This window comes from Amblyomma mixtum, chromosome 3 (genome assembly GCF_055824585.1).
Source record: "Amblyomma mixtum isolate Tamu chromosome 3, ASM5582458v1, whole genome shotgun sequence".
Taxonomy (NCBI): Eukaryota; Metazoa; Arthropoda; class Arachnida; order Ixodida; family Ixodidae; genus Amblyomma; species Amblyomma mixtum.
Genome location: NC_143014.1, coordinates 220,940,882 through 221,012,532, shown reverse-complemented (window position 1 = coordinate 221,012,532; position 71,651 = coordinate 220,940,882). Strand labels below are relative to the sequence as shown.

At 46.3% G+C, this 71,651-nt stretch overlaps 2 protein-coding genes across 3 annotated transcripts; one reads left to right on the top strand and one right to left on the bottom strand.

Moving 5' to 3' along the window:
* Nucleotides 1-15,357: 15,357 nt before the first annotated feature.
* LOC149353755 (lysosomal alpha-mannosidase-like) lies at nucleotides 15,358-61,333 on the bottom strand. Of its 2 annotated transcripts, none has more exons than XM_089582811.1 (25): nucleotides 60,950-61,333; nucleotides 54,265-54,367; nucleotides 48,384-48,557; nucleotides 47,056-47,249; nucleotides 45,752-45,857; nucleotides 44,105-44,202; nucleotides 41,204-41,275; nucleotides 40,515-40,631; nucleotides 38,713-38,913; nucleotides 37,377-37,443; nucleotides 35,441-35,480; nucleotides 33,577-33,646; nucleotides 33,350-33,472; nucleotides 30,262-30,378; nucleotides 27,638-27,794; nucleotides 26,795-26,862; nucleotides 25,943-26,158; nucleotides 24,841-24,971; nucleotides 23,343-23,444; nucleotides 22,028-22,115; nucleotides 20,920-21,006; nucleotides 19,887-20,117; nucleotides 19,083-19,235; nucleotides 17,936-18,062; nucleotides 15,358-15,648 (listed from the first exon to the last, which is right to left on the bottom strand). In XM_089582811.1, exons 1-25 carry the CDS (start codon nucleotides 61,049-61,051, stop codon nucleotides 15,518-15,520), a joined length of 3,075 nt encoding a protein of 1,024 aa, XP_089438937.1. In that variant the 5' UTR covers nucleotides 61,052-61,333; the 3' UTR covers nucleotides 15,358-15,517. The 2 variants fall into 2 exon arrangements, with proteins under 2 accessions (XP_089438937.1, XP_089438938.1); XM_089582812.1 differs by having other exon boundaries at nucleotides 24,841-24,965.
* Nucleotides 61,334-64,511: 3,178 nt separating this feature from the next.
* LOC149353754 (uncharacterized) lies at nucleotides 64,512-70,528 on the top strand. The gene is made up of 4 exons (XM_089575860.1): nucleotides 64,512-64,516; nucleotides 67,991-68,904; nucleotides 69,400-69,510; nucleotides 70,382-70,528. The coding sequence occupies exons 1-4, from the start codon at nucleotides 64,512-64,514 to the stop codon at nucleotides 70,411-70,413; spliced, it is 1,062 nt and encodes a 353-aa protein (XP_089431986.1). The 3' UTR covers nucleotides 70,414-70,528.
* Nucleotides 70,529-71,651: the final 1,123 nt, after the last annotated feature.

The following is a 71,651-nucleotide window of genomic DNA, read 5'->3' as shown; positions in this document are numbered from 1 at the left end:
AGATTTGACGCCCGGCCTCGAGAAAAACGCCCGCCGCCGCCGATCAGGACCGGCTAGATTTTGACGCGCGGCGTCCGGTGAGACCGGAAGCGGCGGCTGAAGCGAGCCAATAGCAGCGCAGAAAGCCCGCACTTCCGGTCCTCTCCCTGCCGCCGCCAACATGGCCGCCGTGGCCGACAAGCTACGCTACAGTGTACTGTAGCTACGCGGTGTTTTTGGCACGGAAATGTTATTTTCGTGGAAATAAACGCTTCATCACACTTGAAATGTCGCTTTTTTTGGAGAACACGGCCGAATCTTGGATCCAGTGCCTGTGCTCCCTCCCTGAAGCGAATGTGTCGAAGAAAACTGCAGCCGCTGGTGTCCGCGGCTGAGCGGGCGTCCAAAGGTACGCGACGGCATGCATTCGAGCACGCAAATCTTTATGGATACTTCAGCGCGCGCGCTAAAATTTGTACAGTGGTGTCGAAGTGAAACTTTCCTGATTTTAACTGAATGGTTAGCGTCGCTGTTCTCACAGACCTCCTTACACAGCGGTGTTTGCCACTTGTTGATCACATTTGCTTTCGCGTCGAAGGATACGCGGCGGCGCGCCGCCGGTTCAACGCTCCATGTAGCTCGCCGCGGGCGTCGCGCCGCCGCGACGTTTTCTGCCGCGCGAATGTCGTCGAAAAAAACGTCGCATGTATCCCGGCCTTAACACACGTTTTTGGGCAAGTTGGTAACATTCTTGAATCATACCGGCAGCGAAGAAGCAAGCGCGCGCGCACGCACGCACGCGCGCACGCACGCACGCACGCACGCACGCACGCACGCACACACACACACACACACACACACACACACACACACACACACACACACACACACACACACACGCACGCACGCGCGCACACGCACGCACACACACACACGCACGCACACACATACACACACACACGCGCGCGCACACACGCACGCACACACATACACACACACATGCGCGCGCGCACACGCACACACAGAAGGAACACGCAAAACACGGACGAACGCTCCTTTTACTCACAACTGGTTTATTGGGCAAGGTTCCGGGCATAAAAAAGGCTCACGTGTCTGCGCACTACAGAGAAAAAAAAATCGTAACAACCACGTGCCCAGAAAACATCTTATCATATTGCCGCGAAAAGGTTGAACTCCGAAGTGTACATAAAAACCGACGCATCACTAATAGAGCATGCATCTGCTTTTTTCTTTATATGAAAGGCCTCCAGGAATTCACGTGCCGTTTGATACTTGCTGCTGCCTAGAGTTCTAACACAGTCGAAACGTGGCGAACATGTCGGGCATGACTGAACCAAGTGCACATTTTCTTTGTTCTTTTAATTCCTTTGGTGCTCCCCTAGCCGGTAAAAGATAGACGATTAGAATCTGTTGAATCGGACGTTTTACAAACCGTTCTACAATTTTCTAATTGGATTTTTTTTGTCAAACTTTGTTGCTTGCGAAGTTGGTTTATGAATCTCGTCGACTAATCATGCAATTAAGCACACTACAAAGAATAGCATGACTTGCTTCATGCAATGGCCAGCAACATGCATTTGGTCGCGTCGTCTGTGAGGGCCTAGGCAAATTTTTTAACCCTTGCTAAATTAAGTTAGCTGGGACACCCTGTACATGTAATGCGATCTTTCCGTTTCATACAGGCATCAAAGATGGCTTCAAGGAATTTAAATGTTCCAACGCCCCGCCGCGGTGGCTCAGTGGTTACGGCGCTCGGCTGCTGACCCGAAAGACGCGGGTTCGATCCCGGCCGCGGCGGCTGAATTTCTTGAAGGCGAAATTCTAGAGGCCCGTGTGCTGTGCGATGTCAGTCCACGTTAAAGAACCCCAGGTGGTCGAGATTTCCGGAGCCTTCCACTACGGCGTCTCTCATAGCCTTAGTCGCTTTGGGACGTTAAACCCGAACAAACCAACCAACCAACCAACCAACCAAAAGTTTCAACAATATCTTTTATTTTTGCCGAGCCGAAAGAGCGGCTGCCAATTGATTTTAAGGTTAAAAGGGCGAAAAATAAGCAGCTTTCGATTCCGTAGTATTTACAATAAGGCTACGTCATCACTACCATCGCTGTAGAGATTTGAAGACAATGTTGCCTTTTCCTAAGGGACGTAGTTAGACTGATCATGATAATTGTCGTTAGTCAGCTATCCAGAAAACAAAAATTTAATGAGTGGCTGCATTGAGTAGCCAACATATTTTTAGCTCCATTGTCTGATGGTTCGCAGGTGTATTTTTTAACTTCAGCTCATGTTTCTTGGGACACGCAGTTTATATATGCATTGCTTACTGTAGCTCGGTATTGCGCCAGCAGGCGGGACACCTCTGCTGATAACAGTCATCAGAATCTTTTGCGACTTACAGGAAGCATGCAGCGGAAAAAGTGACGCTCAGTTTACCACCAAGAGCGAATATCTTTTTTTTGGGGGGGGCCTCGCATGCAAATCAACGCATTTCCGAAACTGGTGTTGTACAACCTCTACTACCAGGTACTCTAGCCAGCGTAAGCTACGTAAAGCCTGAGCTCATCTCAGTTACATTCTCTGGGAATGTCCTCAGGCTCCCTCTGAGGGAAGAAGCATAAAGTCTTCAGACCAATGGGAGACCTTACTCCTCAGCTCGACGCGGGTTCGATCCCGGCCGCGGCGATCGAATTTCGATGGAGGCGAAATTCTAGAGGCCCGTGCACTGTGCGATGTCAGTGCACGTTAAAGAACCCCAGGTGGTCGAAATTTCCGGAGCCCTTTACTACGGCGTCCCTCATAGCCTGAGTCGCTTTGGGACGTTGAACCCTCATAAACGATGAACGACTCCTCACCTCCGATCCGGAGATTCAAGTGAAGACCGGCCGACTGGCCAACGCAGCCGCTAGGGTCCAAGGACTCCTAGCTGTCGTCTATGTGGGAAGGCTACATCTGTTGTACAAATAGAGTTTTACAATCCAACAATCAAATCCTTTATTCTGCGTTAAAGTTCAAAACGTCTGGTTGGTCCGTATGAAGACTAGCGAAAAAGTGAAAAACCGGGCTTTTCAATCATTCCTATAAATTACAAAATGGCTGAATGATCACCATGTGTTCCCCTCCGTATCGCTGTTAACTGCGCGATGCTCTCCTCAAATTCAACCAGACGGCACACACAGTCAGCGGCGCGCGTTATTCAATACGACAATGCGCACCGCTTGCGGGTGCAAGGGAATTCCAGGGAAGCCACCGGTTCTGTCTGCTTGAGGTTCGGTGTGTTCAGCGCGGACAGTGAATGACGCGGAAGGTGAATTTGCATAAAAATCTGCCGATGCCGCCGTACGTCCGCAATTAGTCATCGCTGACGTAGATGAGCGCAACGGCCCAATAGCAGCCACAGGAATGGCAGAGGAAAAAGAAAAACAATGAGGAGGCGCTGTCCGGAGTGAAGCTCCCCGGAAAGTCAACAGATGACGCACGAAGGCTTTTCAGCTCAGGCGCATGCTTGTCGGGCTGTCACTTACTTCCTTTGGCGAGCAGTCGCTTTCTTCTCCGCTGTCAGCGCGTGGCGTCCTGATGCCTCGTGCGCCGAGTATTCGATTGTATTTGAGCAGAGCCGTTTAAGATCGCAGAATCCGCGGCGCCAACAAATGCCCGGTTACGCGGAATTTCCCCCAAATTAATCGCATTCTCATCGGGATGCTCCTAATTCGTCTGCCCTTGCTTGGTCTTTTCTCTTAGTTTTGCTAAAATCACTGGTTTGCTCTTCGCGAATGATTCATTTAGTTTTTTCAACCTTTCAGGTCGCAGATTGCAGAGGATACCGAATATATTCATACAGAAGAGTCAAGCAAGGATTTTTTTTAAGCCCGTCATCCAGCCCCGATCTCGTTAGTACTAGGGCGAAAACCGATAATTCATGATGCACCTTTCTTTTCTCAAACACTAAATGGAGGGAGCAAAAAAATCACGAAGTTCTCGCCTTCACACGCGCCGAGAAGGCAACTATAGTATACGACAGTTGTACCGCAGAACAACAACGCTGCATGGGTGTATTTCAGAAGCGCTGCATTTTTCGGGGAGCTGGTTCTTCATAGTTTTAGAAATATTCGCGCACGCACAAGACAGTTCATGAAATGGTGCACAAACAGCGCGGACTTCAAATGGACTTTATCGTGATTGCAAGTAAAATATACGCCTTCATATTCAGAATGGTCATTCAGACATGACAAATACCGCAACTTCAATGCCACACATGCCGAAAGACAAACGCGGCCCTGTCATACCAGTTCCCCACTGAAGAACTTCAATTCTTATATGTCCTTGTGAGACTGCATCGTTTCGTGGTTGATTTTATAGTGTTTTAGAGAGAACTTTTAAGAACACCGACGAACAAATAGGAATTATCTTAAATTGTTTCAAAAGATGCCTTCAGCCGTTGTCCTTATTTAACGAGGTGCCCGAGCGAAACAGCATCAAATTTCTTGATCTTTTAATTGTTTTTAAGACAGATCACTGCTGCATATATGAACCCCGAGGAAATAAGCTTTTTGCCATTTTCATCTGCAACTTCAGAGCTAGTAAAAAAAAAGTATGGCACAATCCCGTTTCCCGAACGCTCTTGAGAGGTCATGCCACCATTTAATCCAGAAAAGTTTGCACTTGAAGGTGTCGCGGATGGAAGGAGTAGGCTTCCCCAAAAAAATTGCGAGGACCTCTGGCAACTAAAGCGTTGAGAGGCGAAAGCCGAGGACACTATGCGGTGACGACTTCCGGTGGATGTGACGTCACATCGTTCGCGTGCCTATATCGATACCCACATTATACATCTTTCAGGTATCTTATGGGTTAATTACGCTTAATTACACATTTTCCATCTAATTTGAAACAAATCTGACGTGTTCCCGCCCATTCTTTGACAATTTTCACTATGACGTGACGACTTCCGGTGGATCTGACGTCACACCGTTCCCGTGGCTGTATCGACGTCCGCGCTATTTCGACGCAATTTCGACATTTTTGCCTATAATTAATTAACTAATTAATCTACAGTCATCAAACTTGGATTCTAGGTTCATTTTTTCCTCCTCTATCTTAAGCAACCATTGGTTTTCTTCTATCTTCTTTAGTTCCCGAGTTAAACGCGTGTCACACGCTTTTGTTAACGGACGACAATATGAGCCATTAAAGGCTTTCGCCTTAACAGGTTGTTGTTGCTGTCGCTGAAAGCATGTACTGCAAAGGAAAAATGAAGGCAAAAATGAATGAAGTATGCCAGCTCATCGATGTCGAAATCATCGGTTACACTAGCTGGTAGCCTCCTTTTCTGAGTATGAACTGATCCTGTGGTCCTAAATCGATTGAATATCGATATGAATGGGGTCGAGTTGGCACACGACGACCATGCAGATGTTGGGCAGCATACAGTCTCGATACCAGCTCCGCGTCCGTTTGCGCGCTCACATAATCGAGCACAACGTCCGCTTTCTCGGCAACGGAGTACTGGAGTTTCGCTGGGCGCGGCCATTTCCACAGTATTTACGCTGCGGCGTTGAAATCTTCTCACATGGACGAGCTGACACCCGTGGTGTTGCAATGGCTATGTCGCATGAGCACCTCCAAAACAAGCCCCTCAAAGGCAAATGTCAACGCGTTTGTAAAATTGGTGCTACAAGTCGCAAGAACAGCTGACTGAAACCACTGCCACAAAAACTGCATGCAAAACTGCATGTTTAGAATGAAACCACTGCCACAAAAACTTTGCGAGCTCCGCAGAAGAACATTCATTTGTCTGGTGCGCTTCCTAACACTAAGCGATTATAAACCCACAGCTGCTGAATCTAATGAATAAACGAACGGACGGTGACGCCTCACATCTGGCACGTAGGGTAACCACGTCAGAAGTGGTGGAGATAAACAAAAAGAAACAATATGGCCGGCAGCGCCTATCAAGGTTCTCAGGAAGGGCGGCCGCATGTTTGACGATCACTAGCCTCTTTCTTGTGCTGCAGCGATGAAGAAAAAAATAACACCGACCACGGTCTAAGCTGTGCGTTGAGGCTCCCGCAGTAATTGCTACAAATCAGCGGGCGTTGCGATTGCACTATAGGCTTCCAGCGCACCTTGTGCGCCGAGTTTCGGTTTCATGCGAAAAAATACACCAGATTTTTGTGAGCTCGAGGGCTTTAAAGAAACACTTTATCTCTGCTCTAAAAACTAATATGGAATTGTCGTCTCCGTCGCTACAAACTCGCCAGTGACAAAAACCACCAAACTCCGCTAAATAAAAGCTAATAAGTAAATTTTAATGAAACATAAACTAATTAGCACATCTTTTACACCTACTGACGCCCGTCACAACCAACAGTTTCCTTCTGACGAGTTTTCCTTTTTGCTAAAATAAGAATAATAATTTTTGAGTGTGTTCCCTTAAACACCTGGTTTAGCGCCATGGTGCCCATTAATAGTAGTAGTAGTAGTGGTTTTAAATAAAATGATAATAAAATGAAGGAAAATATTTTTTTCTAGCCCCGGCATCTGCCATCGCTAGGGGAAGCACCTGGGCTGGGGCAGAGGAAATCAAGGATAGCAGGCAATGTGTAGAAGTGAAATGAAAATGGTGAGGGGACAGTTGGAAAGGATAGGGGGGAGCGCATCAGCCATCACATTCGGGGCGTGCAGACTTGTGAAACATCAGTGCCATTTGTGTATACGAGGTCTGTTAGAAAAGTATCCGACCTTTGGCCGTTGAAAAAAAACTTGCATAACTGGAGCGTTGCAAACGTAGTCATCTTTAAAGTAGTCTACTTGGGACTCCACACACTTCTCCCAGCGGTGCTGCCATTGTGGGAAGTATTCCGAAAAGACCCTTTTCGGAATGGAGTTTAGCTCAGCTGTCCTTGCAGCCATAATGTTCTTCCTTGTCTGAAATCGCGCTCCTTTCAATGGCCTTTTGATTTTGGGAACCAGCAAGAAATCGCAGGGGCCATATCAGGACAGTAAGGAGTCTGTTGAAGTACAGGAGTCTGGTTTTTCACCAAAAAACCTGATTCGAGTGCGAGGAATGTGCAGGAGCATTGGCGTGATGGGTGCGCCAATTTCCTGTTGACCTCAGCTCCGGGTTCTTGCGCCGCACAGCATCACGTAGGCAACGGAGGACATCCCTGTAGTACTCTTTGGTCATTGTTTGACCCTGTAGAGTGCGTACTCGTGGTCTGCCACACAGAGGGTGTCAAAGAAAGCAGTGAGCATCACTTTCATATTGCTGCGCAATTGGCGGGCCTTCTTAAGTCTTGGTGACGTGGAATGCTTCCACTCTGACGACTGGGATCTGGTTTCCGGGTCGTACCTGTACACCCAAGACTCGTCACTAGTGATTATGATGTTGATGAAGTCGGGGTCACTGTTTGCGGAATCCAGCATGTCCTGTGAGACTTCAACACGAAGCTGCTTTTGCTCCACCGTGAGCAGCTTCGGCACGAATTTCGCCGCAACTCTCTCCATGGCCAAATCTTCGGTGATAATGGAATGTGCGGAGAAATTGCTCATGTCCACCTCTTCCTCAATTTCTCGGATAGTCACGCGACAGTCCCGCATCACCATAGCGTTCAGTTCGGCAATGACCTGCTCATTTTGGCATGTTGATGGCCGATTGGAGCGTGGCTCGTTCTCCACCGATGTGCGGCCATCTTTAAAACAATTGTAACACTGCTTAAACTGTGTGCTGCTTATAGCATCTTCACCGAAAGCCGTCTGAATATTTCGAATGGTTTCCACTCGGCTATCGCCAAGTTTATGGCAAGATTTGTTGCAGTAGCGCTGCTCCTTTCACTCCGTCATTTTCCTTGCAATAAAAAAACCGACGAGAGCACTGCACACTGCCTCACTCAAAGGCTGCTTCCCAGCGACTGACGCTATCGGTAGGCGGGAAAAAATTCATGCATGCGCATGAAGGTTCAAGGTCGCCTGATGCAAACGCACTTGTCTCATATCCATCAGGTGTTCGCAAAAAAAAAAATAAAGTCGGATACTTTTCTAACAGACCTCGTATATACGAGGTCTGTTAGAAAAGTATCCGACCTTTGGCCGAAGAAAAATAAGTGGCATAACTGGAGCGTTGGAAACCTAATAACCTTCAAAGTAGTCTCCTTGGGACTCCACACACTTCTCCCAGCGGTGGTGCCATTGTTGGAAGTATTCCGAAAAGGCCTCTTTCGGAATGGAGTTTAGCTCAGCTGTCGTTGCAGCCATAATGTCCTCTTTTGTCTGAAATCGCGCTCCTTTCAATGTCCTCTTGACTTTGGGAAACAGCCAGAAGTCGCAGGGGGCCATATAAGGAGAGTAAGGAGTCTGTTTAACTACAGGAGTCTGGTTTTTCGCCAAAAAAGTCTGAGTAAAGTGCAAGGAATGTGCAGGAGCATTGTCGTGATGGATGCGCCAATTTCCTGTTGACCTCAACTCCGGTCTCTTGCGCCGCACAGCACCACGTAGGCGACGGAGAACGTCCCTATAATACTCTTTGGTCATTGTTTGACCCTGTAGGGTGCGTACTCGTGGTGTGCCACACAGAGGGTGTCAAAGAAAGCAGTGAGCATCACTTTGACATTGCTGCGCACTTGGCGGGCCTTCTTTGGTCTCGGTGACATGAAATGCTTCCACTGTGACGACTGGCATCTGGTTTCCAGGTCGTACCCGTACACCCAAGACTCGTCACCAGTGATTATGGTCTTTATGAAATCGGGGTCACTGTTTGTGGAATCTAACATGTCCTGCGAGACTTCAACACGAAGCTGCTTTTGCTCCGCCGTGAGCAGCTTCGGCATGAATTTCGCCGCAACTCTCTCCATCGCCAAATCTTCGGGGATAATGAAATGTGTAGAAAAATCGCTGATGTCCACCTCTTCCACAATTTCTCGGATAGTCACACGAGGGTCCCACATCACCACAGCGTTCACTTGGGCAATGTCCTAGTCATTTCGGCATGTTGATGGCCGACCGGAGCGTGGCTCGCTCTCCGCCGATGTGCGGCCATCTTCAAACCAATTGTACCACTGTTTAATTTGTGTGCTGCTCATAGCATCTTCACCAAAAGCCGCACTGAATATTCCAAACAATTTCCACTTGGTTCTCATCACGTTTCTGGCAAAATTTGATGCAGTAGCGCTGCTCCTGTCGCTCCGCCATTTTCCTTGTGATAAAAAACCGACGAGAGCACTGCGCACTGCCTCACTCAAACGCTGCGTTCCAGCGACTGACGCACTCGGCAGGCCGGAAAATATTCGTACATGTGCACGAAGGTTCAAGGTCGGCTGGTGCAAGCGCGCTTGTTTCATATCCATCAGGTGTTCGCAAAAAAAAATAAAGTCGGATACTTTTCTAACAGACCTCGTATACAGGGTGTCCCAGCTAACTTGGACCAATGCTTAAAAAAAATTAAGCGTTATTCACAAATGAAATCGCATAAATGTTGTTAGTGTTTATCAAAAGTCACAGTAGCATTTTTTTCGCTCCTTCTATTTGAAAATTAGTCGACATAAATAAATTAACTTTTTAAATATAGCTGGAAACGTTCAGGCGTCAAGAGTTGTGGAGCTCCACAAATATTGACGAACCCAGGCACTTCCAACGAGCTAGACTTAGCGTGGCCGTTTTTATTCGGGAAAAAGGAAAGCCCGCGGAGTTTAAAAAATACCACGTGACAGCGCGCTCCGTCCCGGATGCGCCGCGATTACAGCGCTCTCATCTGTGCTTTGTACGAAACATCACTTGCTTCACGCCTTTCGAGATGCCCAAGACAGGGCTTCGCTTTGCGCTTGGTTCCAAGATAAGCGCCAGTGGGTTCGGGCGGCAGTTGAAAGAAAGCGCGGCATCCGTTTTTCATCGTGATTCACTCGACGTTATCAATCTTGTTATATGCGTCTTGTTATATGCGTCTTGTTATATGCGTCTCTGCTTGTTGGGATCTTGCTCCCAAATTCGAACCCATGAGATTGTCATCGTTCCTCCGCATATGCGTGCGTGCGTGCGTGCGTGCGCATGCAATATTGTGTAATCGTGCGTACACCCTGGGTGTGTGAGTAATCTTTAACACTGTCTCTTTCTCTGTCCCGCTCGCGCCCAACCTCCGCCCGCACTAACTCCACCGCCAAAATGGCCCTCAATGGAGCCCCTCAAGCTAATGGGATCGTCCTATTCTTCCCCTTCACAGATTATCCCGCTCTCACCCTTGATCGAACCCTATTGACATCCTAGCGTGAAATCGCTGGGCGCGGCAGATGAATGGGGAAAATCAACGGTACAATCGGATTAATCGAGGCGTCATGAAAATCAGTCAAATCAGTCGACGTCATTGGCTGGAGGACCTCCTTAGTGGGGCGTCTGCCGCTTCGTTCTTGAGTTGTATCCTACTATAGCCTTGATGCCACAGACCGCCGACCTACTAAACGTTTAATTTATGGTTTTGGGTGTGTTTGGTTTGGTTTATGGGGTTTAACGTCCCAAAGCGACTAAGGCTATGAGAGACGCCGTAGTGGAGGGCTCCGGAAATTTCGACCACCTGGGGTTCTTTAACGTGCACTGACATCGCACAGTACACGGGCCTCTAGAATTTCTCCTCCAAAGAAATTCCAGCCGCCGCGGCCGGGATCGAACCCGCGTCCTTTGGGTCAGCAGCCGAGCACCATAGCCACTGAGCCACCGCGGCGGCGTTTAATTTATGTTCCAAAATAAAGTTTCTTACTACTGCTATGGTGATGCGGTAGAGCAGCAGAGTTTGGGGAGAAGGGCAACGCCTTATACAAAGGGCCCTTCGATTTTGAATAAGCACGGTTTTGTGCGGCTCTTGCTCCTCGTGAATTTTGTCTTAAAATTAAGTTGAACCTGATTTGTACCTGAAAATGCACTCTGGAGAAAATTTAGTTTGCCGGTGCAGAAAGCTGACGGGACAGCCCGGCAACAAGCCGATGTCCTGTATTTATTTGGCATTATCAGCAAATTGGGATGAGTTTCAATTTGGTTTAACGTGCGTTATCCAGCGTGGATGAGAAGTTCGGGAAAGTACTTTTTTAGAAACGAGAGGTGGATATACAGGCACTTGCTGAGCGCCATACTGCAGCTGGCATCATTGTGTCAGGCGCTACCCACGGTATTGCTAATTGGCCTTGCACCAGCGATTGCGCGTCTGGATTGTCCGCTCTGTTGCCGAATGAATTTTTTTTTCGAGCGAATTTCTTCGCGCTGTAACAAAGGCAGATATGTCAGACACAAACGCAAAAGTGTGTCAAATGGCGATGACAATTAATGTACACGAAGAAATAATTGTAAAAAGCTCGAAAAAAAAGAGTGTGATTTCGGGCAGATTTTTTTAGTGCACCTTAGCATTAAGAAAATGACGGGCAAGAGAACAGCTTTTCATATCCCGCAAAAAAGAACGATCACTAATAGTCTATTATCTTTGCTACAAAGAATAACTCGAAAGAACCCGAATTATAGAATTTTTCTACGGAAAACCCGTTTTGTACCCGAACTTGAAGAAAAACAATGGCGCCTGATGTGTATGTACTCCCACGAACTTTGCAAAAAAAAAAGAACGAAAAAAACGAACTGATCTGAACTGAACTGAACTTAACAGAAGGACCAGACTTGTTGCGAATCCCGCCAGCCCGTTTGCTTTCGTTCTGAGAGGTGAAATGGCTGTATAGAATTAATCTTAATGCCCAAATGTACATATGATGCTAACTCATTATCTACACCACCGGAAGCCGAGGCTGCGTTATAGAAGAGAGGGTTTTGGTACGCAGTGAGCACTCCACGTGAGATCGTTCTGGCCTTAGCCTTCAGGAACATTGACGGTGCCATGCGGCCGGGCCAACTCAAGCAGTTTCAATGCACTGGATCAGAAGCGTCAGTGTACTGCCGGGGGTGCGCCTCGTCGCACAGTTTGCTGCTGTCTTTGCTGGCACCGATGCGGAAGCTTGTGCGCTTGTCGTCGGCCAATTGTTGCTTACAGGGACCGAACTACCAAAGCTGTTCGCGCACTTCGAGCAAACGAGACGCCAAAATCTCGAAGCTGTTCAGTCCTTAGAAGGATACGTGACTGACTGGCGCCTTTGTTATCGTACGCTCAGATCTCATGATGGTTCAAGTAATGGGTGCGAGCCCGTCGCAAACAGTTCTTACGTGCGAGATGCTGTCAGAAACCGGCCTCATATTTGCTGGAGTAAGCTATGGCTTCCACATAGCGCCAACAAATTGTGAAATAAAGTTGAAGCAAGGAACCGTTGCACGTATAACATCAGTTCAGAGGAATTGCGCGATTAAGGAACCATGCTTTACCTGAGTGGTCATCACCACGTGCAACTTGTGCATGAAAACTCGAGAAACGCATAGACAGCCTAATTCGAGAGAGCGAGGGGCACATGAAATAATTTAAAGTTTATTACTACTGCAGCCAACTACGATAATTCCAGCTGGAAGGGGACTGAAAATTTATTCCAAATATGCGGAGTTCGAATTAAGGGCGGCCTTTTTAGAACGTTTGATCGTGCAGTAAGAATAATAGGCAGTTCGAACTAAGCGAGTGGAATAACAGAAGTCCATACTACAAATTAAAAAAAACACACACACAACTAACTGTGTTACTGCAAAAGCGCGACAGGCCATCCATGGTGCGCTCGGCACTACCCTCACTCGGCGCATTCAAGGCGCGTAGTATGCGTGGCGCCATCTGTTATACATAGCTGTACCGAAGCAAACTTATTCTGTGCGTTTCCGCTGGGAAGCGCTCAAGGCGGAGTGCCGCTTATGTGCGGCTGCTGCGCGGTAGGAAGGAAGCTGCGTTCTCACTAGCGTTGAAAACAAATTTTTGTGGCCAACATTGATGCCAGTTGGGTCGAGTATGATTGTTCCGAAGGCATCTGCAGACGCGAAACGTGTCTTCGACAATAATGTGAAAATAATATATGCTTCTTTAATCAGTTTGTTCAACGGTAATTTCTAAACATCATCCCGTGGGCACTATTTGCGGAAGCGTAAGTCCTTACAACACTACTTATTGCAGCATCTTCACTGTGGCAAAGTGTGATTCTGGATGTTGGCATTTAGAAGTGAATCTGCAAACATCGTGCGCCGAGGTGCGCAAGAAGGCTGTGCATAACTTTATTAAATTGTACTGATTTGTCAAAGAAAACATACACTTGCCAATGATGCAAAGAAAATAAAAAGAATTGACGTTTCGGCGCCCGTACTGGTGCCTTGATCACAAAGAAGCGAAGGACGGGCAAGTGAGCTATATATGGGCGATTTTTCGAAGGGTGCACAGGTATATCTCTGGGAGATTGCTTACCGGAGGCGACAAGTAATAAAAGTGCAATAGGGCTTAAAAATCAGTAGATCGTGAATTATTAAGCTAAGAGTGGAATGAAGGATGTGAAATACATGTTCTGTGAGTCTTGGCTAACATGCGTTCAATACGAGGGGGTACCCAAAAGAAACCGGACTTATTTTTGTTTGAACTTATTTCTTCACATTTTAAGCACAGACCTTCAATCTCCTTCAAAGTATTCCCCACTTGCAATGAAGCGCTTGTCGAATCTTTCATTCCATTTTTCAAAATATTATTTAAATTCATCTTTTGTGATGCTTGACAGTGCCTCCGTCGTTTTTTTTCTTCACCTCAGCAACGTCAGCGAAACGCTCTCCATTCACCTATTTTTTCATTCTAGGAAACAAAGAAAGTAGCACAGGGCAATGTCGGTAGAGTATGAGGGTTGAGGAATAGGGGTCATGCCATTTTTGGTCCAAAATTGTCGTGGAGACAGGGCTGTGTGAGCAGGGGCATTGCCATGATGGAAAAACCAGTCACCCGACCGCCACAAATCTGGCCGCTTCCACCGCACACTGTTGCCCAATCTTTTCAAACCATCCAAGTAGAAAGCCTGGCTAACTGTGTGACCCTGCGGAACAAATTCTCAATGGACGACTCCTCTCACGTCTAAAAAACAAATCAGCATTGTTTTGAGGTTTGGTTTCACCTGACGAGCTTTCTTGAGGCGAGGTGAATTTGAAGTTTTCCATTGGCATGATTGTTGCTTTGATTCAGGATTCGATTCAGGAACACTTGCGTTGTCCCCATAGCATCGTCCTTGTACGTCTTTCTTAATATTTCAAGAGTTTCCAGTCAACTTTTTCCGAGCAAAAATCAGAATTTCACCGGCGCACGCTGTTCACGAAAATCAGCCACTGCAAAAACGACATTCACACAAAACAGTCGTCACTCTAAAACTCTGCCTAAACTAGTCTGACCTCCTTCAACGACGGAACTCGGCTTACTGACTCTGGAATGTTCGTTCTATGCGCTCCTAGTGGCAAAACGCGGTACCACAGAAGCTTTGCCGACCAAAAAAATTAGTCCGGTTTCTTTTGGGTACCCCCTCGTACACCTATCGAAGTGTAATGTGGCAACACCACAGCACTATTTCTGCTATAGCAATAGCTTGAAATTTGCACAAGCTTTGCTTCCGGCATAGTGCTTTATTTCAGACCAGACATGCGTTTCTTGTCCACAGCAAATTATATAATGCACAGACTACGCCGTACTAGCGAAAGCATTGCCATAACAGGCTGATCATAAGCCGCGATATCTGCAATCAGTGTCATGACAAAAGCAACAACTACTGGGGCACGCGGATCTCAAACCGACGCGGATAACTGAGAAGTATAGTAGTTGTTTATTCCTGAAAAAAAAAAAAAAGACAAAAGGGAAGGAAACGATTTGCCAGCCGCGGCAATAGAGCTGCGGCCGACGGAAATAAAGGGACAGGGAAAGTGTAGGAAGGAGAAGTACAGAGGGGAGCGAATGCCAGAAAGGACAGGACAGAGCTTTAAACATTATATACAAACAAATGGCTGTTTTGCAGCCAAACAATGCGGCAGGTCATAGGCAGCGCAAACTAACATGGCCGCCGCGGGATCGGATAACTGGCTGCGTTCTGGGGAAAGAGGTTTGTACCAGAGTATGCACTTTAGGGTCTTAAAGCGTTCTTTTTTGTTGGTACACTCTGTCTCTGAGACTCAGTTCCCCTTAGTACTCCCTAGAACGAGCTGTAGAAGCTACTGATGTAGGCCCAGTGTTCACAGCGGGCAAGTCGCGTGATCGCCGGTCAGTCATCCATAACTGAAGTGCGCCTTCTCTTTATATTATCTTACATGAAGGAATGCTTGTGAGCATGCTCTCCTCGCATTCTGTAAAAGCCAAATAGCCTATGTGAGCTATGTGGATGGCGATTGAGTGTAAGAAGCGCAGCTGTTCTTGGGCAGCTGCGTTAAAGATGTTTCTTGTGTATCCAGACAAACAGTTACTTCTCTGAGACACTTTTATTTGCTGAGAAATAGAGAATAGTCTTTTGTGACATTTTCTTTGGATTTTAGAAAGTAGCGACTCTGGCCGCAGCAGACTATAGCGCCAGCATCGCCAAGTCCGCGCAAGCGCTTCGCATAACGTGCAGCCTTTCCGAGTCTTCTAACGATTCAGGCACGTCATGTGCGCCACGGGGTCCGCGGCAAAAGTGACCAAGAAGGTCCTGATCTGCATCGGTGTCAAGTACACGTAGTATTCAGGGCCGAACACAAGCGGTGCTTCCTTGTCGCCACCTGCGTAGAAAAATGAAGAACAAAAGTGGCACACCCAACAATTCTGGACAAAGGCATCTTTGAACGGCAAAGAGTTTATGAAGGCAATTTTTTCGTATTTTGCAAGACTTCACTATTACAATCAATATAACCGCATATATCCAGTCGGCAGGCTTGAATTTTTTTTTCTATCAACGTTTTCGCTATCGTCAAAAGCGCACCCCACTGGTTTTCTATGGCGAACGATCGAAAAAAAAAAAATTTTAAAGAAAGACTGATACACAATGGAAGAATAGATCATTACTTTCAATATTTCCGTAACAGTACCTTGTAATTTTCAAATATTCAAAATTTTTGTCCAAGAATGCTGGACATGGAAATGTGAAACAGGTGAAATTCCGACACTTGCCCTCTGTCTCTCAATTAAAATGCGTCAAGAACTAAAGTGAACATGAATCAATTTCCGTTTCCATAAATTTTGGCTTGGCACGAAGGTTGTAGTAAACAGCTCTGTACCTGTTTAGTACAGTGATTGTTTTTAGTCAGTTCACTTCTTATTATCATCAGCTCCGACTAGCCGATCCGAGCGGCAACGGAGGCGCGGCGGAGCTTGAGTCAGTGAAAAAAGACGGAAAGGGGTATAATTGGAATACAATCTTTGTATTACCCCATTCCAGGCTTCACTAATGAAGTCGCGCACCTAGGGGCGACGACATTACACGAGAAGCTCAAATGTACGCAGCCTCGCAATATAAAAACAAATATAGACAACAATCGCAGCTAAATCCACCGAATGGGCCTTTGATACACCCACGCGTTTGGCTGGCTGTATTTAAGACGGCCCAAACATCATTAGGAAAAAGCTCAAACGATAGTTTCAAGTCCTGCTTTTCAGACTATCAGAGGGACCTAAAACTAATTGAAACGTATATTAAGATGTAGGGTTATAAACATACTGCCTTACATTAACTGAACCAAAGCATGCATAGAATCGTCCCGTGTCGAGGTTTATACTCCACATGAGGCGGAGTCAGATGTCCTTAGATTTGCGTGTCTCTTGATAGCCCAGAGTCTGAGAAAGCCCCGCGTTCGTACTTTTGTTTCGCAAGAGAATCGCGTTTCTAAGTCTTGGTGGTTTAATCAGGCACTCTAATTTTAACCCGGCATAGAAAAGCCCACGAGATGAGTTCCGCGGTGAAACTTTACTACCGTAGATTTACCCGCCAACTGGCCACATGTCGGTTTATATATAGCCTATAGCTGTTATTACATCCGTCACGTCCCGTTTTTCTTTTAACCGGCGTTCATTAAGTTTTTTTTTAGCACTTTCGTTGTCTTCGATCAGCCCTTTCAAGTGAAGAAAGTTAATGTTGAGAATCGACGCGTATAATGGGGTGCAAAACCGGCAGTGCTCAATAAATGGCGGCGCGCTTCAGTTCGCTTGTACGCATGCATGCAGAAAAGGCGTAAAATCGCGTACGCATTTTGGCATAGCGCAGCGGTTAGTGTAATACAACTGCTTTGAAGTTATGTGCCAAGATTAAAATCGCATTGTTGAACGAAGAGTACGTTTTTTTTTTTTTTGGCTGTGACCGCATTCGTTTCAGTTTTGTCACTTTTGCCGCGGCGTACCGTCGTAGAGTTTGATGAAACTCGACAATCATTTTTTTTTTCAGAATCAGTATATATTAAAATGGTGGTTGCATTGATCGAAAATATTATCCTGAAAATATTTTTTTGCCGTTTATAAAGCAACCATAGCGAGAAAGATAACGGAAGTCAATTTTTCCCTTGCACGAAAAGAATTTCAGTCTTCAAACACCCCTAGTCGGTCAGTCTAAAGAACTGGCACCGCATTAAAGCGCCTGGGACTTGCGCGGAAATTACCGGCATAACCCGAGAGGCCTTGGAAATAGCACTGAACTCGATTTTCCACAGTTTTTTTTGCGTTTTCTTTTGACTGCGAGGAGCCTGCAAAGCTCGGTGACTCAGAAGCTTCACTGCTGAAACTGCCGTGCATTTACTCAAATGAGGCAAAGTTATGGAGAGGGAAGTTCGCGTCCGTAAATCAGGAAATTTCCCACTTTGTTCGAACGCACATACGGATGATGACTGGCCCGAGTACGTAGCTTCCCCAAGCCGTATACAATTCGAATGCGTGCAACGTTCTTACAACCTCCTAGTATATTACTTCGTGTTATCTGGTTTGGCTTATGAGAGTTTTCTCGTCGTGTTCCTTCAATGTCAAAAGTATCGAAGACAGATATCATCGAGTGGTTTGATCTCTGGAAACCAACTCTCCAGTTACCTGTAGAGTTGAAGTCGATGCTGTTGGTCTGCTCGGCATGGAAGTAGAGACGCCAAGTCTCCTCTTTCTTCTTCGTGACGGCCAGGTTCATTTCTGTTATGCTTTCTATATTCCGCACAAAAGCAGCCTGAAATGGGGAGCAAAAATAGAAGCATTACCATATAGGGCTTCGGTTCTGGTAGGATACTCTTGATGCCATAGGCAGCGTAAGAGGGTTCTTGCACGGCTTCTGTCCCCACCGTTAGACCACGTTTCACGTGGCACTTGCAGTATTACACGACGTTCTATGTCCGCCACTATGAACGAGGATGGCGCTAATGAACACTCCAAGGTTAGGTTGCACACAACATAAATACCCCCGAAAGCAGAAGAATGGACAGCCGACGCATAGCTCAGTTGGTAGAGCACCATACGCGACATACAGAGGTCGTGGGTTTGGATCCCACTGAAAGCGTGTAGTTTTTTTTTCTCCTACCGACTAATCTATTACCTTTGGGTAAAAAAATGATTACACCACGACTTTCCCACTGATCAAAGCCCCGAACTAAAAGAAAAACATTTCCCTACGCTTCCCTCGGTTTCGGTGACTGTTGGCTTCCCTCAAACTTCTAATATTTACAAATTTTTTGTCCAACTTCCTTTTAAACAAGCAGAAAAGCACTTTGCCCGCTTCATGTTTGTCACTTTAGGTGTTCTGCCCGACATCAAAGCTTCGGAAGAAAATAACGAATAGCTGATCAGTAAACGCAGCTGTTTGGTCTCAGAACATCGGGTGGCACGTTACGAATACTCAGTATCAGTCTGTAAAGACATTTGTGCGCCCGTTTGAAATACTCTTATAGTTCCCACTGACACACGGCATCGAGCACAGCACAGCACATCACGCACAAGTGGTGGAATTTTACCACCGGGCCATCGGTGTCGTTTATAGGCTTTCAAGTTCGTGAGATATAGCCAATAATTAGCGTTACCATTTCACTAAGAAGTGTCAACTAATCTATCATTCGATTTCAAAGTTTTTGTTCAGATAACGCATCGTGAGGACTTCACGAACCTTTTCCACGTTCCCACTCGCATTACATCGCTGTCAGTAGAAGCTCGAGGCCACAAACCATTACGCCACTGAGCGGACATTGAAGCCTCTCACCTGCAGGCTAAAGTTAGCCGGCTTGGAGAGCTGTCCCGCCTGATCTTTCTTTTCGTAGAAGTGTTCTACCCGCAGCAGCACCTTGTTGTCGCCCCAGTGCTCCAGGGTCAACAGGTGGACGTTGGGCGGTAGTGGAGCAGCGAGGGCAGAACACTGCGAGTGAGTAGCGCCGCATAGGGACAAACTGGCGATACTGTTTCTCTGCACTTCAAGTGGGCGTGCAACACAGCGTTTCACGAACAGTTTTCTGGTGCAAGGTTGCACCTTTAAGAGCAGGTCCTCCCGAAATTACAAGGCGGGATTTATCTCCTACCAATGTGAGTCAGCTCTCAAAGCATATGCGAACAGTTTGGTCGTATCAATAAGAACTATGACTCGATGAATAGACTCTTTCCACGTAAAGTTTACTCTGCAGTGTCCCTCCCCCTCCCCCCCCCCCCCCCCCGCCTTATCCTCCTTTTACTTCCTTACCTGCGCCTGAGTGCAAAGACGGGCTGTAAACACAGTATGTTAGGCGCTACCATTACGAACTATCGGGAACTATCGGACTACCACTCTAGTGACTGCATGACTCAAGTATGAAACCTCCTCTTGGTGTCAACTTTAGCAAAAACTGTTAGCTATCGAAACGCGCCGCTATACAGCGAAAAGTTTAACAAGCCAAGGAGAAGGATCCGGAGCTCAAAACAGGTACATACTTCTCACACCCCGCCCCTGGTTTGTCTTATTTATTTCCAGCACTACACTCTTAATTTAACCCAGGGCATGTAAAAGAAATGTCCCTTGTTCAGCGCTGTCACTTACGGTGGTGGTGCACTGTTCGGCGTAGGTGGCGGCGTCGACGGGTGCAAAGAAGAGCGCGGGCGCCGCGTACGCGGTCTGCGCCAGCGGCCGGTGGAGCAGCGCCGCATCGGCCACTGGGCTCACGGTGACCCGGTGGGTGCCGCGCACCACCAGTCCGTGACCTCCGAAGTACGACTCGTTCAGCGCCTCGCCCACGCCGAACGCGTCGTCGTACAGCAGGCGCCGGTGAACCTGCAAAAAGGCATGAGCGCCACGCGCCACGGTATTAACGTTGACGCATAATCGCTCCTCCACACATTCTTTATCGCGGTCTCATAGAGATAAGCGTCATTAGTCTCGTCATTGTAATAAAACGTGAATACGATTCACAGACACAGGAATAGACATTTCGTATGGTACAGAGATGAACTAGCCTGGAAAAGAAAAAGCCAATCTCTCCGGTAATACAGTTGTCAAGTGGCGCCTAACTTTTTTTATAGCACTTATTTGTTCGATGCATACACAGCAAATGAGTTCGCAGCCGCAATTCATTTTAAATCGTCAGCAAGCACGTCAGTTTTACGCCCTGCTGCCATCAATTAATCATCGCAAATCACGGCGCGCGTGCGGGACGAACAAAAAGTAGAGAGCGTCTTTCTTCCTATGCGCGCAGTTTGTTCGTTCACAAATGGTGCGCCAACCAGCCCCCACTATCTGGAACTCTTCTAGAAGCGTAATGTGCGTAAGAAAGGAATCTCCAAAAAATAAATTCCAGTTAGTATTTTTTACGTCTGTTCAAGGTTAGGGCGGTGTCTTCGTCAAAATTATTGTAGTTGATAGGCTAATATCACCGGAAAATGAGCTTCATAAATGAGAGTGAATTTGGCTCAGTTGCTTTATCGAACAAAAATAAAAAAAAGAATCAAGAGTACATTAAGGTGGTGACAAGAAAAACAGGTTTAGGTATATAGGGACGATAGAAGCTATAAGTACGCGCAAGCTCATTCGAATCACATCCGCTGCGGAAGATTACAAGATATAAAACTTTACGTGCCATAAGCTCCACAGAGCCGTCTTGCAGGCTGCTGCCGCCCTGGGATCGGTCGGTGAGCACTGTCAGCTGGACGTCCCTTGTGGAATCCTGGGAAAGAGACCGGACGAAGAAGCGACAGACACAGTCGTGTAAGTGGCGTCATGGCTCTTGCATCAATAAGAGAATATTGGCAGCAATTCGTAGTTTCAAAGCACGCGTCTTCGACGAGGTCGCCTCGTGATGTCGTCCAACCAGTGTCTTTCGACGTCAGCGCAAAGAAAGATACCGCTTTCAACCGACAGCGTCCGCATTCAGGCAGATATATTCCAATCTGCAATCAGCTTGTGATTGATCACGCGTTAGTTAATTTACCGGTGACTACCGTGATGGGGAAGCGCTCGGGCGACGGTCAGTCAAGGAGATGTCATTTTGGAGCGGCTGAAGGAATTAGGTATAAGCGTTATTGGTTCGCATGCATAATTAATAACAACTAGCTCGAGGGTCTCGATAATCTCATCATCAGCTGGCTCAGTTCGTCTCGTAAGGTGACAACGATCACGCCACTGAGCTAAGCTGTCAATCGGGAAATCTGGTTGCCTCTTTATCACTAAAACATCTAGCCACTTCTTTCATGGAACACATCTAATCTTTCACCCTCAGTTAGCCTGCTCGAAGATGCGTCTGCGATTGAGTTCAACGCTGCTTAAGAACGCGGAAGTCTTGCTCGTCGAATGCCGGCTCATATCGCGTAGACAGCTGCGCTTACGGAAGCCACCGTTGGCGGCACTTGAGTCCCAAGAAAGAACACGAAAGCCAATGAAAGGCGTGTTTTTCTCCTCGTATTGCTACCTTAAGCGCGATCGATCTTGCAAGGTCGTCACGACGGATCCCGTTCTCGACATGTACCGCAAACAGTGCCGAGCACGTTGACCTTTGCGGAGCGCAGCGACCCTCAAGCGTGTGAGGACATCCATGAAAATGGCTTCCCCGTAACTGCCCTCAAAGCAAGCAAAAAATGCTGTCATTCGAGAACGAAAAGGCAAGAGCCCTTCCGCTTATTGTTATGTCACAAGAGAGACGAAATCCATTCCTTCTGTCGCATTTCCGCCCGCTATAGGCTTGTTCTCACCCTGAGAAAGATCCTGCTGTTGACAGGATAGTAGTTTCCAGACACTGGCTCCTTGATGTCGACCTGCCAAGTCGGCCTGAAATTGCGGCTGAAAGTGAAGAAAGCGCTTGCGTCATCCACGGGGGTTCGGTTACGATGAGCTCCGATAAATGAAAACCCGAAATTCCTCAGATAGCTGCATGACAGCGTTGCGCATAAGTAATATTCAAAAAGCCGCTGCTCATACGCTGTTTAATCAAGTACAACTTTGAAGTGACGTCGCTTACGTACTGCCCTCTGGGGCATTATCGTTACTGGTAAAACCGGAACGAAAATCTAGATAAAGTATGACAGTCATGGATCAATAATCTTTCTCAGGATATATGATAAGCAAAAAAAAAAAGAGTCCCCTAACTGAAACACGCATTCTTCCCACCTGTAACGTCCGTGTGGCTTTGGTGTTAATGCGCCCCTGTAAATATCCAAGTAGCAGCAAACCAATTAACCACGCTAACGGTCGACTCCCAGTGCCATGGTTGAACAGAAAACTGAAGAATGATCGTTTCATCGTTTCGGATCAGCGCACAGATTGTTTTCATTAATCTCCTGGCCGATCCCTTTAACCTTTGTGACAGCTTACTGCTGCCCATCATACTTCAGGGCAGATTTTTTTTTTGCCTCACGTTCTTCTCAAGACAGCAGTGTCATCTCTGACGCTATGACAAGCTCATGACTTTAGTACTAACCAGTCTGCCTTTACCGACAGCCATTTGGTATCTACCTGCGGCAATTTACCTGCTGGAGAAATGATTGTTAACGGTCTGAAATCAGCCCAAGCTTTGTGCAATATGACTTCAAGCCGCACCACACTGCACTATGTTATGCGTCATCAGCATGGGAACACGGTTGCACTCGTCTTCGCGGAATTCGCTTATTTTAACATTTTGGTAGCAACAGTGTGCCCCCTTTCGCTTCCATGTTGAAGTATTGACAGCTGTTTTCGATGCAGCAGTCGCCTGAAGCTTCGTCTTCGCTTTTGATGCATATATTAATTATGCCCATTATTTACACTAAAAATTCACCACCTGCGGCCCTATTCATCCCTCAAGAATTAAAACATTATATTTTTACTTCTTGCCAAAGTTTCTTCCTCGTACATTTTCCGCAATCTGATGAACTTTCATTTACACAGAAAAAGTCTGCGAGCCGCCGTCGCTTCGATCAAAAATAAACCATTCAATATCTCCGTCACCGGGCCACTTTGAGGAAGCCCTATAGCCCATGGGCTCCGAGGCCCTCTGACTGAGAGTTGAGCTACCGTGGCCTGCGAGCTTACCTTCGCTGAAGAATTTCTCGGCCGTTTGAGTCTGTGTAAAATACTCCGTTGGTCTGAAGGTTCGAGTCGAACCTCGTGATGATTTCCTTGCCAATTTTATCTCTGTAAGGACAAAAAAAAACATGTGAAGCCTCACGCTAAGAAAGGGTGAGAGAGCAACATAACTGAGAAACTGTTGTGCATTCCCTACAGTGCGAAAGCAAAACAGGACCTCAGTACGAATACGCTGTACTAGATTATAAGATGGCGCATGACTTGCTTATAGACAACGTAAAGTGATAGTACGAGAGTCGACACAAAGCCTGGATCGGTAAAATGAAACTTTTTTTTTTTTCTATGCCATTCTTATGATCCCCTCACCGAGTAGACCACCCCACCGATAGCAAGGGAGGGCCAGAGCTTGAGCTAATGACGAAGAGTGAAAAGGATTAGAACCAGAATAGGATCGTTGTATTATCTCGGCCCAGAACGTCGAAAAATTCCGGTGGTCACAGCAATGAGCTATGGAATCGTAAAGTGCTATCTTGCAGTAAGAAAGTTGGGGTGCAGTCGGAAATAACGATGTCTAGAGAAAACAAGCAACGCTGCAAATAATCGAAATCCGCTGGCAAGTAGTAATATTTCGGGGCTGTAGTTTGCAACGGCTGTTTTCCAGGTGTACTCTTTTGATCCTCTACCGGCCGTATAGCATCCGTCTGTGACACCAGAACCAAAGGCTAGCAAGAAAGGTCTGTCAGCTGGTTCAAAACTGGAGAGACCAACGGCAAAGAACCAACAGAAAAATTAGAAAAATAATCCTTATAAAACATGGTCCTTGTATCTGAGTGTTTCATTTAAAGAAATGCGAAGTATTTTGCTTTTATGATATCGTATAAACAGGCAAATTATGGCGAAGGAACACAAAACGCGTGACAGCATTGAGTGCCCAGGAGGATTTTATTGTCCCGACCAACATCATCAAGCGCCCTAAAACACAGTGCGTCCCCATTTCCGGACACATCATGTTCTTTGTAGGATTTTAGCGTTCTGTCAATTACACCTTTTTCTTGGAACCGTAGCCCTATCTTCGATAAACGTATCGTTTTCAAGTTTTATTTCTTCCATTGCACGGTACGTAAATGCGATGCAGTTTGCTCATGAGACTCATTAAATGCGCCCCTGAAACAGGCAATTTCCGCACGGCAACGGTGTAGGTTTTATGACAGGTCTACTTCAAAATTTATTCGAAACCGAATCTTCTCGCCCTTGGTCATTAGCTGTGCAGCCATACCACCACCGGGCTCCATCAGTCGACGAACGTGGGGGGTGATAAAAAAAAATGATATCAGAAGAAAGGCATTGTGCACTTAATCAGGACCAGTTGCCATACATGGCGCTGATGGTGTGAATTCTTCTCTGCCTCTTTCCTGTCTCTGTTGCAATAAGAAATCTCATTGTCATGCAGGACCAACTAGCCCGCACAGGTACATTTATGAAGTAGTTCTTGCCGGTTACTTACTCAATGGGAATGGAACCAACCACCCAGTCAAACTCAACGAAGTCCTCGTCTTCGTAGACGCGTATCACTTGTGTAAGCCAGTCCGCGAACTTCTGGTGGACTTCTTGAACAATGGAGCCGTTTTTCTGAAATTAAAAGGCGGTGGGAAAATTTTTTCTAGAAATACCAGTCGCGGCAAGTAATGCACATAACCTCAAGCCGGCTACCTGCCTTTGGAGGAAAGCCGATGCGTTTAAAGCGAAAATTTTTTGATGGAATGAATGAGTTCTTCGCATATAGTTAACTAATCCTGCAGGAAGCTGGGCTGCAGAAGTCGTGTCGCACATCTTATGCAGGTGTTTTTCTGTACGTGGCAGCAATTTTGTTTTCCCACTGGATATATATAGATCAAACAGTAAAGGTTCATGGCATATGCAGTAATAGATAGTTCTCCAGAAATCAAAATGGGCAGTATGTGAAAAGTAGCAAAACAATCTGTACATCTCCAGAAGGATGAAAACTGCGAGCAAGTGACTTTCGGTTGATAGAAGTACAGAGGCGTTGATCAGTGCGACGAAAAGACACATTCCAAATCGCTTTCCCTGGAGCGTGGTAGCAGCTGCCGACGTCGCCTATCGTTAAACACAAGAGCGTCGATGAATACTCGAGCAGCCGAGTGACGCAATCACTCGTTTCGTCAGCCTACCACGCTGAATCCCGAGAGGACCGGTTAGAATCACGCTGCCACTCTTGGCTGCTTTCTCTTCTGTTTCCTCTTCTTTCTGTTTTACTTTTCTTTGCAAATTTGAACCATTGAAATCGTACGAACTTCAGCGTTGGGCCGTAAGCAACGCTTCTGCTTTGCGGGTCTCAGGAAAACTGGTGGTAGCATCGGCTTTACTTTCCACACGCACGATCAGTCAGCTAGTATGGTTTGGTCCTTTTTGTACACTGTAAACGCTCTACGTCCAACTGGATGCACTAAAATTCTTTCCCGAGCAGTTCGCATATTTGATGCAATGTTCTCGGTCTACTGGGCGAACCACTTCGGAGCCACTATTTGCCGCGCTTCTACACCGAAAAAAAAATGGAAACAGTTATAAAAACAAAAAAAAAAACTCACCACAATGTGGACCAATTCCGCTTTCTCTGCCACCGGAAGTGGTTCCTGCTCCTCAGGTCGGAAGATGTATGCGCCAGACGCTCGGAAACGAAACTGGCTGTTGTTTCCAGAGTGACCTTCGTACCAGTAGAAAGTCTGGTTCACGGAAACAGTCGTTTCCTTCCAAGAGATGGCGCTGAGCAGGCCAGTGGTGCAGTCGATGGTAGCGCTTGTTACCTACAAGTCAGCATGTGCAGCGCGTCCAATCACACTTTTTCACTGTAAAGGCTCCTCGCAGAAGTTGAGTATATCTTACAAGAAATTGAAAAAAGAAAAATGTTCTGCAGTGTTCGGAATAGAGCAGACTATCGGAGACGAACGCTCTAGGCTCTCTGAACGCTGCCTTTCGTTCGATAATCGACGTTGCTGTATTCGTTTAACGTAAAATATAGCTTTACATGCTTCGAAACAGCACACTCGCGAAACGCACAGAAGAGGCACTCATGCGGTGAAAACACTCAATCAATTACACGCGAGGTGGGACGGGAGACGATACAGAATACTGGCTCTTAACTTCCGTTCCATTTAAAGGTGAATTTTTACTGCTGTCTTCTCGAGTGTAGTGTACATAACTTAAGGCACCAGATTGTTACCATCGTGTGAAGAACAAACCAATCTGGGAGTCTGAGGATTAAGATTCTGTACATGAAGGCACGAACGAAGCACGCAAAACATGCACAACAGGACACCGAAGAAAGACAGCGCCATGTCTTGTAGTCTGAAATAAAACCACCTACAGCGTCCCCTACTCAAACCATGGGACTGCTTCAAATATAAAATGAATGACTGAACTACCACTGAGAGTGGTCTCACCTTGCCTTGAAGGACCATCTGTTTCACGCCGGCATCGTCGCATGTTTCAGCGCTGGGCATCGAAGGGACTTGCGGGAGAAACACAAAAAGTCGCTACATATTAATGCAGTTTTGGATGCTTCGAAGGTGAACCCATATAAATGTCTTAACTGCTTCTAGCTTGACTTAACCCTCACTGCACTGCTATTGTATATTAAAAAATTCTATAGCGAGATCAATTCTAAACATTGGTATCCGTTTTCCGAATGCAGGAAGTACCACTTTAGTGTGCCTGTCATTTCGTTAATTAACCGCAGATGGGCATGCATCTTGTGGGAGTCCAAGCGAGTTTAGATCTTTTTATGTTTATTCTTCAAGCAGAGCAATGCTCTGCAGCTAGCTTCTACAGTTTTAGGCATGGTCCCATACGCGCACAAATGTTCAAGTTATAAGTACAGCTCTCCAATATCACGGCAATATCAATATCACGGAAATACCAATATCACGGCAGCGTCGCGACCAGACGGTCGTTCAGCGTCCCATACAGGACTGCAGAGGTGAAACGGGCGATAGTACACGCATGCGCACAGAGAGCTTGCAAGTTGCAACGTCGTTTGCTCGGCTGTTCTGTTGACGTGACGCAGCCCCTGATGCTCGTCTGCTCACGCTGCGAGCAGACGAGCAGGATGGACCTGACGCTGAACGACCGTCTGGTCGCGACGCTGCAGTGATATCGCTAAAAAATTGCTAAAAAAAATCGACAGCTGTACAACAAAAGTGGCCCTACTGCCGTAAGATCACGACAAAAGGACACTAAAGCGACGAAGAAAAGAATGAAGACATTTTTTTCTTCTCAAAGCTTACTTTCATTGTGGCCCTGAGGCCGCAGTCCGAAGCTGACGGCTTCTACGTAGTACGTCGTGAAGCCCAGAGCTGGAAGGCTCGCCAGAAAGACGATCTCCTGGTCGGCCTTGCTCACCCTTTCGGGGATGACTATCACTCCGGTCGGTATTTTTGTGATCTATGGAGCACAACGCATGATTAATTAAAAAAAACCATGCGTCTGACGATAAAGTTAGTGAAACCTAATAAAATTCATCTTCGATTATGTTTCCCTCTTTCTCCATTTAGTGCACTAAAGAGGAATCTGAACTCGTCTTTTTACCGCGGGAACTCGATCTACACGTTCCGAGCATTCTTAAAAACTTGGAATTATTGTCCTGTGCGGCTGATTTCCATAATTTAAATCGGATTAAACGTCTCGGCTTCCGCTTTTATTTTTTGTCAATTCACCGCTTACGGTACAAGTTGATCAACCAACCTTTCAGTCAGTCCCGTGGCGGCTTGCCGCTCTGCCATCGGAGGAGTGATACGTAGCGATCGGCGAAAGCAAGGAGTTAACGCGTATTTTTAATTCCGTGGACCTAATTTGCGGCTATGTAGCGTCTGGCTGGATCTATTTATTCACGGAAACCTAAAAAAAATAAAAGCGAAAGCGAAGCCTTCGCTCGACTGCCTGAAAGGCACTCCGCGCGTTAGTTGACTCCTCCTACCGTCTGCGGCGAGTTAAAAAAAAAAAAGGTGGGAGCCAAGACGTTTAATCCAATTTAAATTAGGGAAATCAGCCGCACAGGGAAATAATTCGAAGTTTCTAAGAATGCTCGGAACATGTAGATCGATTTTCCGCGGCAAAAAGACGAGTTCAGATTCCTCTTTAGGGCACCTTTAAGCATTGCTTTTCAGAGTTGAGGGTCGGTGGCGTAAAGTTTTGTGTAATTATGACGCAGCAATTCCGGTGTGCTGAACTGTACTGAATTTAAACTGGCATACGTTATGGCGAACAGATTCCATCTGCGCAGCACTAAAGCATTATGGCTTGGATTATACTATATATTTACGCGCCGAAGCAACCCTGTGCGCCGTGACTATGAGATACTTCATAAAACTGGACTGAGGCATAAAATTGGATGAAGTTTGTAGTATATGAGGCAGAAATAATGTCGCTTCCGCATGACAATTTTCAGAGATGTGGAGAGCTCCCTGCTTGGAGTAAAAAAAAATAAAAATGTCAATGCCCGTATTTGACTTTATTTATGCTTCCAGGCTGACACTGACATTTTGGGAAAGCTGCCAAGATTCGTACGAAGTAGATAATGTTCATTTCGCTAAACGCTGGCCACTTAACGCACACTCTCTGCCTGAAGTTTCACCGCAGATATGGTCTAGTATTTTGAGCATTCGCCTCGCATGTGGGAGGTGCGGTGTTCGATCCCCAGTGCCGCCCGGTACCCACCGGATACAATGGGTACGAGCTTTCCCCTGGCCTGGTGCTCGGCTTCTGCGGGCTGAATTGCTTGGGAAATGCGTCTGACTCCCCCTTTTGTAACGGAAAATACCTTTTGACATGGTGCTGTTTGGCCGAAAGCTGCCTTAACGTCATAAAAATCCACCATCATCAACCGTCTGCAGTTTTTTTTTTGTTTTTAATGTGTAATAGTAAAGCGCCGTAGACCGCCACACAATAATATCGACAATGAGTCCCTGAAATTCACCTTTTATTCAGGCCACAAGGCTTTCAATAGAACGACGCGTAGCCTAATGACACGAAGACAGCATTGTTTCTGTGCGGACTAACCTATTTGCAGGCTCCTGGAAGCGCGCGTCGCCAAAGCGCGTTCAGCTGAGGACAACTGAACCATCTACAGCTCGATGCGCAGGGGTAGGCACAGAAAGAACGCGCTCATATTAGTCAACCGAAATTGTAGGCATAATATTTGCGGTCTCTTTCCTTCACTTGAACCTCCTGAAAGGCGCATATACAATACACCCCAAGCTAAATTCCTGAAGCGAAATTCCCCAGACAGGCTTCCCTAGAGAGCGGGCACGCCACTCTAGGGAGGGCCCAGCCAGGGAAGCTGCAGGAGAGGAGAACAGCGCACGCACGCGTGCCCCTGACCTTGAAGCCGTCCAGCACACTAACTAGCACACCTGAGCTCACAGCTCATTTACGTTAGCAGAACGTCACACGAGTTCTATTGTAGTTGAAAACAATAGCATGCATGTGCACGCGAAGAAAGAGCGCCTTGGTGACGCATTTTCTTTGTGCGCGATAAACAGGAGGAAGGCCATGCTAATGGTTGGAACACGTAAACACCGCGTTAGCAAGATAGGCAAGAGTGTCCCCCAAACCGAAGCGTGTCGGAGGTTAGACGTGCAAGGACTACCTTTTCCACTATATCACGAGGACAGGGAGCGCGCTTCACGAGAAATCATTTGCGCCGCTTGCAAAACGCGGGCCGTGAGAAAACGAGAGTACAAAGAGCCACTACGATGCCAAAGCAGAGATACGCATGCATCCACTCTCAGCTGACAGTACGTGCCGAGAAATTCACGGTCGAGTGCCGAGAACAAGCACAGCGGCGCGTTGCATTCAAAAGCACGAAATGATCTGCATAGCGTGGTGCACGTTTGCGGCGTGGTCGACTTACCTGCGCCTGAACCTCGGAGCCGCTGGCGTCGAGAACATACCAATTCTCGCCTGAGACCGGTATCCTGATGTAGGTCTCGACGGGCCTCGCTTGCGGGTTGTACACCAACACGGGAGTCTGGTGATGGAGGAAGGAAAGCAACAGACCTCGAAACAGCACCGGAGAAGCTGAACTCTTACACAGGACTTGGAACGTTGGCGCAGTGAAGGCAATGAGGAGCATAAGAAACAAGAAGATGTGCTTTCTTTTTTTAATCTGTAGGAAAACCTGTGTGTGCCTGGGATGCTCTTCCGGTTGTGTAGTTTTACTGCACAAACGTGTTTTCTGCTTAAAAGTGACTACGGCATTTCCGGAATGCCAAAAAATCTGACACTGTCTCACACGACTGGAGCACACTTATTTCTTCCACTGTTTGGCATACGGAAGCATTAAACGAGCGTAAATGCAGTCGGTTTCGTTTGCAAAGACACCAGATTTCAGTATTTAATAATCTACTGACAGGAAGAAATTATAATTAAACGCGTCATTTAGGCGTAGAAGAGCGCTGTGCGTCATAAGCAGAGCAACCTCGTTTTCTGATGAGGCAAAGAAAATTTTTCTTCGAACGCATCGAACGCTTAAATATGAAGACGTCCTACCTTTCGATATCAGGTCAAGTGATCGAAAGATGAGATATCGAAATATTATTGGTGTTCAAGTTTTAAAATCTTAATAAAAAATGTGGACAAAAGTAAGAAACGACTTTGCAGTAACGGCTCAGGACGCACAGATAGCATTTGCGCTTTAGCGTAGGTCTATATCAATGCGTAGCAATTGCAAAGCTGTCTCTCGATAATTTAAGCAAACAAGGAAGGGGAATGAGGGGCTCGTTGTAAATATGACAGAAGCCAACAGCCACAGAAACCAAGGGGCACAGGGGATTTTTTTTAAATTAATTTATTTATTTTGTGGTGTTGATCAATTTAGAATATGTCATCGCTTAAAGCTAATTGATTAGAAAAGCAGAAGAAAAAACAACCACATGCCGCCGGTGGGATCCGAACCCACGACCTCCGAATTACGCGTCCGGTGCTCTACATCTGAGCTACGGCGACGGCTGTCAAACCTTCTGCTTTCGGGGGTATTCGATGACGTTCTACGTCACACCTGCGGTAACTCAGGACGTTCTACGTCCGCCGCTTATGAACGTGGGTGGCGCTGATGAACACTCTCAATGTTAGGTTACTTGTAAAACATAAATACCCCCGAAAGCAGGAGGTTTCACAGCCGTCGCCGTAGCTCAGAGGTAGAGCACCGGACGCGTAATTCGGAGGTCGTGGGTTCGGATCCCACCGGCGGCATGTGGTTGTTTTTTTTCTGCTTTTCTAATCAATTAGCTTTAAGCGATGACATATTCTAAATTGATCAACACCACAAAATAAATAAATTAATTAAAAAAAAATCCCCTGTGCCCCTTGGTTTCTGTGACTGTTGGCTTCTGTCATATTTACAACGAGCCCCTCATTCCCCTTCCTTGTTTGCTTAATTGCTTAGCGAGGGCCTCGATTCTGGCAGCCTTGATGCCATAGGAAGCATGAGAGGGTTCTCACACAGCTTCCACCCTCTCCGTTCGATGACGTTCTACGTCACACCTGCGGTAACTCAGGACGTTCTACGTCCGCCGCTTATGAACGTGGGTGGCGCTGATGAACTCTCTCAAGGTTAGGTTACTTGTAAAACATAAATACCCCCGAAAGCAGAAGGTTTGACAGCCGTCGCCGTAGCTCAGAGGTAGAGCACCGGACGCGTAATTCGGAGGTCGTGGGTTCGGATCCCACCGGCGGCATGGGGTTGTTTTTTCTTCTGCTTTTCTAGTCAATTAGCTTTAAGCGATGACATATTCTAAATTGATCAACACCACAAAATAAATAAATTAATTAAAAAAAATCCCCTGTGCCCCTTGGTTTCTGTGGCTGTTGGCTTCTCTCGATAATTTATGTGAGCTTAAAAAATAAAATGTTTATGTAAAGTCTATTATAGCCCCATTCCATTCATATTAGCTGATAATTTTGAATTCATTTCAAAACTTTTCATCCTGAGTCTATCCCATTCCGAAATGGTCAAAAATACCTCCATGGATGTAAAATTATAGCGCTTCTGATTAAAAATGTACTGGTGAGTTTGCCAGTGACACACCACTCCAGCATCGCTAACACTACACTGAACAAAACTTAAAAGCAGTGATGGCAATAGTAAAAACTTCGCGAATACGCAAAAAAAAAAGGGTGTGTGATAGTAACATGAATGTAGCTGTCTAATTGCATCGCCTAGATGGCAGTTCTCCTAGATGGTAGTAAAACTAGCAAAAAAAATGTTTGGGAATATATGCTTCACGCAGGCACAGACTACAAAGTGACATTTTTTAAGACTGCTTCAACTCACGTCTTGTTCTGGTAGGCACACAGCAAGGCTGTGCTATGAGACACGTAATTTGATCTTAAGAGAACACAAAAACACAAGCAAGCAAAACACTCTACAGAGTTTACAATTTGACTAACGAAGAAAGGAAATTGCTTAAAATTTCATACAAGAAGCAAAAAGTCAACAGAACTATCTTTTCGGTTAGGCAGAATACTGCTGCAGTGAACTCCGCAGATACCAGAGCCATGCAGCTAAATGTCATACTGCTGCTTGACACCAGTTCTACCACACGGTGTTGTTCTAACACTACAAACTGGGCTAGTCAAACCATTGCTGCCGATGTTTTATAAGCTGCAGTGGTCTTTCTTTCTTTTTTTCTGCCGAACCCACACTTCATTCCATTAAAAAAAAAAACAGAAAACAAAGCGAGCTAGTTGAGCAGAACCACGTCGATTAAATACAATGTTGAGCGCATACTGTCAACGCCGCAGTTATTTCAACCACGAGAATTTAACACCCATATCAAAAAATCCCTGTCGATTATTTTTTCGCTAAGTACGTATTTCAGCGACAGAGCCAGTGTTGCTATAGGGTTCTGCAATATAGCTCGTTAATTCCGTTTCTTCCCTTTTATCGGCCTTTTTGTGTGTGAAATCTTGAGGAGATTGGCCTCTTTCCCAAAACTGACCTGTGTGGATGCTTCCGTGATTTCGCAGGCGCTGACGTTCAGAGTATGGCAGCGCACGAGCAGCGGGACTTGAGCCTTCGCATGCTTGGGCAGGAGCTTTTCGAAGGCGTAGTTCGTGTATTTCTGAAAAAGGTGCGTTGCACGGGTGGGCAGGAAAGCGGAATCACTTCTTTAGGAACGCACAAGGGAACGGCGATAGCATACGGTGAAAACAGCCTAGGACTTACATCGGCGGCGCTTTGTCCGATTGATATGTGCTTCACATAATCATTGGCGACAGCTTGCTTAGCGGTTCCCCTAAGTAAAAAAAGGATAACAACACAATGAAGCTGTAAGCTTTTCCAGCTGACTGACGATCCGGCGGTACCATCAAGGAACCAAAGAATGGGAAAAACAGCAGCCCGCAGGTCGCTACTTGGTTTTGCACAGCAAGAGTGTAACATGCATTCTAACTCCGAGTTGGTCAGAAATGTACCGTCTTTGTCAAAAGTAACCAGGCTGCATGGTTTGCTTCAAGCACGTGTAGTGGAGCCCTTGTGGCTTTCCTAAAGATCGAAAGGGCTTGGAAGGTAAGAAGACCCCCAGTCTTTACTTTTAACGACCATTTCAGCTTCAGGGAAGCTGTAAGGGCTCCACTGTACGTTCTAGAAGCAAACCATGCAGCCTGGTTACTTTTGACAAAGGCTGTACGTTCAGTTGGCTCAAATATGAAAACGGAGCATATTATTCACGTTCAATCGATGATTACTCTATATTTTGCTCTAAACAGTGTTGCTCTGGGTGCATAATTTATGCCATGATAGATTTTCAACTTCAATATGGAAGTAACAACAGAATTCGTTGTTGTGGACAAACTGACTATTCCCTTCAATACTGGAGCTACCTGCACGTATACAGCCACCCCTTAACCAAGGCTTCACCGTACAGTGCGCGAGCGGTGCGGTGAATAAGAATAAAACTTCGCTCCCAAGAACCCTCCGCGTTTCTGAGAGAGCATGCTTGCGCAAGAAATACAGCTATGAGTACGTATTAAAAAAACAAACACATAAAGGAGACCACTGCATTTCGAGCCCGTCAACTGCTGTCATAGTTCCCTTTTTCTTTGATAGATTCTCACCACACTCAAGCCGGGTGCTCTCTCTATGCTGTTGGAAATGGGATTAAAACCAAATACGATCACAGCGGCTAGTCAAAGTTAGAGTAAAACACCTTATTGCGTTACTTTATGCAGAGAGATAAACATGTGTAATGAATGAATTTAGAGCGCGGGCATAGTCCATGGCAGCCAAACCTCAGCCACTCCAATACCGTAATCAATAGAGAAATTACGCGGTTATCTAGGTGTCAGCGCATTCCTTCTTAGCCCCAGTCGGTAGCCTTTGCACATAAATTCACTTTCGCATGAGACCCACTCTGGCTGTGAAATGCACAAGTCCTTTTGGGTTTTCGCAAGTCATAAAATTTCAGACTGCCAACCACTTGAAAGTCCAGGGTCATGAAGATTGACTCTTATTAGCGGCGTGAAAAATTAACGCATAGCGTGCGCAATCCACCGCACCATCGCACCACTTTCTTATCGTCTATAAGTTGTCGCTTTTAACTCGACAGCGTTAAGGGTCCCATTCACAAAAAAACCAGCTTAGTGTCGAAAATCTCCGGATTGCTTGAAAAGGTTGCTATGTCACACATGGAGCAGCGGAATTGCAAAGTCATTAAAACATTAGAAAACTGCAGATCAAAAGGTCAGCCGGACTCAAACGCTATTTGGGCATGTAAGTATACATAAAGCAAATAAACTGCGCTGAAAAGACTATTGGAGTAATTAGTCAGGAATCGAACCCCTGACCTTCTGTAGAGAGCTAAACATACTACCCTTAGGCCACGTAGGCACGTTCGTAAGGCTTGGTTACAGCAGGGGTTTATTGGTATGACGTGTGGTCTTTCACATAATAACTGCGACTGTGAAAGAGGAAACAGTGTCCGTGCCTGCGTGGTCAAGAGGAAGCGCTGACGGGACCCATAACGCTCTCGCGTTATACTATTAAAGGCGGAGATTAAGTGTCTCCTTATTTTTTTTAAGCCTATACGTACGTGATCGCGTCGTGGTGTTGTCCGACCGCCAATGCTTCACCTGTAACAAAGAGAAAAGTACTTGGTTTAATCGAAACCTGCGCAAAAGTTTCCAAAACGTAGGTGTCATGTAGGTGATGTGAAGTTACGGAATGAAACGAAAACAAAAAAAAACTTTCAGACCCTTTGTCCACCACGGGTAGAAACAACAAACAAAACTGGTTCCTACTGTTACATGGAAACCATGTCGACCTCATGAACTGCGTTAGTACACACTTTCCATCCATTTTCCTCCCTTTACGAAGCCTCTCGAGGCGATTTAACATGGAAAGTATAAGAGGCTATATATTCTACAGTATAAACACTCATTTCTTTTCCACAGTCATAAATAGATGCTTTCATCCTCAGCATGAGCATGTGTAAGTCATGAATTTAATTAATGTGTATCACTGACTTTCCACTTTATCCGAGGGTACAAGGGAGTAACTGGACTTCTGTACAAAACAGCCTCAAGAAAAGGTCATCCTGAGAGCAGCTGTACAAATAGTAAGACTAACTTTAACTTGAACGCTAATAAAGCCCCAATCTCGGTTGTTCAAGGTTCGGACAACTCAAAGAAGAACCTGTCGCCCGTAGGAAATCAGTCAACGCCATGTCGTCGGCACTTAGCGGGTCTCCTAGGCATGCACTCATAAAATAGGTTTCAGCGGTATAGTGCGTTCCTGCCATCTGTTCTCCGTGTAGCAATAGTTACGAGCGCGATGCAAACTTTCGCCCCCACCCCCCTATTCTTTCTGAGCGCATGAACCACCCTACGAGATCAAGACATAACCTCAGTCGAAAAAGCGTCATTGAGCCCCAGGGCAAGCGGGCTTGCAAGTATACTGCACCGCATAGACTACACGCTCTTGTTATGATTCTTCGCTTATGGACAATTATGAACCGAAATAATGTGGAAATAGCTTATCGTGAATTCTTTTTCAGCTTCAATTTAGTAATGTCATGCACTGCATTACGACACTGACTTAACGATTAATAATTAATGGGCTTTTACAACTCTTCACTGCACTGTGGGTTGTGAGGAACGCCGTAATGAAGAGTTCCACGGATTGGATTCAACCACCGGTGTTTTTTTTTTTACCATCCCATAAACCTGAGTAATCTATTGTCTTTCGCCTCTATTCAAACGCGGTCCTGCCGCCGCGGTGGCTCAGTGGTTATGGTGCTCGGCTGCTGACCCGAAAGACGCAGGTTCGATCCCGGCCGCGGCGGTTGAATTTCTTTGGAGGAGAAATTCTTGAGGCTCGTGTACTGTGCGATGTCAGTGCACGTTAAAGAACCCCAGGTGGTCGAAATTTCCGGAGCCCTCCACTACGGCGTCCCTCATAGCCTGAGTTGCTTTGGGACGTTAAACTCCAATAAACCAAACCAATAAACCAATCAAACGCGGTCCTAGCGGCCGGTACTAGAACACACAAGAACTGAAAGATTTGCGGCTAAAATAAATTGTACTGAAGCACAGCTAAGCGTAGGTACAAAACAGTAAAGTCTATCTCACTGTAGGAGTAGAACTTAAAAAATGTGGCAGTGGCTACTTCATGCTGATCATCTATCTATGTGCTGATGGCCGTCGTCTCCTTTCACATTTAGAATCGCGACTGCACTTCTTTCTCATTATTATCAGCAGTACAAGCTCCTCGGAGCGCACACCGGCGCCGACAGGCTTTAGGCTTGAACAATACAGCGCCTTTCTTACAATAGAGAGGTCCGCTACCCAATTCCTGGATCGACCCGAAGTGCCCCGTTTTTCCCGTTCTGTTCAGTGACGAACGGTGGCAGATCACGCTCGGGTGAAATGTGCGAGCATTCACGAGACTATGAGAGCCTGGCTGATGGACGGACGGCCTCTGCCTGTCAGCACTTAACGCTTACTGAAGCCTAGAAGGAAAAAACTTACGTAACACGTTGAGAGAGGCCTCCGTAACATCCTTGGGGCCAGCCAGAACGCCCAGCTGCTTGGCAACCTGAAACGTGCTTGTTGGTGAGGCATCACTTCAGCATGAGAACACACTGGCTTCACTATACTCCGTTTCATACATAGCAGGCAACGCTGCCAAAGCTAGCGCGCCTGTTGGCGCAGGCTATCCGCAGGCTATGTAGTTCTCCATACAACCAAAGCGAACACAAACATATTTCGTAGCGACAAATCTCAAGTGCCGTGACTGGCACCTCCTGGACTTCATTTTACCTCTTGCCACATGTTCGTCCTGCGACTCATCGAGATTTCGAGAAGCAAAAAGTACACGTGGCGGTATGATACGCGGTTGGTAGGGCGAATCGCTTCTACTAAATCCGCGCCCAAAAAGTAGCTCACTCTCCGTGAAAATTATGGCCAGAGAGCCCGAACACTGAGCGCCTCCCAGCTTCGACCGTGATTTTCAATGCTACCACATCTTTTTATACCGTTCTTTGTATTCGCCCAAACAATGATCGAAGTTTCGAGAAGAACGAATGAAACGTAGCGGAGTAATATGGTTTCGCGGACGCACTATTTCTGCAACCTCCGCAGCGTTGCCTGCTATGTATGAAACGGAGTATAGTCTCGAGAAACCAGCTGGAATAACATGAGCAGCGTGCACTGGAGTGCGCAGTCTTTGCAAAATGTCTAGGCATAAGGCGCGACTACATGCAAAAAAAAGAAAACGATCACGCTCAACAACCCTCTCGTGAGCTGTCTCGATACTCGCACGATCCATGGTGTTTTTCTGTTTTTTTTCCTGTTTTCCCTGTTTTTTCTCTTCTATTTATCTACCTGTTTAGCCTCCTGTTTAGCACCTGTATAACCTGATTAACATCAGAAACCGTGCCAGAGGCCTTGTACTACAAGCACATATTATGCCTTTTCAATTACGTCTGCCCCTGTTCTGAAGGAATTTTAAACTGCATCAAGCTTTAGACTTCCCCGATGTAGTAAGGAAGCTATATGTAATTTCTTATTCTCCACAATGGCCACGTATTGACGACAACGAAAAAGCGCGAAGCCTGTCTCCTGATAAACATTCATGTTTACGCAGTATCGCATGCTTCTGCGATCTGAACTTCACGCGTCCAAGCATACACCAGCAAAGCGCAGCATATCAGGCAATGCCTGAGGCTCACATTCCACTCAGCCTTTAACGCAGGAAAATGAAGTTTTGTTTTTATGGCAGCGTTTGGGGCTAATTATTTAGCCCTCTAATGGCCGCAAGCAAAAAATCTATCAGGCCGCATTCGATTCGCCGAACAGCACGCACCTGGAGCTGGTTGTTGGTGTACCGGTCAAGGAACTTGAACGCCGGCCTGCTGGTGAAGTAGCCCGTCCAATACGAGTGCGGGTCGCTAGCGTACGGGAAGAAGTCGTCCGTCTTCGTAGGCCACGAGGTCTCGGTATCCTGCAGCGCCTTCAGGTAGCATGACGGCGTCGAGTACAGTAGGTGCACTTTCGTCTTGTCCGACTGGAACGATAGGAACGATGGGAGGTGTAAACAGATGGCTCAGAAAAACTCCTCAGCGATCGCTGCGCGGCAGTCAAGATCTCTTAGGATCCACGTGTTCTCTGGAGTAAAGGCTCTAACGGCACGTTTTGTGTAGTTGAGATAACTTGTGATAAGTTCGGCAGTTGTCATAACTGGCTACAGGAACAAAAAGATGAACGGAATACGAAATCAGAGTGAACATGGTAAAAACATCAACCAAATAGGAACGTCGCCAAGATGTCACGCTCGATGGGGGCCATAGACCTCCCAGCTTTGAAATGCATCAAAATATAAACAGCGCAAAAACCCTACTTATCTTAAGGGTCTTTTAGCTCATTTCACTGACCTATATCGCCTTTTTTAAGCGCCATTCTACCGAGGCTAACATAATAGGTTGTTTACGAAGTACACTCCGTTCTCAGGGCAACAAATTCCACAGACGCGAAGCTTTTAGCGTTCTCGTTGATGTCTTAAGTTGGCTACATGGCAGGAAACCAGACTGAAAACCAAGCAGTGGTCGCAAACCAAAGAAAAAAAAACGCCAATGCTTGTTTACGTTGTAGTGCCCTGCGTTCGCCTGCCATCAGTGCACCGCTTGCTGTCGGCTGCGCGGCGGTCTTTATCACCGCTCGTAAGCGGAGCCTAAAGTCACCGGAGCCGCGAAGGTGGCGAAAAAAAGAAAACAAGCGTCTGTTTATTACCAAACTACCGTATATGAAAGTAAAAAATGGTCATCTGGTAGGCGCCCTGAAGAACCACCTCCTTGCTGGTCACAAAAATTCACACTTAATTCAATTATGTATTGGCAATGCGATAGCATTAGCAGCTGCTGATGCCTTTTCCGGAAGTGACGTCACTTTCGGTCTGGTGATTTCACTTCTTTCCAGCCAATGGGAATGCTCCGGTATGGTGACGTCACTTGTCTTCAGCCAATGGGCGAATTTTATGACCGATGACGCATTTCGGCCCCTATAAGGTTTCTAATGCTATCGCAATAAAGACACTTGGAGACCATAGGAAGCCTAACGAGCAATGTCACCCCAAAAGAAATGCTCCTAAACGCGTGTCAGGAACGCAACAAACAAATGTACAGTATTTACCCTTTGCAATTTTCGTCACCACGAATCTCTAGCATGTCCCCTCGACTTGTGGCTTCGGGAGAATGGCCCGTGACGGCGCCGCTGGCCATTAAAACCTGGCTTTCCCTCTACCGCAATCTTGGGTGGTGGTGTAGATTAGTGTCAGCGCTGACTTACCCCTGTCCCTGATGCATCCCGCACTATTACGTATAATGACGCAATAAATTACTCATAAGGATGACAGGAGAACTTATCGTTTACGAGCGCTACGTGCTGCGTAGGAACGTGCAACTGCGGCTGCGACATTCAGGGCGGTGCGGCCCCCTGCCTCTGATAACTCGCCGAGCCCAAGAGGATTTCAGGTCTGTCTTAAATATCCATAGCGAATCTACAGCTCGGGTTACAGGAGATGAGATTGTGTGAATCTACTTTTTGTTTTCTTTACTGCAGCATGATAATTTCGAATTCAGGCACCTTTTTTCGTAACGTGAGATATCTTACCACAAGATTAGCATGATGAATCAGCTTGTCCAAGTTGGAGAACCAGTGGCCGGCACTTTGGTAGTTGAAGTCATTGCCCATTGTGACCGGAATGTTGTTCGTCTTGTAGAACTGTGCCTGTCATATGCAGGCGCAAAAAAAGAACGACAAAGAAATTTGGTTACGTGAAGCAGTCACTGTCCGGTGCAGTAGCAGGTGACAGAACGTGTGCGACATTCATGCCCCTTCCTGGGAACGTCTTCACTTCCCGAACTCTATACAGGACGCCTCTCTTGCTATATCTATATATATATATATATATATATATATATATATATATATATATATATATATATATATATATATATATATATATATATATAGAGCGAGAGAGAGAGAGAGAGAATGAAATCTAAAGCCACTCCCTTCTCATTTTTCACTCCACAAGATCGCCCGATAAACCAAGCTTCTCTTTAGATGTTCTTGAGGAAAGGCCCTGCCACCCAACAATCTAGACTAAATTACGTCGAGTTCGTTTCAAGATATCCGTAAACAGGCACCTATTTGTCTAAGGGAACGGGGGAACGGCAACTGCCAACCACTCCGCTGATCGAAACTACACAGACCAGAACACCATGTAAGCATAATGGATACAACAATAAGTATCTACTCGTCAGAGAAAAAGCATTGACACAGTTGTTGTTGTATACCTCTGCCTTTGCGTAGGTGACGAACTCGTCCACCTTGTATTTCACGTTGTACTCTTCACTGTCGGGGTCATCCTGTGATGGAAAAACAAGCAGTCGGAAGGAGCAACCTTTAGTCGCTTGTAAGCATAAGTAACCACCGATTATTTGCAATTGCACTCCAAGAAAAATGACATCCAACACAACTAGTAAAAAAGAACAATAGATAGGTCTTCAGAATGGCCATCAAGTGGATAATGGACCAAAAGTGCATTTTCCCCCCCACATGAACGCAGTGCATGTTAAACACAGATGAGGGATGAGACGAGAAAAACGCTTGCCCCGTTGCCTGTCTTGAACACGTTAAACTCGTCAGGTATTCTGCGCAAAATATTATTAACCAACTCGTCCATCAACTGCGAAGAAGGAATTATGAACTGTAAGGTAGGGGCTAAATGATGTCATGCTGCACAATAGTTCTTTTGACAGCCTAAAAACAGGGTTAAAATGGCACAATATAACTTGGGCTGTTCTATCTTTGTGCCTACATCCAACAATAAGATTTTTTGGTACACGAATCGCTTAGGCTTCAAAGATTTGACACTTCATTGAATACTATTAGGGTTAAATATGGTCATTCTTCTTAATGCGACGCCAAAAAGACTCCGGTCCACAAATAGCCCGATTTCTTACCCCCCTCCCCTCCCCAAGCCAAACTTATGGGCTCCGGGTCGCCTTTGACAGTTACATGCATTCCTTCATTTCACCACTGTTTTTGGCGCCACAGGCAACAGCGACCACTGATGAGAGAGGAAAAATAACGAACTAGGAAGAAAAAAAACTTGCAAGGAAATGCGACCATTGCCATGCAACACACCCGGGGCTGAGTGCACGCTAAGCGACAAATGAAACCGAAACATCAAAAAGAGATCTAAGTTAAGATAGATTAAATACCAGCGCTGTTGATTTTCTGCTCGAAAGAGCGATGACCACTCTTCCTAAACCGCGCCAGCATGCCCTGTCCAGAAGTTAGTGCATTTAATCCCATAATATGTTTTAAGAGACAGTGCACATCGGCAATACTATCGATTAACAGACAATGTTCTAATTTTAGAATAGGCATGCTTTGCGGGAGAATCCTTCGCACTCCTCCTGTTCTGTTCCGACTGAAACAAATTGCTGTGCATGAACCGGTATTGTGGAGAATAATATAACCACATGTAAGTCATGATTTCCACTCCAACACTCCCTCAACGGCATACACTCGTGTCAAACGGCAGATTTAACGCTTTCTCCAAACGCGCCGTTATCTATCTTACTGTGCCTAGCTGTGGTTTTTACGTCACACGGGAGCAGCAGAGGGGTGCGCGAATATTTGAAAAATTTGAATACGAGTCAAATATTATGTATTGAATATCCGTATTCTATTCGAAGGCTCCATTTTCTTTTTTCTTAGTATATTCGAAACAGAACGAATATACTAAAAAAATAAAAATCTGCGACTGCATTCACAAGCATTGGTTTTCTTCGCGTGCAAGGTTTGGCTATTGTGACCATAGTTTGGCGAGCTTTCATGACCGAGAAACATGGCGGCTTGGTGCACCATCTTAGGCATGACTTTTCATATCGTAACTGTTTTACATAATATTTTTTCAAGTCAGCGTGAGAAATTTTATGCCACTTTTTCTTGCGGTAAATTAAGATTTCTGCGAGGGTAACTACGGTGCTCTAATCTGGAACAATTTTCCGCTGCTCCATCAGGGTCTTTTACGATTAAGAAAGGATAGTCATGCTGTTCTCGCAAAGATTCTGTTTCAATCTGTGATCGTACTGATTCGAACTGTCTCGTTATCGGTAAGGATTAATGGTTAAATCTCAACCAAATTAACGTTCGAGCATGCGAAATAAAAATCATATTCTTAAAACTGCATCTCCTCAAAGTTCGATGTTAGATTACATATTGGAAGCTAACTATTCGTGTTCCATTCGTAACCGGAAAACGTGATGTTCACACACGCCTAAAAAAGAGCAAAACGCACGCTGAGGCAGCGTATGAGTATTGAGCGTTTGCAAAATATCGAAATAATATTGCGTCATTAGCCATCTTCCCTATATCTGGTACAAATGTTTTGTTATACCCGGATATCTACTTTTTTGATACCAGCGTATACAGCGCAAGAAGACAAATCGTTCGATACCACTTTGAATGTCCTACGTCAAGTCCTACGTCAGTTTGGTCGTAATGGACGTTTGAAATTTCAAGAAGTCACGGTTTGGGGAACCAAAGGTCGTCGTTGCGAATCCCTATGATTTGCTGCGCTTTGATTAGACCAGTAATCTTATGCTCCGTAACGCGCTGAATTGTTTGATACCACTCCGAACATTCTGCACCAGTTAGGTGGTCCACAATCTCTGTACCAATGGTACCATCCCCTGGTCCCACTTGAATGACCTTGTTTCATACTAACGCGACCTTGAGTATTGAGAGTATTAGGTCTAACGCTCTAAAACGGTGTTCAGGAGCGCACTATCGGCGTATGTCTGCCTGGTCAGGGCACGTAAACACTATACGACGTGCGTATCTGTCCCTGAAGGCTCTTTTTAAATGCAGGCGTGTTAACAGTTGTTCCTCATCGTGAGACAGCCAGCGCTGGTTTTCAGTATGTTGTAATGAAGCAGCAACATCACGCATTGCGTTTTAAAAACCGGAGCATTCAAAAACTGTTCGTAACTTTTTTAGCCAGCACCGGCACCTCGTCAGCACATCTGTTAGACTCGGATTGGAATAAGCGATATCATGCGGCCCACGCTCCCTCAAAATTTTAAATATTTATTTGAGGTATGCATCCCGAGAAATCCTATCCACTCGTTGACCAGTATTTCAACCTGCGGCACCAAGAAATAGCGGCAAATCGAGATACTTGCCACAATAGCATCATCGTTGCAGTAAATATCGAAGCAAAATCCTTTTGGGGGGCTGTAGGTGTTTGGAAGAATACCAGTAAAGATGTTGGCAGCTTTCCCTGTGGGATGAGACAAAAGGTCGGGAAATTGAAAATTATTAATTTCTCTTATTCTTACAGGAAATGGGTGAACACGTGAAAGGCGCCAGTCCTAGCTACCGTGAGCAGCATAAAAACGGTATTTAACATTTTCTAGTTACTCTGTGTGGGCATATCATGGCACCTGTAAACATTAAGAAAGCTACATCAATTAACGCACTGTAGCTCTACAGCAGCAGTGCAGCATTTGCTGTAGCCTGGCGTACACTTGGCATTCAGTTTAGGAAAGTGCCTAAATTATTTGTAAATCTTTCGTATTCTATAAAGTTAGATATAATTATGATAGAGCAGGTTCAGAAATAGCCGCTTCGATGTTGATGCAACCTCACTCGTCAAGCAGTTCCGTCGATTTGAGCATACGCGTCTTATTTCGACAGAGCGGACAAAAATAAGAGTAATACCTTATGCATGCACATCCGGCCAGTTCTTTGACAGTATCAGAACGGTGTAGAACAAACGGCAGTAAAGCGACCTGCGACGAAGCGAGGTGGCGAAACACCATAGGATGCGGACATGCGCCCAAAGTGCTTGACGTTTTAATCTGGTTTTGCCGCTTCGTTCTGTCACAGAGCACAGTACGGCCATTCGTTCGACACTGTTGCGATACTGTTAAAAAACTGGTCGGGTGAACATTTCAGTCACCTCTAGCAGCAATCTCTAGCAGTAATGAGGCATCTCAAATGTGTCAGGGTGCTATCCGGACACACCATCGAAAATTGAGTGCGCTGCCACAACTTAAAGCTCGCAAATTCAAAACACCAGAAATAGAGTTTGCATTGTTTGTAAACGGGCGCAACCATGTTTCCCATGCAAGCAAATTTTTTTTAAGGAAGCCGGGCTGCTGAATTTGCTTCGAGTGACCGACCGTTCTGCGCGGAATAAGCGCAATTCCCGTACAAAAACCGCAACGTTCGCATTCAGGTAAGAAACGCGAAAGGCTTCTAATTTCGTCAATTCGAGGACCGTAAGGTTAATTGAACTTCTAAACTATGACAGTAGGAATCCTCTATTCGTACGTGATCATTTTACACTTTTGTGTTAACGAGCATAATAGCGACTAAACAGCCACTTTACACATATAAGATAACGACCAAATGGCCCATCTTATGCAGACCCCGCTTTGCTGCACCGTAAACACTGTTTCTTCACCACGAAGACTGCTTCCAGTAGAGTACTTGCTAAACTACGAGTCGACAACTCCCATGGTTTTATCGACATGAAATTCAAGTTACTCCGACACTCGCACAACCTCAAAAGGTGATGCGCAATGCAAGTAGAAAAGCACCCATTTTTACTCTTCTAAGTTCTCAGTGCTATTTCTAAACTAGGATTAAATTAGTCTAACTGACTGCGCGCTTATACCATCCCCAAGATGTCTTTCCGATATCTTTTTGCTCTTTATCGTGACAGACAAAACAATAAACAAGGGTAATCCCTCCCCGTGTGAGTTTACGGCTCCAAAAAGGCCCTGCATTCACGTGGTGCCCAACAACCGGCCAGATATGCCTACCTAGGTTTTCGCTCGCACTCCAAATGAACTCTAGCCGTTGGTCGTTCTTGCGTGCTCTGAAGTCTTGGTAGTCAACTCTCCCGAAGAAGTACCCGTCCATTCCCATCTGTAAGCAAAAAAAAAAAAATGCACGTTCACATCATCGCGTTCTTGAGGCATACAAAACCACACAACGTTCCTGAGATTTTTTTTATTTTGAGCATTGTACTTAGTGCAGTTTTGTTGCTAATTTAACAGTCTCCGAAGTGTTCAGTCATTACTATATAACTTGAGATCACTCTATCAGGTCAGCAGGGTCCCCAGGCTAAAATGTACGCACTAAGGTTAGCGAACTTTAGCAGGTTTTACAAATCTTTATTCCATGTTTACTAGACCACGCAGATCACCCCCCAAAAAAGCAGCAGGCAATTTGTTCTCCTGTGCTTTCCCAGCACAAAACAATTTGCAAGAACTGTTCTCTACAGTCTCAGCCGAAAGCAAAATTGACCAACTTCCACAGTAGGGGATATGCAAAATTCCGCAAGTGCTCTTTTCCACATAACTGTTTCCAAAGACAAGATGGCCGACTTCTCTATAAAAAAAAAAATGCGAGGGCTATAGGACTGGCGCTAAGGGTGTGGATAGAATGCACGAAACGTATTTTGGAAACATCAAATGAAGAACTAGTCCTTCTTGACTAGTTTCAGTTGCAAACGCATGGTCAGCCACCTTTCATGGGCAACATTGTGTGAAAAAGAGCACTTGCGAAATTTCGCATATCCCCTATTGCTGGATGCACGCCCGTTACGCTCCTTGAAGATATTTTATAGATAGTTTAACAACCTTCTCTCCACGCTATCTGTTATTTAGTATGATAGGAGATATTTAGCCAATTTTCAAACAGTGAAATACCGAGGAGGTCAAGTTTTTGAACTTATTTTGCTCTTTGCCTCTGTCCCGGATTCTTTCGCATAATTTTTTGCATTTTAATATCAACCATTGCTCGTCTCCGGAGTTTTACAGTTGGAGTACGTGTTCTGAACTAACGAGAAAATTATTAAGCACAGCAATCTAATTATGACGGCAACTGGTATGTTACCGGGTGAATGCTCGGAAATTAAACAGCGATGCATTTTCAAAAGGTTAGGCGGCTTAACAACAGCCTCCGCATTCGACAGCACGTGTAGGGTTCCCTCTTTACTCTGCCCTTCTGCGACTCTATTTTCATACTTTTTTTTTCGTCAATGCTAAAGCAGGTGTTTGCACCTCTCGCAGCAGCTAGCTGCAGTGGGCGGCCCGCTTTTGGGCTCCGTTAGGCGTTTTACCTGAGCCAGCAAAGAGGCGTATTCTCTGGAGTGGCCGAACGGATCAATCTGCCATCCTATCTTTGGCACGCCGCATTTTCCGAACGTGTCGTTGAGCTTGCGTATGCCGTAGGTCATCTGGTCGATGGTGTTCGAGTAGTGGACGCACGCTTCGTCGCTCATCACCCAGCCACCGCTGATGAATTCCATGACGCCTGCACCATGCGACAGTGCACCATATTAGCCGTGCCGTGTGGAGAGCTTTTGCAATGTTTTTTTTTTTTGGAAATACCATCTTGAACACAACCTTCATCAGAACTAAGCGAAGTAATTTCTTTGCGTTATGCGGCTACCTCAAGGTCTTGTACGCTTGCAGCTACCGGGGAACTTCTGTTTGATCACTCGCGCGTTTGTCGTCTTTGCAAGGTTCTGTAAACGAAAGATAGTTTGTCTAACCGTTTCAGAAGGGACGTTCTTGTCACTGTCACACGTCCTATTGCGCAAAATGCAATGTCCCGGTTACGGCAGTCGGGATTAATGCCCGTTAAAATAATAAAGTAAAAACAAACCGCACGGATACACACACCTTAGAAGCGAGGATGATGATGCATCAAACTATTGCATGGAGCTTAAACGTGCTCTCCCCTTCTCCCTAATGCAATAAAACTCTAACGTAAAGTGTTGCTTACACTTGGGGTCTATATTACTAGCACTGCTCCCAGTTTCAGGCATACAGTGAATTACCAGTTGAACAAACTTCAAGGGACTTTAAGGGAAACTTCAGGGGCTGAATTCTCGCTTAACTGAAAGTTTTCTGAAATGAAATTCGATTTGTTTTGGTGGTGCGAGGTAAACGTCGAAAATTGCAATGGTTTCAACAAGCGCCCGTTCCGCAATATTTAGAGTATGCATTTACTGTGTACAGCAGATTTGATATCTTGCGGTAATTCCCCAGTGAACTTCGGCGTGCAAAATGTATGCGCATTTTCGAAGCTGCAGTGACAGCAGTTTCGTGGACGAAAATTGTTTCATGCTTGCTGAAACTATCCATTCTGACACGAAGGTGTACGTTTCAGGTTTCCAAAGTCTTCGCTGGGCTGAAAGCTGCAGTGAGCTGGAACCCGTTCAACTGAAACTCGTTCGCGTTGTATACAATGTCTTTCCGGCAGGAGATTTCGCGAAAGTTCGTTTATCTGAAAAGTTCGTTGAAACGACGTTGGTTTACGTGGCATATCACTGTATCTAGATATCATGCCGCACCTTGGAAAAGCAAAAAAGATTTTCTTTTGAGGTTAAACCAGGCTGCATGACATGCGACATAATTATGGCGGCATAAGCGAAGACGTTACCAGACTGCACGAGGGCATTGAAGCGTTCCTTCTTGGTCTCGTTGAGCTTCCTCCACCACAGGTTGAAGAAACCGGTCTCCACGAAGATGAACCGCCTTCGCGGGTCATTCTCGAGTTCGCTCAACACGCTCTCGAAGATGTAGCGTACGCCCACGTTCGCGTTCCCGTTGTTGGCTGGAAAAGACAAAGGAGGGCAGGGATGAAACAGCGACGTGCACACCGAAGGCTACCAAAACTCGGAGCCGGGAAAAACGCACAAAAATCCGCGGAAAACCGCGCGAAAAGAACACCATAGTTAATGCGCCGCTCTCTGGTTTACTTCGCTACAATTTATAACGCAGATTGAAGACGTTTTGTCGGCCGAAAAGTTTGAAGGTCATGACAGCACCGATCCGACCAAACAGCCACATCTGAGCTCCGTGTACTGTGCGATGTCAGTGCACGTTAAAGAACCCCAGGTGGTCGAAATTTCCGGAGCCCTTCACTACGTAGTCCCTCATAGCCTGAGTCACTTTGGGACGTTAAACCGTAACAAACCAAACCATATGGTTTTGCGAGCTTGGGACCGTGGTGCCCGGACTCTATGCGTGAGCGTTATTTCTGCAAAAAAAAAAAACTTTTTTGCCCACTTTTTGCGTGAACCTTAGTAACCCGAGAAACCGCAAAAGGCTACTCAACCAGGTATAATTCCATCAACCCCAAACCGTGTAGCGCTAGGGATGTTGAAACTGCCATAAACTAGATACCCTATGAACACGCAAGAAATTCTCGGGACGCGTAAGTAGCCTTAGTGCAATGCGATGGCTTTGTCAACTATGCGATATGTGGTGGCTGCATAAAGCCCCTAAATCAGCGCTCTAAGAGCAGGATGTCGAGGGGCAGCGCTCCAGGCTCACGACCCAATAGGCAGCGATTCGAGTACCGGCTGGACCATTCTTCTTTTTCAGCGCAATTGCTTTTCTTTCTTCGGAGGCACTAGGATATGGGGGATTAAATGACGTCACGACCCAGTAGGCCAATGAGGAATTGTGTAGTGACATCATCACTGTTGTAATTGATTGTAAAACATTTTATTCGTCGGAAAGAGCTTGGTGCTAAGAGATCGCGTTAAGTGGTCGAGAGTACATAGCCCTCGACGGCTTTGTCAGCACTGTTGTAACGTGTGATCGTTGTGAGGTGTTTGAATTAACCGCGTGAGGTGATGTGGTTGTGACGTCATGACCCTCTCGACCAATCAGGATTTCCTCAACACGCCGACTACGACACCGGGTTTTCCTCTGAAAGGAACTCCTAACGTGCACCCGCCGTTATAAGTTTATGACAACAGGGTAACCATAAGGGTTAGTTGGTGTGACCATATTGCCTCAACAGCACAAGAACGGGACGAAACAGAAACAACAGACAAGCGCTTGTCTGTTGTTTCCTTCTCGTCCCGTCCTTGTTGCGGTGTTGGGGCAATACGAATACACACCAACTGGCCCAAATTTCAGCTTTATTTAGTTGGTGTGAATCAAACATTATGTAACCAGTGACGAAAACAGGAACACAAGTAGTACGGAGGACAGCGCTGGACTAACAACGGTTAGTCTAGCGCTGTTTTGTGCACTTCTTGTGTTCCCGTTTTCGTTGCTGGTTACATTATTTTTTAAGTTTATGGAACGCGACTCGAGCAATGAAAATGACTTTTTTGGCATCCAGGGTGCATTTCTGAGCACGTCTAGGGTGCACAAAAAGTGTATTGTGTGATTAACCAGCTTAGAGATAGGTTGCAGATATCTGTTTCAGGCTCCATAGAAAGGTGCGCTTGAAAAATGTTTCTAATCAGCCGACGCCCTTGAACACATGGCCGCTCTTGATAGCCAGTGATAAGACAGTCATGGCAGCGGACAATCACGAGAGGTGCTTACGTACGGGCAGCTTTGCGTAAGCTAGAGCCGGTTCTGGCAAGCTCAGTGCTGCCCGTTTTTTTATGAGAAATATCTGCAGTCTATGTAACAAATATCTGGAAGCTACGTGATTTCAAGCAACTGAAGTGGAAGGCGCTGCAAAGAATGCCAGGTCTCTTATATACATGGTCTGTTCTGAAAGCAGCAGGACTCATTTTTTTAAACAAAATTTATACAAGAGAATAGCACAAACGATTACAATTTTTCAAGGTAGAACCCTTCCGCACCTACACGCTGCTGCCAGTGAGTTTTACAGTTTTCGTACGTCTCCAGGAACGCCTGGACCGGAATACTGTTTAGCTCCCTCGTCACGGCCTGTTGAACCACCTCTACCGATCCGTGATGTTTCCCCTCGAGCGTCGATTTTATTCTCGGGAATAGAAAAAAGTCTGGCGGGGCCATGTCGAGGCTGTAGGGGGGCTGAGGCAGCGTTGCCGCCTTGTGCTGGGCAAAAAATCGGGGTCCTCATTCACATGATGAAGAAGATCCTACCGGTTGGCCTTTTCCTCCTCTGACAAAACTCCCGGCACCAACTTCGCGCACGCTTTCCTCATGGATAAGTTTTCTGTCACGATCTCAAAAACTTCGGTTTGAGGAATGCTCAAGTCATCAGCAATCATTCTGATATTCATTCACGATCACTGTTAAGTAAATGTTTCACTTCCTACACATTTTCGTTGGTATTGCTGGTCGAAGGGCGTCTGGAGCGGTCGTCTTCCTCCACTCTTTCATTACCTTCTCGGAACAGCTTGTGCCACTCAAAAACACCTGATCTACCCATGGAAGCGTCACCGTAGGCCTCCTTAATCATGCTGTGAGTCTCTTTGCCCGTTTTACCAAGATTTACTCAAAATTTGATCGCGTATCGCTGATCCAGTAAACGCTCGATGATTCTGCGTGACGAGACGTTTCGACAGGGGTACACAGTACAAGCGACCTCCTCTCTTCAACGGCCGAGAGCCGACTGCCGATTTTCCCCAGCATTCCCAATATCCCCTTCAACGATCCTGCACGCGCAGACCACCTCTCATCCGCCCGTTCGCCCAGGAAAAAACCAGTCCTACTACTTTCAGAACAGACCCTGTATATTGAGCCAGCTATACATGAGACGACATCTATCGATAACCAGCTGCGTTATCGTGATGTTGCGATTGCGCGCTGTGCAACTCCAGCTCGGGTTACTGCCGTTTTGAGTCTTAGGTGCAACTCTCGGAGGCTCCTTTCCTTGCAACCAATGAGAGGCAATAAATATTAGCTGCTCAAAGAGACACGATGTCTTATCTCGATTCTTGTAAAATGAAAAAAAAAGCCTCTAATCGTCGAAAATACTTTTAATCAGACTGCCAGGAGCGCATATAGGTATACTTCCCCTCGTTCGTTCTTTCATACAGTACAGTTGTAAACTGGGGGGTTTACCTTCCGGAATCGACATATGTGCTATGTGGGATTCCATAGTGGAGGTCTCCGAAATAATTTCGATCATATGAGGATCTGAGCACTGACATCGCAGTGCAAATGGGCGCTTTTTTTTTTGCATTTCTGTCCGCATTTCCAGCTGTCTTTTCCATCAAAATGCAGCCGCCGCAGCCAGAATCGAACCCACGACCTAGCTAGCCACTGCGGCGGTGCTTTCAAACAATGCAATTTCCTATGTGCGGTGATGACGGTCACACATACAACATCGACTGATTAATTAATGTTTATTTGTTACCAGCTAATGGCACGAAGCCTAATGGCTACATATAAAACAAAAAAATACGCGAAAAACAGGATTTCTTTGTCTGCACTACCCCTTGCGCACTCAAAATTCCAGAAGCAGATAAGGCAACTGAAGTGAAATAATGCGTGCGCTATAATCGTTATTATCGCTGGTGATTGTCGGTGGGTGACGCAAATTGGCTATCCGCCCGCTCGGGCTTTCCGGGCAGAGCCGGCTAGGTCTGCTGACTGTGATGTCATCGAAGTGTGTACAGCGAATGCCCACCGCTGAGCAGCACATAGGAATAGAGGTGCAGGTCACCTAGTATAGCAGTTACTGGCTTTCTGTACAGGTGCAGTCAAGAGATACATAAACATTATTCAGAAGACTTAATTGGCTGCTTCGTGACAACTTAATTTAGTACTGCTTCTGAACGCTCTGAGAAAGCGCCCATTGCAAGCGACCCCGTATCAGCGGTCAGACCACCCATTAAGCACCAGTCAAGGCGATAGGAAACGACGTTTGAGCCATTGTTGCAACCAAGTGGTGAGCTAAAAAACGTTAAGAGCTCGAGTTCACTGAGCTTGTGGTCGTCGTAGTTTTGATAATGAAATAAGTGAGATTGTACAACGAAGGCCACCGGACGCGAATGTGAAAATCACTTGCGAGTTTGCGGCTGTCCTGTTTTCTGCATCGACCAATTCATTTCAGAGCTATTTCGTGCCTATAAGAAAAGAAGGATCGCTTTTCTAAAAAAATAAAAAAAAGATTGAAGTTGTCTGTCTAGTTCTGTCATCTATTTCTTCCCTGACACGGTGGAATGCTTTAATAACGGACACTATTGGTGAGTTTTCCTTGCGGCAACAGCATCGGATGATAAGTAATATATTAATTTGGGTATAATGTGTGTGTGTGCGTGTGTTTTTTTTTTTTCAAGAATAGCTGAAATTCCTTGAGCGTGTAAAAGTGTGCGCCGTGCGTCAATTCCTAAAGTTTTTCAACCATTCATGTTTTTTGTGAAAAAGGGGGCTTTATAAGTTTTTGTTTAATTTGTGAGGTTGTTTAAGCTGACTCATTTATTCATTAACAGTGCTATAAGAAACTGTGCATGTGTTTTCTCTGCTGCTGCCATTGTACTGGGACTGAGGGCCTTTATGCTTTACGCTGCTTTATGCAGCTTTTGCCTGTTTCCGCCATTTTCTTAAAACTAAAAATAAATCAAATCAAATGAAATCAAATCAAATATATATACACACCAAAATTTTCAAATTTCCCTCGATAATATAAGCTGCCGCGGTGGTTCAGAGTTTATGGTGCTCGACGGCTGTCCCGAGTACGCAGGTTTGATCACGGCCGCCGCGGTCGCATTTCGATGGCGGCGAAGTGCTAGAGGCCCGTGTACTGTGCGCTGTCAGTGCCCGTTAAAGAACCCCAGGTGGTCCGAATTTTCCGTAGCCCTCCACTACGGCGTCCCTCACAGTCTGGGTCGCTTAGGGACCTTAAACGCCCCAAAACCGAGAAACCTTCCCTTGACAGTGGAACGCAATGCGGGTCCGAAGGGGTTATCACTTTACCTTGTCGTATGCTACGTTAAAAGTTAGCACCACTTCTATGCCATGCTCCATTGTTTCCTATATTCTCGTTTATTCAACTGTGACTTAAGCCGCGAAGACGGAAAGAAATTAAGCTGTACACAAATGGCCTCTTGTGCTGGACATAATGTTTGTGCATAGCTAGCTCGGCGTGGCAAAACTTCGAGGCGCAAGGCGAGTACCAGGACCCATGCGCCCTGTGACATTTTGTTCTTGAGTTTCCCTTATCTTTTCTACGCAGTGATTACGTGGCGTGTCCCACGCTTCGGAGAGTTTCCAAAACTCACGTACTTCCTGTGACGGGTGGCTGCCTTTTCATTTGGCTGCCGCGGCTTGCCAACGCTACTCAAGAAGAGCTGTCGCTTAAACAAGACTTCGTAGTTTTCTTAGAAAACATGATTTTGATAGATGGTCGTTACGACAGAAATGACATTCAAAAGGAAAATCTGACATAATCCTTCAAGCTTCCGATAAGAGGCGTGTCAGTGAAAGCTCTCCACCGATATATTAGTAACGAAATCAAAGGAGTCACAAACACTCAAGAAGTTAATCGGGCATTGCTTAGGGAAATTCACACTGCGCCAACGTAAGTACCTCTGTACCGTGTCAAGAGCGCGAACAAAAGCGAACATAACGCGTCTCACTTCCGTAGAAGTATTGGTCGACCGTCTTGAGCCATCCGAGATCCATGTGCGTGTGAGCCAGCAAGTGGACGTTCAACATGTCCGGCTTTGTCTTCGGGCAGCTCTGCAAATAGGATCATGAAGCATGAGATACTAGTATCGTACGCAAAACGTAAATAAAATACACAAAACGTAAATAAAGCTTGCTAGTTAAAGCGAATCACCGGTTTTCTGGTGTCCATCAACACTGGTATTACTGCACCGCTAAAGGCGTACTCTTACCTGAAGAAGCCTCTTTGAAAAAGTTAGTGACGGGCTTCCCTGAAACAACAGCAGCACTTCAGCGCTGAAAACGGCCACGACGCACTCATCAACTAGGCGTAGAGGATACAGAATTTCACTTTCAGGCAAGTCAATAGAAGAGAAGCTCGCATATGTGAGTGATTTTTGAGGATAGAAAAAAAAGGAAGCCTCCGCAATTACCACATGTAATTTACCTTTGTAACGCTGAAGCTGTGAGTGGAGCTGCATTCTTTGCAATGCAAGATTAATTGTGAGTAAGCAGCACTTTTCAAAGAACAGTTGTGTTCATGCGTTGCGTTCAGATTATGATTGAGCTCTACTAATAATTTGCTGCCTAAGTTGAAATAATGCCAGCTGACTCAGTAGCGGCCGAGCACGGAGAATATATTTTTTAATTTATTTGTGCAACTGCATCCCATAAAAGTTTGTTCCAGACCGTACACGCACTCATTGTCTCAGATGCTTGTACTAAGTCTTGGAAAATACGCTTCGACTCTGTCCAGTTTGTATGTTCACTTTGGTCGTCGGTTGCGCGTTTTTTTTTTTATCAACCAAAAGTTTAAAAGTTTATTTCAGACAACACTTTGGCTGCCGAGGACGCGACAAAAAGGCAAAGTTGCCTGACGAACTATAACCCCCTTTTCGCTCTTACACTCAGAGCAGTGGGCAATTTTTACAGAGAATTCATAAACTCATTCCTCCATAACAATAGTACACAGGAAGCAAAATACGTTCATAAGCGCATACTTATATAATACAGATGAGTACTAAACGCGTCATTTCTAGCAGTAAACAGAGAAGTCCACTAACTTAAACTTTCTCGTTCACATGCTACTGCTCTGCGCCACTGCAAGGTTAGCCGTTTTCGGTCCCCTTAATAGTTCGAACAACGCCTCTCCTGTTTTCTCAATCCTGCCGCATCACTCGCTTCGCAGCGGGAGCCTTGAGGACGTATTAATTCAGTTTGTTGCCGCGACGTGGCACTAAGCAGATGCAACGATTCTAGGATCGCCTGGCTGTGCCGATATGCGAAACTGCTTGCGGCCGCATGCGGTCGCTTCAGTTCATCCACGTTCCGTCGCAGGAGCAAATGCAGGAACACTAGGTACTCTTGGTTCTCTCCCCCACAGCCATGGAGCAAGCGCGTAGGCTAGCCGAAGAGGAAAAGTAGGAAAGGAGAATAGAATAGGGTCTTGATCGGTCTGGTCAACCGTATCTGGCTGGCATTGAAAAAAAAAAAAAAAACGGAGAGACGCTGCTTTGAAAGTCGTAGCGGACATTCTGTTTTTTTCTAAAGCACTCAGACTGGGCTGATTGCTGCTCTGATTTCGTTATCGCCCTGCCTGATGGCGTAACATGCCGCAGCACACTGCGTTGGACCACTAGCGATATCAGTAAGGCTACACGTGTGCGTCACGGAAGTCAGGCGCCGATGAACAGCCTCGTGCTTTATTTTTCACTGTGGTGGCGAGACTCGAGAGTGATCTTTATCTAAAAACGTTGGCTACACCCTCTGAACGTGAGCTCAGCTAGTCAGCCCGCTGTTCATGGTAACACAAACATACCGCAAGTTTGACCAAAAATTATTTCGTGGTTTTGAAAATCGCGCTGGGGACGGCATATTGGTATGGGCTTATTTGAACACAAAAATACTGCCCCATCGGCGAATGCAGATAATGAGTATAATGTGAAACATTAAGGAGTATAGCGCGCGGACTGTATTCTGAGAAATATGGTATTGCTTAGGATGTAATGACATTTTAAAACAAGTGTGTACAGCTTAGCTGCACGAAAACAATGCGCTTATAAGGTAAGCGGAGTTGGTAGTGTTGAAATCGAGCGGGCACCCAGGACGCGCATAAGAGCGCTGGTAAGTAATTACTAGGGCTGTGCGAATATTCAGAAATTTCGAAAACCGAATCAAACATTCTCCCATTCGATTATTCGAACAAATCAAATTCGATTCGTTTCGGACAGTTTCGAGCATCTATTCATTTCAAATAATTTTGAACATACACTATTTGATTTGTTCGAATAATCATATATCCTCCTATTCGGTTATTCGAACAAATCAAACAGGGTATGTTCAAAATTATTCCAACCGAAACGAACATGTTCTCAAGTTTTCAAATTCTTTTCGAATAATGCGCGAAGTTCTATTAAGGCCTACCGTATTTTTCATCCGCGACTGTTCCAAAAACGGGACCATACAAGCCGATCGGAATGCGCTGAATAAAGGGTTCAGCGCCTTGGTGCGGCTCATTCACGTGGTGGTGTTCACAATCCACATACATGGCCTCAGAGATTGGACGACGCGGCAGGGTCCAGGCAGGTTCAGCAAACCCGGCCTTTATGCCTGACCTTGAAGTCATTGCCTCATACGTAGCTCTCACCCATCTCATGCATTGAGGTGTGAAGCTTTAGTTTACTATCTTCCTGTATCAACAGCAATATGAAATTCTGCTATGCGCATAACATAACAATGACAAAGTTAGTGCACTGACTTCGCGTTGTGACCTCTGAAATGGAGATCAGTGTTGCGTGTTTTAAGAGGTACAACTATAACTGCGAAAGCAGAGCTTCGCTGTTTTCCACGACTGCTTATTGAAAATTCACGCATGCAGCGAATATTCGTAAAAATATTCGATTCGTATTCGATTCGGTTCTCTCAATATTCGATTCGTATTTGATTCGTTCTTTGGACTCGAATGCTAGAGTCCTCGTATTCAATTCGGTTTGGAAAAAGTACTATTCGCACACCCCTAGATTAATTACAAGGCCGTGATTCATGCGCGTATCAGTCGCTTCTCTTTGGCTGTACGGAAGTACAAATAAGCGAGAAAAAGATAGAGTAAGAGCGCTAAACTGCTCGGAGGAATCCTTCTGCCTGTATCTTTTTTATTTTCTTATTTAAGTTTTCAACAAACCTTGCTTTGCAGTTTTTCATCGACAGGACGAAAATTTTAGAACAGGTCCCTCATAGGGTTACTCATGGTATAAGAATCTACATTGACTCCGTCTAGGAAAGAGCGCGTGGTGCATGCGACAGTTTAACTGTTTTATTTCTAAACAAGCGACACTGGAAGTGTGACTTGTAGGCACTCCGAAAGCAGCCAGCTTGGCGCATCTGCGCAAGGCTTGTAGACTGCTTTTAGCGAGAAGACGCCCGGTAATTTGTCTTGCAATAGTCAATGGAACGGTTTTATTTTCATTATGCTTGCTTTCGGAAGAGTAATTGCCCGAAATGTATGACAGTGCGCGTGCCGGTAAGAATTCCGCCCTGCTAGAAGCACCTGCAGACAACGTAATGTGGTGAGCCTCGGCCCTTCTATAGCATGCATGTGACCATAACCCTCACAAAGTTAACAGCGCAGAACGTAGACGGGAGCACGAGACAAATATACAACAAGCGCTGACTTCCAACAAACTATTGAAACCAATAGGTTCATGAAAGTCGGCGCTTGTTGTGTCGTCGTCTCGCGTCTCCGCCTACGTTCTGCGCTGTTCACTTCAGGCTGGAAAACCGCAAGTCCAAGCTGCTCTTCTGGCATAAACCTCAGCTTCGCGGGAACCAACAAAGCGATGGCAGGAAGTATAAAGGGGATGCCAGTAAGTGGTTGGCGCATAAAAACTCGCGTTGTTCACCATGTTGCCTTGCGGTTGTCCAAGCGGATGTCACTGAGCAATATGCCTTGTTTTTGATACAGCTTTACACGCGAGTTTTTAACGGTAGTTCAGCTGACCGGAAGTTGAGCACAACGGCACTTGAGCGCTGTTACAGGGCAGCGTCGTCTGCCGTTCAGGTCTCAGCGGCAGTTCAGTTCCAATTAGATCAGAGATCCCAGTTGAACGGGTTAACTGACAAGATGGCGGTCGCCGGACTCGCCATATAGGCCTAGTCGGAGATGATTCCCGTTGCCGTGTGTTCGCAGATATCACGATATATTGTCGTCTTTAGTGTAGTATAAGCCCCAATCTACAACTTTCATTCATAGATGCGCATAATTATGCAAACACGTAAAATGACGTCTGAAAAACTTCGGCTGTTTACAGCCTAGCGCCGGAAGCGAACACGTCTCTACAGGTTTTTCTTTGTTTTGTGCGCTGTTTAGCTGCGGCATACGCAAAGGGAAAGAACTTACACAGAGCTTGCAGTTGAGTGAACTGCAGGAAATAAATGACATTGAAGAATGTTTAAACTTAAAAATACGAAAGTTAAAGCAATTTTTTTTTCTAATAACCGGTCGCCCGTTTTGTGATCCCGAGATCCAGAGTGTGAACCGAGTTTCGCAGAAGGTTCCGAGTAACCGCAGCCGACTGACATTCGATACAGCGGGTTTTAGCGCGGTAAATCCTTGCTTATGAGAAACGGACACAATTTTGGGGGGTACTCTTCAATTCTGCTGAATTGCTCTTGATCTCTACATTTATCATCCTACTGCATGGAATTGCTAAGGTTCAATCATCTTTCTTGGGCTTAGATTGGATTTCTTTAGTATACGTAGAGAACAGTCACCAGGGACCGCATTCTATAGCGATTTAAAGGGTATGGCCCCGTACTTCATTATCAGTCAACATCATCATCTTTTCCAGACTCACATGCCATTTTATCACTGGTGGCTGCTGCCTGAAATAACAGGGTTGATATCATGCAATGGCATTCGACAGCTACATTGTCAAGGACAAATAACCCTAACAAAATGCGACCTCGGGGCTCACAAGTTACCCTGCATACCACGCAACCATGCTTTGCTGGTGATTCGGCTATCGCAACGTCGGCTGTTGCAACTGGGCAGCGCGAGAGTACTGCGCAACAAACGGCCCAGTCCACATACGGACATCGCTGACCCTGCCCAAACGCTGTGTATTAGAACTCTGTGGCCACATATTGTGACGATTGTTCTTCCTATCCATTGCTTGTTGTTTGTTTTGTTTTGTTTTCAACGAGGTGAGCGCAGCCCCTGGCACCATACGGTGGTTGGCGCCGCTTGCTAGCTATCAGGCCCTGACGTCACAGTCGGTAGCGACCAATAGTGGAGAAGAACAGGAATGAAGCGGAAAGAAACAAAATAAATCAGTGCTAAACACGGGCCTTGGATATCACATGACCCAAAAGGTGAACACAGGTTGCTTTCACTACACCTCGAAGGCAGGCGAAGTTCGCACGTTTTCTGTTGGTTAAGCAGGTTTTTTCTTTAAGAACGGAAGATGCTTTAGGAACGGGTATTTATATTGTAATGACCAGTTATACCGCATGCGTGCAATGTTGTAAAACAAAAAAAGTTCAATAAGCGCAAGATGTTTCATAACACACTCACATAAGTGTTCATAACTAGCCAAACTTGACAGGTGTGCGCCTACGCTTAGACGCACGCACACACACGCTCACTGCGTCAATTTCAACCTTTCTTTCAATGGGTTAGCTGGCATAAAGAGAGAGGCCTTTTTTTTACACCAGCGACAGCCGAGGTATGAAGTTTTTGCAGACTGCATTTCTTTCCCCTATAGTATATTGTAGCTCCTGCTAACTTAAGTAACGGTACAGATGTCAACATAGAAGCCAAAACAGTTAATTAATGACGTTACTGTTGTCTAATAATATCCCGTGCGTTTTGTGCGTCCATCTCAAAGCAACAAAACAATATATTAGAAGTAACTGTATTGAAAAGAGTTAAAATGTTGCTGTACTTGTTTTTCTAATTAAATATTTTCTTTGCTTTCGATGTCATATGAGCGTGTGTTCACAGTGGTTCAGCGAGTATTTTTATTCTACTACATAACGGGCATAGGGGAATGTTCTCGGAAGCTTCTTCATCACTTGCCCAAAAAAAAACTCAGAAGAGAAAAATCCTTTAGACAAAACGAACAACATAATAATAATTGAAGAAAGGGTTCCGTTCCCTCAGCACAAAGCACATTAACACAACAAGGGGACAGACAGGATGTTTCAAGTGTCCCTGGGTTGAGATTATCTCAGTCAGCGCAAGCGTGGCGAATTCCAGCACGAACACTCCCGCAAAAAGCGCGGCTTTTAAATTCCTGGGAATTCGCTTTGCCTGGCCGCTGATATTTGAAACTGCTGCAGGCCCTCACCATCAGACTGTCCTATTCGTTCCATGGCCTGTTCGGATATTTGCGACAACTCTATTAGTTGCCCGTTTCGACGCGTTCAATCCGAACAAAACATCCGGAAGCAATCTCAGTGCCAGGCGCCTGTTTTGGCACGCGTGACGGCGAGACGCTATAGAACGGAAGTCACCAATTTTGCTCGCCAATATTTTGTCTCCCTTCGCGTGTCTTCTTGCTCCCACGTTACACAATGCATTAAATTGGTGGTTTTCCGTCAAAAGGCATTCAGCCCGAGTACTCGGCCAAGTTTCCTTTGAACGTCATGCATACTCACATCGTATCCGCACTTCTGCTCCGTCCGTTTCGGAGAAGGCGCCGAGGATACGGCAGCCCCCAGACAGACGACCGCAAGGACAACGGCTCGAATGTGCCCCATGGCTGTTCGCCTCCGAAAAGGCTCGAAGCCAGGATGGAGTAATTTGGAGAGTTTTCAGCGGCCTCCAAGGCTCGCTGAGCTGGTCGACCCTTCCGCTGCCGCCTGCGGCCACCGCCGAGAATTCGCAAAGGATCAGCAAGGAGTAAGGGCAGCTCCCTTTCGCTGCGCTCTGCGCTGTCCCGATCGGCCTCGGGGCGGCAGGAAGGCGGATGTCGCGGGCGGCAGTGAACTCCGCAGCAAGCGACTGACGCTCGACAGCGACCGCGGCTTCAAGTTTCTCCTCGTAATCAGATCTCGGCGATAAAACAAGGGCCTTCTGGGAAGACCACGTGCTCTATCTGGAAACTCGTCTGCCTGCTCACAATGGGCAGCGGCAGGCCGCCTGGGAAGCTACGGCAGACGATGGAAGCAAAATAACAATAATGAAAAGAGAAATCCTCCGCGGATATCAGCTGACAGTGCTAGTGGGTGTTGCTCAGCGGGCCGGCGTATCCAGCGCGTGGCATTATCGGCAGCTTCTATTGTTTCCCAAGAGGAGGATGACAGCGAGAGTGCGTGCGTTCGTGATACGCGTTCGATGTCGATCGACGATGCCGTGATGGCTAGATTCCTGTGCTGGAAGGGTGTTTCCACTCCGTTAAGGTTGCCTTGATCAATATCTGTGCGGTCCGTACAAACGCACGCTTTGGACGATCCATCCTGAGCCTGTTTGCCTACATTTTCTATGTTTTTATCTTTTTATTAACAAACTACTACTAATAGTTATCAGCAGTATAATACTTTATTCCTCAAAATGGGAAGGGGGTTAGGGGCTGGGGTCTTGAGCTAAAGTAAAAGAATAGCAATCACTGACCAAGTCAAAGTAAAGAATGACGTATGAGCTGCGAGTGGTGTTCCTAAGTCCACGATCTCATAGGTGCTTGCTGCCTCTTCGGCCCGCTCAACCACGCTAACTGACCTTCCGGGTCGGAGCTGGACAGCAACCCCTCCCACTGCTCGACTGACAGGCTTTTAATTTAGTGCTCTGTCGGGCGCGTCCAACAGCCCCATGTGGAGTGGTAGAGTGTGGCTATATCCCTACGCACCAAACGCATTCCGGGGTGTATTGCTTACGCCAAATCTTACTGTGTATCTATCCACTTGGGCGTGAGTTTGTTTCTAGCCGTCTCAAGGTTGCCTGTTGTAAGCGTCTGGTTGGGAAGCGAACACCGACGACATCCTAACTTCAGAATTAAAAAGTGAGCTGCAAGCCACCCCAGTCAGAAAATTTCCATCGCTGCCGCATGCACATACAGCGGATGCTTTACTACAGCCAAGAATCGAAAAGAACGAGGACATCAGCTGGAAATACCGTACTAAGGCCATAATCACCTGGCTTGCCTTGCATGCGGAATTTAAAGTTAAGGGTGACGTGTAGCTAAAAGGTATGCGGGGCCAAAGGTTGGCCTCAAGATCTGCGTTGAGCGCGAGCAAACCAAGCTGCGTCTTGTGATGAACTCTGCAGCTACTATCACATTTCGCCTCCGTCGCTCTCTTGACAAGCGCCACTGGCTCCGTGCGTGCTCTCAGACTTGTTGAGAGCGGCAGTCCGGTGTTATCATCCGCCGGCGAGACCGCCAGGCGGAAGAAATGGAGGCTGAAGGATAAACTTGATTCGCCTGCAGCGAACGAACACCCAGACGCAAGCGAAGCCGTTTTAAAAGTGTTTGCGGTTTACAAAGATGCTGCTGCGACGGTTCCCTTCGCAAACAAATAAAGGTGGAATCTAGAGGCAGAATCAACTTGTAAGAAGCTTTTCACACTCTAGAACTGTTCGTTATTGACCATAGCCTTCGCTAGCACATCGGAGGGAGCGCGGTGAGCTATGAGCTTTTCGTAAGAGGACTCAGTTTTTTGGCTACAATATACCACATTGTTCGCGAAGGAGCGCTCAAACTACGCGGTACCCCGCTTGACTATGTATACAGGAAACCTGAGAACAATTTTGTGGTTGAATTATGAAGCAATATAAAACGATACGTGGGTGTTCAGTGCCGCGCTAGGTGAACTAAGGCCCGGAAAATATGATGATGCCATTGCAATTCTATCGCACTGCGCCTCTTGTGAATGCCCCATATCGCGACACAATCGGCTAAGCGCTGCGGCTTCAGCTTTGGTGTTAACTGTGAGACAGAGCGCAAGACGAGTTTGTGACTGGCCGGCAGCTCACCTACCGTCAATCGGCTATCGTGACTGGCCAACGTACGCAGCTAAAAAATGCCTGCCTTCACCATCGGCATGTTGATTATCGTGGTTGGGTGGCGCAAAGCGTTTGGCCAATCCTGAACCAACAGGGGCAGATTCACAAGCAATCCTCTCTGCACGGCCGGATGAATGGGGCAGGGGGTCCCCCACGGCAACTGTAGCATACTCACAGAAAATGTTTCGACCCTCGACACCCTTTTTCTAACTATTCAGGTTCCTAGTCCCATACTTGAAAGTGCTCTCTAAAGGAGTAGTAGTACTCGTCGAAACAGTCGCGCTCGAAACAGAAATATTAAGACTAAATGCACCATTGACCTCTGCACAACTTCCTCGCAAAAGTGAGCCGTGCTGCGTCACACACAGACTAAAAGACGGCTGAGGCTGAACATTGCGCACGCGGGAAATAACTGTGTAAGCGCATAGCGTCAAAAAGCCTGTCGCAAAAAGAGGGCTCTCCTACTTGGCAGCTGTGTGGCCATGCGACTTTGATCTGATAGTTTACGTGCATTGCATCTAAGTATCGTCCGCATTAAGCAAAAATAGTTGGACGTGCGTGCGTCTCTTCCTTCTTTTGTCCTCGTTTCTTGCGCGGTAGATGCTCGCTTAAACATAGCGGTCCAGCTTGCCCTTCAGGTTGCGCTTCTCGTGGCACACACCACGCGTTGGTATCCAAAGGCAAGTTACTCATCCAACCTTTTCAACTTACATCAAGTCGCCGCTCCAGCTTCCGCGCAGCTACACAGGGGAATGCTTTCGTCCGCCGGTTTCAGCTGAGTGAATAGTGCACTGTGGGCATTCAAGCAGTCATCCTGAGGCGGACAGCCGGTCTGCGGCCTAGCTTGTTCTCGGCACGGGGGCCAGTACAGCCTTGTGTAGCAAATTAGATTTTGACTTCGTCTTCATTTCCTTCCTCGCTGTCCCTCAGCTCTTCACCGAACGCCTGTAGACGGTAGCGACCGAGTCAGCCGGCTGCTTAGCTCAGGTGTCGCCAAAGTATGGGGCATTGAAACAGGTCCCGAGACTAGAACGTATAAGTCGCTGGTCCTTGAAACGCGAGGTTCAGTGTCATAACTCGCGCAGCAGAGCAGCATATACCATGCACAGTGCCCAGTGTATGCACCTCCTGACATAGCATGGTCGCCGTCGTGTGATGTGCGTGTAGGCCACGGCGCAACCGGCACGAGTGTTGTTGGCGCCAGATATACAAGCGCCGGACATGGGGTAACGAAACTATATCAGAAGAAAAGAATCGAAGAAATATAGGCACATTAAATAAATGTTCCATCTTTGTCTTCCTTAGCGCAGGCATGATGGCTTGGCAGCGAGAGCCTATATCTGTATTATGGTGGTGTTTAAAGTAACCGCAGGCCACGCGCTAGTGTTGCGTGCTTGGTACTCTCTCGATCGTTTCAGAATTCCTTTAGAGTGACTGAGTGAATATATTACGTGAACTTTATGCTTTGTGTGCTCGCAGACGCGACAAATAAATGAAAGGTTATCCTCTCGTTGGCCAACGACGTAAGAAAGGAAAGCCTTACAAGTTTAATTCAGTCTTTGCCTGTTTCCATTGCTCCGAAGGTATACAAATCCACCGTTATTTCAAGCGCTAGCTTCCTTGATCGCAAACCATCCCTTTATTTCTTGCGGAATGGTCATTTTTCTAAATCATCTTAATTTTCACTCGTGCACGAGCGATCTACTGAATTTCTTAAACTAAATTGTTCGCATCCGGTTTATAAAACAGTGCCCCCTAGTTGGACCATTTGGAAATACGAGTGATTTGGCAGATTCACTGTTTCGATAGCCTTGCCACTACTGCCACAGAAGTCGAAGTCTGCGGAGGTGCACTGGTCGACCAGTGGATCCACTCACATGTCGACATCAACGGCAATTAATAAGCTGGTCAATTCCTGACGGTCCCTTTACCCTGAGCTTATATACTGTCTCGACGACGTCCGGCGTACCATCTCGCGTCATTCCCTCCGGCAGCATCCTGAGAGCAACTGATATTCGCCGGTGTGTGTGTGTGTGTGTGTGTGCGTGCGTGCGTGCGTGCGTGTGTGTGTGTGTGTGTGTGTGTGTGTGCGTGCGCGCGTGTGCGCGTGCGTGTGTGCGCGCGTGTGCGCACGTGTATGTGTGCGCATGTGTGTGTATGTGTGCGCGTGTGTATGTGTGCGCATGTGTGTGTGCGCGTGTGTATGTGTGCGCATGTGCGTGTGTGCGTGTGTGCGTGCGTGTGTGTGTGTGTGTGCGTGTGTGCGTGTGCGCGTGTGCGCGTGTGTGCGCGTGTGCGCGCGTGTGTGTGCGCGTGTGTGCGCGTGTGTGTGTGTATGTGTGCGCGTGTGTATGTGTGCGCATGTGTGTGTGTGCGCGTGTGTATGTGTGCGCATGTGCGTGTGCGCGCGTGTGTGTGTGTGTGTGTGTGTGTGTGCGCATGTGCGTGCGTGCGTGTGCGTGCGTGTGTGTGTGTGTGTGTGTATTTGTGCGCGTGTGCGTGTGTGTGTATGTGTGCGCATGTGCGTGTGAGTGTGTTACAAGGGTACTATTTCATACTTTGACAGAATAGATGCCAGCTAAAGCATTCGCTGTCACATTGCAGACCAAAATTTTCATGGCTGCTGTAACCATGGCTACCGTTTATTCTTGGTTCACAGTTCCATTGTAACAAATTGCACGAGGTTACTGGGGTTGAGAGAAATTTTCCATTCTTTTACACGCTTTCTCAGGAGGAAATATCGACTTTATCTATCATTACCTCTCCGGTATCTACGATTCAGCGCAAACGCTAGCCTTCCTGTACCTAAATGCTAAAACCGCGTTCCAGAGGTCATGGTATCTCATTATTAGCATAATTAGTTTCCTTATCATTAAGTACAAAAACCTTGGCTAACAAATGTTATGCGGACAATGAGAGAGCCGACATGTGTGCAGGCCAAGCCAGAACTACGGAAATAAAACATGCGAATTTGCCTCCTAGGGATTACATGAAGTTATTACGTAGAAAACTAAGAGCCAAATGGCAGGCTTCTTGGGAAAATGAAGGAAAAAAGTTGCATAGTTAAGTTGATGAATGAAGTCCGTGTATTCCATTACAATATTCACTTGCATTTTAACTATTGTACTGAGTAAGTAGGACACTGTATGTATTCTGATGCATATTTCATTTGCATTTGAATTATTGAAGTGTATATGAAGTCGCTGCTGCCAAAATGGTTCCCTGACCTAGTCAAGCTGTCCTCACAGCTTTTTGTCACGGAAGCCATCAACATTGTATCAATGCTGAAAATAAATTTGATTTGATTTGATTTGATTTGATTTGATACTGTAAAGCCCGTTTTAAAAGAATGAAAATCATGTAGCCATAAAGAGCGTTTTATCGAAGTAATTTTATGACGTTTACGCGTAGGTCACACACACACATATCACCCATAGCTTCTTATTAACAAAAAAGACAAACCTGTGTGTGAAATGTGTGGTGATGAACCCACAATTAATCACATTTTAATCTTTTGTTCGCATCTCGAAGAACTTAGAAAAAAATTTTCTGTGTATTTTACAATGAACACATTCCATTTCATCCCGCATTGCTTTTAGGCGAGCAAGCACTCGTCGAGTTTTCGCTTGTTTGTAAGTTTCTGGCGGAAGCCAACGTTTTAAATCTAATATAATACAACACCCATACGCTTAATATAACAGATCATCTAACATTGTGTTCGGCGCATGATAGCCACAGTTGCTTAAGCGCCATAAAACGCCACATAATGCCCGTTTTATCGTTCTCCATGGAATACGTGTCTCTTGCAGCGTGTTGTGTAGCCATGTACAGCCTTTGTCAAAAGTTTGGAGCCCAGTGGGTTTGCTTCTGAAGCCCACTGTCTGGTTCGTAATGCATCTCCAGCGCTCCAAATTTGCTGAAGGTAAGAAGATTTCTGGTCCTGTCTCCTCCAGTGGGTAGGACTACCACGAATGTTACAGGAGTCCCACTGCGAGGCTTAGAAGCGAACCCCCTGGGCTCTAAACTTTTGACAAAGACTGTACATAGACCAAGCATTGTCAACGAAGGCGCCCTTATCGGTTCTCTTGCAGAAACTCTCAAAGACGCCCATGTTGTTGCTGTTCTAAAGAGATAACCGCTACGTACCGATTGCGGGGGATTCCCCAAGACGTACGCGCCGACTTACAGCTGCCCATGAGCGTTTTTCACGGAAAGATTAGAATAAACACGGCCAGAACAAAACAAAAAACAATTCAGTTCCTGATGAGGCCATCTTCATCTTCGCCTGTCATTTCACCTCCGTCTTTTAACTGACCTGGTTAGCACGGATAACCTATCTACCTGGCTACTTGGACATGTATACAGCTGCGCCTGTGAAGGCATCGATGCTCTTATAGTTTCCGAGGTACAATATGCCAGGGTAAATATTCACCTCTAATAGCGGACGTAGGGAAGTGGCCTGTCTGTCGTATCATGCATTTATTTCTCGTCAGGGGTACGATAGCGCTGCTGCTCGTAATTACTGAAGGACGGCCTAATATGTGTGGTACGGCACGCAAATGGCACAGTGCAGCCTTTAAATGCATCAAATATGTAATTTTATTTCAATAACAGCATCAGTAGCGCCAGGTTGTTCGTGGCGGTTATATCACAAACACTGCGTTGTATTGCTCATATCAACCATTTGCTCCTTCTCCCAGCGCAGCCTCAACTACCGAAGAGCCCACAACTCCAACCCCAGTATACCCACATGCTTCAGCTCCCGGGTCCGCTGCCAGCCCCAGCCCTTGCGTCATCCCAGTGTATATACCGTGGTCTGTACCCTTGCCCACACCTTATCCCGTTCCCTGGCCCGAGTCACGACCACAAGCTCCCGGAGGAATCTGGCTTTCCTACCCGGATCACCCAGCGCCAGAACTTTGGCCTGCTCCTTGGCCGCAGCCTATGCCCGAGCCGTGTCCACCTTGTTACCGACCATTCCCCGACACTGGACTTGGCCCCCCGTGGTCCCAGCCATCAGCCAACTACTACCCGCCTCCTAGTCCACAGCCGTCTGAGCCCGCAGCTAAGGACTCGCTGTGGTATTGGCCTGCTCATCAAGCCCAACCGTCATCAGAGACTTCGCCGGGACCCTGGTTCCAGCCATCTCAAGAGTACTGGCCCAACTCTTATCCCCAGCCGAACTACCAATTATGGCCCGTGCACGGTGTCCATACATTGCATCAACCTTGGCCCCTGCCATCGTCCATGCCATCACATCAAGCCTGGACATCATCCCAACCCCAGCCTCACCCATATCCCAGCCAATCCTGGACCAACCCTTGGTCGCAAACCTTTTCGCCTCAAACCTGGCACATGCCTTGGCCTCAGGAGCCGTTGCCCCAGCCATGGAACGCCCCTGCTTACAACCTTCCGCCCAAGCCATGGCCGGTTCCTATGCACCAGCAGCCTCCCTTCCAGCCTCGACCGTTTCCTTGGCAGGACACGCCCGGTCAGCCTTCGCCTTTAACCTGTCCACTGCACGGACACGGGTCTATGCCTGGTCCTGCGCCGCATAATGAGGCCATGGCGAAGCATGTACCGCTCCCAGACCCAAGGTTTCGAGCGTATAGAGGTGAACGGCAAGCACTTTTCATTTCGTGTTCTAGAATTAAACGAAGGGAAGAGTAGTGCCTCCAAAAAGAAGTGAACAGAACGCCAGCAAGTGTAGTATGGTAACAACCACTTGTTTTTTTTTTTAAGTGCTTGGCTTGCATGAATGTACTCCGTACGGATAAATGATATACTTACTGAGGCGACCCGTCCCGTCCCGGAGCCGAGTAAAGTGAAGCGAGATCTTTTTGGAGAGGCATATCTTCTCTACTTTCATGCAGGTTAAATGGGATAAAGAAAGCTCCGTCTGAAGAGCTTCCCCACCTCATGAATTTGGCGCCATGCTATCCTGTAGCTTGCAAGCAAACAGTAATATGCGCGATGGATGTATAGACAGAATGCTGCGTTAATTATTTTGACAATGTTTGCTGCCCAATCCTGGATTCAGTAGCCTTATTAGTTACATGCTTGCTTAACAAACTTGTTGGCTTGTTTAATCAGTTCCTGTTTCCTACAGACCCATACAGGCTCGACGATCGGCGAAGTAGGTTATACCCTTGGCTGCCTCTTCGAACCAGTGGGACGCCATGGCAGCAGCCGATGACCGCCATGAATAGGCCATACGCAGGTATCTTGTACGCGCTCACTTTTTCATGCAAATTGGCTATAAACACCAGCTGTATCAGGTCAGTTAATGTGGTCCTAAACAACAGAAACATAAAAAGAAACCACATAGGGTTTCGTCGCTGCCTTAGGAAATAAAGCGCGATGCTTGTGGTGAACGCTACGCAGCAGAGCCCTGGTTTTCGTTTTTGTTGGCCTTACGCTACAGGAACAAAGCTCGTGTCGTGCACTTAGTATAACTTCATACAAAGCAGTTAGGAATAAAAAGAAGCCGTGCTTGGTCTTAACTTGTAGGTGAGCGCGATTAAGGTTTCCATCGTGCAACGTCGCGCTAGTGTGTTGCGGTAGAGCTCCCTATCTGTTATATAATAATGTTGCTCCCTACATCGCTCGTAGTTTGGCTTCATGAAGTTGTAATGCCAATTTGAGTGTTCTACTTGCTGCTTCTACTTGCTAATTACTCCTTGAAATCACTCTGTTGTCTGGCTCTGTAATTTGCTGGTGTGTGCGTTTTTGTCAGCATTCTTCATAATTAGGGAAAGCGTCTTAAAAAATTACAACCTCAATAGTAAATGCAATGAAATCTGAATGTAATCAGATTTTCTTGCGCTACAATGTTCAAACCTCGAACAGTTGATGATTACGCGCAGACGTCGACAGCGCTCGGATCAGCGAGTTTTTGTGAAGTGGCTAGATACACTGGGTAAACACATTACACGAACTTTAGAACAAATCCGCGTTTTCCACACGCTTTTCTTGTGTAACGGCTTGCGTTGGTTGCTGACGCAGTGTTGGAGCCGGAATGTTCGCATTTAGCAGGGAAGAAATTATTTGTATCTAGTGAACAAACACTATGTTTGTTGTGGTTCGTGCAGGTGCGGATATGAACACTGGGCGCTGGAGGTAACTACCGGACAGTCCATGCTCATCCGATTCAGTCATGGCAACGACCCTGGTACTGACTTCAGATGTACTCCTAAGGATTGCGTCTCTCCCTGAATTTTTAAAACCGACCAGCGTCGTAACGCCGTAAGCCGTAAAATAAATTGTTTGTTGACCTTTAGAGTTGAGAATAACTATGAATTTTCACTTGTGGTATAATGCAGAACGCATTTAAGACATGCCCTCCAAATTTTTCTCTCCCGAGACTTTGAGAAAAAATATAGGAAATCAGAAAAGGTGTAGGCAACTACGGCATTTACATTTGAGCAAAAAAAAATCTACCACCCTCTGGGGCTGCCCACGGACAATGTCTCTGGTATCAGCAGGATTTGCAGAGGAATATGCAGCTTGGGGCAATGCCGTACTGGTGCATCTGGGAGAGAGCTCAGCTATGGGGCGAATATTTTTTTTCAGGGGAGGTTGGGGGGGGGGGGGGGGGAACTGCCCTCTTCACGAAAAGGACAGCGGTTAAAAGCAGCAGATACAGGCTCCCAACGTGGCAGCGGAAACAAAACGGACGGAAAATGTTCTTCGGAGCATTTTGTAACACGAAATCACGCAGCATTACAGGCTAGAATGGCTAATCTTCCCACCTTCGCATTGAAACTTGACCAAAGAACATGAGGTGCTGTGGAGACAACTCCAAACTAAAACTCTCCCTAACCTCGCTGTCCTAAGCCATGTGTACCCGGGTAGATCTAAACCGGAGTACAGCCAATGCGGCAGTAAAGCCACCGTAGACCACATCTTCTGGTACTGCCCGACAGATCTCCCGCGAAAATCGCTTCAGAAGCTCGCGTACCCGAGCCCGTGGAAGACCTTGCTGCTCAACTCCAACCTGGAAACACAAGTACAGGTCGCGACAAGAGCCCAAGAGATCGCCGCCAGTCCCTAGTGACGGCCACCTAGCGAGATGAACGGATCCACTTTGTTACTCAAGCCGATAAAAAAAGATTTTCCATGCAATCAAATTTGAGCATTTGGTTGTACGTGATCATGACCCTGAATAATCTGGTTTATCTTACAATACTTGCTGAACGAGCTGGTTCATGGGTTTTAAATTGACTGCAAATTGCGCTGACAAAGTGACAGTCTGCCTTGTGCCAATTCGTGCCAGTCGTGTCCAGCTATTCTCCTATGTCTGTCTTGTGTGTTAGCGAAATTCATTGTGAATTTAAAGGACTGTTCTACTGCGGCTGTACT

Coding starts and splice junctions, on each gene's coding strand:
- LOC149353755 (XM_089582811.1), bottom strand. CDS start 61,051: ATGGGGCACATTCGAGCCGTTGTCCTTGCGGTCGTCTGTCTGGGGGCT. Junction 40,632..41,203: donor TCACCTACGCAAAGGCAGAG/GTATACAACAAC, acceptor TGCATATGACAG/GCACAGTTCTACAAGACGAA. Junction 24,972..25,942: donor CGGAATTGGTCCACATTGTG/GTGAGTTTTTTT, acceptor ACCGCCTTTTAA/TTTCAGAAAAACGGCTCCAT.
- LOC149353754 (XM_089575860.1), top strand. Junction 68,905..69,399: donor AAGGTTTCGAGCGTATAGAG/GTGAACGGCAAG, acceptor TGTTTCCTACAG/ACCCATACAGGCTCGACGAT. Junction 69,511..70,381: donor CATGAATAGGCCATACGCAG/GTATCTTGTACG, acceptor TGGTTCGTGCAG/GTGCGGATATGAACACTGGG.